Consider the following 72,089-nt stretch of genomic DNA (forward strand, 5'->3'; position numbering starts at 1 on the left):
TGCAGTGGTCCTCAAACTTTTTTAATTTCAAGGGTCCCCCTAACTGAGAGACCCCTTACGGGACCATTTGTTTCCATTCGTACACTATCAGAGTTATAGACCTGTATGGGACCATTTGGATGGGACCATTTGGAACCCATTCAAAGATACTTCAAGGCCCATGGTGTAGCAGAGTGCATGGTTCCACTGAGCCAACATGCACAATAGTAGCACCCTGACTCTGTCCAGAATGGATCAGAGCCTTCCCAACAAGCCAAAGTTATGATGACGTCCTCCGGTGACGTTCAGGACTAGGCCAGATCACAGCCCATATGGGGATGATCTTTACGTCATTTCCAGGACGTCTTCACCAGTTTAAATAATATAGCTTATTCTGGGCCAGATCTGACTAGTTATGATATGACTTAAGTTGATCTGGCCTCTATCGGACTCTCTCTGATTCATCCAGGGACGTCCGACTCCGTCTTAGTGAGTAAAATTTATGTTGGCTGAAATCAGGTGATATTCTGGGTCAGCTGTGACTAGTCTTGGTTTGTCTTGATCTGGCCCCAATCGAGACGTCACTAATTCGTCCAGGTCCTGACCGTGCTTCCTGGGTTAATTATAGTGTCATTGGTAACACCTGTGAAGGAAGGAGCCCAAGTTCTTTCCAAAATGGCATATATGCATAGAGCCCCTTTCGAGATGGTGGACGGAGCATTACAAACGCTCTCCTTTGTATGACTTTGTATTGTGAAAAAGAAACCTGTTCCGGTGATTTGATACGTGGTTAAGCACACAGCATTTGGCAAATTAACTCCAGACTGTTAATACTTAATTCCTTTATGTCTGTCTTGTGCATGTATTCATTTAGATATCAAGTGCTCTCTGCAGCCCCTCCCTCTAAACTGAAAGTCACTTCTAAGTTTCTCTTTCACACTTTGTATATACACTAACTGAACAATTATTTATCTTAATAGATTTTATATCACACACCATATGCATGTACACACACACACACACACACACACACACACACACACACACACACACACACACACACACACACACACACACACACACACACACACACACACACACACACACACACACACATATATACACAAAGAAAAATCATATAAAATAATCACGGTAATGAGCTCAACCCTGTGATATGCCTCACATACCCGCGGCCATTTCAATCATGTTGTCATGTTGTAGTCCTGGTCCAAGTGGCACCAGCTCCCGTCCGCTTCTCATTGTAAATCAATCACACCCGTGTGAAGTGAGGGGCGCTAATATATTAAAGTCTAACTCATGTTGATTAGGTGATGTAAGGGTGATGTAAAACAAACGGTGCCAACACAAACATTAAACGCCATTAACAATAAAGAGACAATATGATGTACAATATGATGTACTTAAGACACGCATAATACTGCCCATAGGACGGTATTATGCGTGTCTTAAGTACCAGGTCTTATTACTTAACTTAAGACCTGTAGGCGTGGTCAATGCCGTTTGGCCACTCAGAATAGCCAAATGGCATTGATCACGCCTCCAGTTCTTAAGACCTGGTACTTAAAGGATCAGTTCGCCACTATAACATGGCCTTTGTCATGCTTTAGTATGACATTCGTTCATGAACAAAATCTAAATATTTTCATTTGGCGAAACAGCGGCTGAGAACGAGTCATGTAACCAGCCGAGGCACGGTAATATCATTTCCTACAATACCCACAGTGCATTGCGCGACATCCGCTCCCGCGAAGCAAAAAAAGCGCGCCGCCCGAGTCCGCCCTTTGTAGCGTGTAGGAGTTTTGAGAGCAAAGTTGGAAGCCGTAGTTGAAGCAGTAGTTGTGATAGAAATAGTAAGTTATACCTTTAGATTTAGACATTTAGTAGTAGTAGTTGTAGCAGCAGTAGTAGGAGTAGTAGTAGGAGTAATAATAATAATAGTAGTAGTATTAGTAGAGGAGACGGAGGAGTAGTATACGGAGGAGGAGGAGGAGGAGACGACGGAGTAGTAAGTTGTACCTTAGATTTAGACATTTAGTAGTAGTAGTAGTAGTAGTAAGTAGGAGTAGTAGTAGTAGACGGAGTAGTAGAAGTAGACGGAGTAGTAGACGGAGTAGTAGGAGTAGGCAAGTAGGAGTAGGCAAGTAGGTGTAGTAGAAGGAGACGGAGGAGTAGTATACGGAGGAGGAGGAGACGGAGTAGTAGTAGTAAGTTGTACCTTAGATTTAGACATTTAGTAGTAGGAGTAGTAGTAGTAGTAGACGGAGTAGTAGAAGTAGACGGAGTAGTAGAAGGAGTAGGCAAGTAGGAGTAGTAGAAGGAGTAGGTGTAGTAGGAGTAGGCTAGTAGTAGCATAGTAAGGACTCGGTGATCAACAGACAACATGCCTATGTTTTGTGTTGTTCCTGGGTGTGACGACCCCAGAAAGAAGAAGAAGGAAGGAGTACTGTCGTATCACCGTTTCCCTAAGTCGGATCGGCGGGAGCTTTGTAAGCAGTGGCTGAGAGCTATTAAAAACCCCCGGTACGACGAGAACACGGATGAAGGCGTTCTCTTCCCTCTTCGCGTGTGTAGTCAGCATTTCACAGAAGATGACTTCACCCGCAATATGTTGGCAGAGTTGATGGACAAGGGAAAACGTAGGAAAGCAAAGACATTGCTGAAGGACGACGCAGTTCCCTCAGTATTCCCCCACCCCCAGCCTGGGGCATCAGCATCCCTGCCCCTCGTCAAGAGAAGCACAACAGAGGTATGATTGCCATACTAAGATGTGTATTAGTAATGTAAAAGCAAAAGCTAGCCACTTGACTCGTGTAATGTAACACTGGTTGTTCTGTGGTTCTAACACGTGTATGTAAATGTACAAGTACCCTACGTGACAAACACTTGTGAAATAACAGTCAATAATATGTTGTATGAATTGATTCTTATACATTCTCTCTTGGGTTAACTTATAGCTGGTAAAATAATAGTGATTAAACTCTTCTTTATTTTGCTAGGACCTCCAGGGGTCCATGGAGAGACCCTCTGCTGACCTGACCCTGGCCAAAAGAAGTAGGAACGAGGTATTTTTGGAGTTAAAATGCTGTAAGCAGCAACCTATGTGTGTATATTATAATGTGCATATATATATATATATATATATATATATATATATATATATATATATAATGTGTAATATACAAGCAAAGGCTAGCCACTTGACTCGTATAGCACTGATTGTGTTGTCAACCTCTTCTCTGTAGAGTCGCCCACCTACAGAGGCTTCAAATGAAGAGGTCCTCTTTAGAGAGGTAAGAAAGTCACTGTTTAAGTGTTTATTAGTGTCTATTTTGAGACCCACTGCCTAAGGGTGTGTAGAATGAACCAGGTAACAGACACTGGCAAATGGCGATTGCATAACCTATGGGTACATATGGTTATTATTGTGATATCTGTAAATGAATTTGACCTATCGAGAGTCTCTGATGCTGACTGTGAGAATGACATTTGAGAATGCTAATAACTTTTTTATTGTTGTTTAGTTTGTAGCTGGAACACCCTCCTCTTCGACACCAGGCACGCCAATCCCATATGGGCTACATATGCTAGGTCAATCTGTAAGTACCAGTTTACTTGTCTCAGTTTGAACTAATTCACATAGACTCTCTGTGTAAATGGGGAATCATGGATAAGTAGCTACGGTAATTGTTTTTCCATTGTACTTGGGAATTGTTGTTATTTTCTACATCAAGCTGCACTACAAACTGTAACTCTTAAAACCGGGAAAGCATCTGTGTAATTTTATGTATTTGCATTGGCTATTAAAATGGCAGATATATGTTATGTATATGTTCAAAAATAGCAGATGTATTTCTGAACCCCTGATTTAGAAGCCATTTGTAGAATCTGCCTCAGATGCGGTTAGAGTGAGACATTATCAACGGCCATTGTTAGTGTGGTCAGTGTGTTAGCTTATTATTTTTTTTGCTCTACACTTTCTTTGTAAATTAGGCTCTTATGGACACCAGTAGCAGCAGTGTTGACCCCAACGATCCACCATATGTCACTGAAGATGACTCAAGCACCACTGCCACCCCAGTTTCATCTCAGGAGGTGAAGGTGGAGGTGAATGGTTGGCAGGAGCCGAAGGTGATCATATACGAGTCCAGGCTCAAAGAGCTTTTTAGGATGTGTCAGGAGTGTGGGAAGCCCATCAACGACACACACGTGACCTATGTCGGGGCACAAATGAAGGTTCGATGGGACTGCCTTGGAGGACACTCTGGTGTCTGGACTTCATCTCCTGAAATCAGAGGCATGCCTGAGGTGAACTTGCTCAGTGCTGCCTCTGTGCTGTTCACAGGGAGCACCATCACAGAATTGGTGGATTGGGCCGCACTAATGAAGCTACATATGATCCAACCCACCACCTTCTATGACGTGCAGAAGTCATACCTCGGTCCTGCCATAGAGGCACAATATACAGCACAGAGGGACGAGATTCTGGCCAGACTCTGTGTTGAAGAGGAGGAGAGGAAAGATGGAACCGGACCATCCATACCAGTCCACCTGTCCGGAGATGGAAGGTGTGTACGAAGAATATAAAGGAAACATCAGAAATAGTAGTACTTGTGTGTAAAATTAGTTTTAGATTCATTGCATTGATTGAACAACATTTTGATTGTTTTGTTTTTTTACTTCATCACCTCAGATGTGACTCACCAGGGTTTTCGGCCAAGTACTGCCATTACACCATGATGCTGGATGGCACACAAGAAATTTTGCAGACTGACCTAGTGCAGGTAATTTAGGTCGTTATTGCATAACGTAATCGACTGTTACTATATATATTTTCCCCGCCCTTCAGCCCTCTAACTTCTTGTGCTTCTTGCAGGTTACAGAAGCCTCCAGTTCAGTGGCCATGGAAGCACTTGGCTTCGAACGGGCACTCAACACGCTCCTAGATGTGGGACTGCAGGTGGAGGTGGTCGCAACTGACCGGTCACCATCGGTGAGGAAGATGATGAGGGAGCAATATCCCGACATCGATCACCAGTTTGATCTCTGGCACACTGTCAAAGGCAAGTGCAAGATAATGTGTAAATGGATTGTGATTCATAATCTCTGATTTGATATTTTCTATGTTGTATTCTATGTTTTGTATTTTTTTGAGGTGATGATTCAGAAAATAAACCCAACATTGTTTTCATATTTAAATTACTATTTCAGGTTTCAATAAGAAGCTGATGGCCAAATCCAGGAAGAAGGGTCGGGGAGAACTGGCTGACTGGTCAAGGTAAGGACAGATGTTCATAAGACACCCATAGCTACACAAACACTCACGTTGAGTAGAGGCAGACATCTGTAGCATGTAGTGTACAGCGGCAAAGTGTTGTCTGAACTTCCAAAAATAGTCAAATTTGCAGATCTACAAGCTCACAGTGCGTCTGTCTTTTTTCCTCTGTAGTATAATAATATGAAAATAATTTATAGTTGCACCGCTTGTGTGTGTGTGTGTGGGGGGGGGGGGGTGTCATAGGGCATTATATCTACGTTTTCAAGCGATCAAATGTACTAAGGTATATTGCCTAAGGGCCGATTCATACTCTTATTTTACCGCTGTTTCGGCGCTGTAGTGCCGAAATGATTTCGGCTCGTCAGAAGTTTTCAGTAGCACCGAAGAGCCGAATTTAGGACGGTCCCCGCCCCCCCCGAACCTCAAATGACGTCACATTGTAGGCTCTACAGGGCCGAACCGACTTTTATTCGGCTCTAAAATAGGAGTATGAATCGGCCCTAACGCTCATGTGTCGCACACTGCAAAGGAGTGTAACTTGTGTATTGTTTCACCAATTAGGTCTCTGAACAACCACATGTGGTTCTGCTCTGCTTCATGCAGTGGCAACACACAGGTATGTGATCATCATATCGTTGCTGTTGGGAGGAAACGACCCTTTACGTCTGTGTTGAAAATATTGAACCAATAGAAAGTAGTACATTCTTTGGATAATTATTTTATAATATTTTTCATTTCCTGTAAAATTAACATATTGGTCACAGAGGTCCATAATTGCATAATGTTTTTGATGCAGGAGCTAAAACGTCGATGGCTGTCCATACTGCACCACGTCCAAGATGTGCACAGCTGGACTGAGGGAGAACAGAGCTACAAGTGCCTCCATCGCCCTCTGATTCCAGAGATGCGGAAGAAAAAAAAATGGCTTTCAATGGACTCCCCGGTATATTATTTAGATACAATTTACTTTTTGTATGTTACTGTGTTAGGGCTATAAAGAAAACTACACACAGTCTGCATTCATAGTTACATCAATGTGATCTCATTTTAAAATATTAGTACTACTCTCTGCAATTATAATGTTGCAACAGAGACATGCGATGACACAAGTAAAAAAAATAAAAAATAAAATAAACGTCTGAATTGTAATTGCAGGTATACCAGGATCTGGAGAAACTTGTCTGTGACAAGCGCCTCCTGAAAGACCTTGATCAGTTGGGCTTATTCAAACATACAGGTAAAATAAAAGCTTCATGACATCGTCATACTGGTGAAAAGTAAATGTAGTGAGTAATGTGAACAACAATATTATATTGTATCCATGCTTACATTATGTGTACATTTTATTATTTTCTTACAGGTGCCTTGGAGGTCTTCCACAGTGCACTATTAAAGTACATGCCCAAGAGACTCCACTTCTCCTACACTGGGATGACAGAACGAGGCATGCTGGCAGTCCTCGAACACAACGAGAACATTGTCAAGAGAAGACAAGCCACCCTTGCCACAGGTTATTGTAATACATTTTCCGGAATGTTGTATGGGACATTTCATACATTTGACTGACTTCTACTCGAGCGAGTTTGTTATAATCTTTCCACCCTTGTTTAGTCAAAATAATACCATCTGTGTGATACTGGAAAGCTACATTTACACAATTGGTATCGCTGCATTCAGTAGAACCACACCTTCTTACATGTGTTATATTGATTTTTCTTTTTAAAGCACTTTGTCTATTTGCACAGCACATGTGCCTTCTTTTCTGTCCATATCATTGTCAGTAGTGTGAAGCTACCGTCCTTCTGTAAAGATCCATGTCTACCTGTCCTATTTATTTTATTTCTAAATGTGACTTAGCTAGGACTTTACAAATAATCTATGTCTTGCTCAATTTCAGGTGGACCCCGCACCAAACAGGCGTTCTGCAAGAGAACAAAGGGGTGGGTTGTGAAGACGGTCTACGAGCCTCACACACACACCTTCCGTCAGAGTCTGGTCAATCATGCCATTTCCCTGAGGCATGATCCAAAGGTGAATTACCAGGTGCTGACGTCATCGATGGAGCGGAAGGCTGTAGCACCAAACATTGCTGCAACACCAAAGCCCCCGAAGGAGCAGGCAATTCTTGCCCACAAGTCGAGATTTGACCCGAGAACCTGAGTCATCCGATGCAGTGCTGCTATTTATACCCCAGTGTCCCATCTAGTGAGTGTGTGTCCCATCTAGTGAGTGTGCATTTCTAGCATTGTAGCAGCAGGCAGGCCCTTTGGTGCTTTACTGCTCAGGGTCATTCTGCTGCCTGCTAGTACCCAAGGGGCCAGTGAGGCGCTCCAACGTTGAAGCACTGGGCCCTAGTGGTAAGAGGAAGGACTGCAGGCGGACTCGTGCTTTAACACGTAGGACCATCACTCCCTACGTCACCCGGACCTCAAATTTGAGGTCCGGAGGAGGTACTTCCGGCAGTCTTCCGGGTGCTTCAAAACGCCACTGAGCAACTTCATCGAAATGAATAGCTTGGGGGTGGGGCTAGTGCTCCAGTTCGATCTCTATCCTTTATATACTCTATGGCTAGTACTCGCTCTCTACTGTAAATGTAACAGAAGCACAAGCAGGTGCTTCACACACACACACACACACACGCACACGTGAACACACAGCTTGATGTCGAGCTGTGAGTCACGCAAAGCTGGCTGTGTTGGGTGTTTTGTGTGAGGTCATTGTGTTCAGAGTGAGACAGGGTGGTTGTGCTCTTGTGCAGTGGTCAACAACAGCAGGCTGTTTACCTCTATGCTTTAATTGTACTGTTCCGCATGTTTCTAATCTACATCATACTGTCCATGCCCAACAGAAACAAACTTTTCAGTATCACCCGTATTGCTTCCAAGATAATCAGACTTCCTACACCCACACTTTCTTATATGAACAATAAGGCCATCACACGGTTAACACTTTCAATATAAAATGACACTTATCATCCCCTGTATCGCTTTTTTAACCACAAAGATACAGAACCTTGCCATGGAAATAGGTCGGATTTATGTTTTAGTAGGAGTTTTGTCCCCTCAGCCATCGCGGCATTAAACAAACTCTGATCGGATGGTTCTGTATACAGTGGGGACCTCATGTATTTGTATTGTCTGTTTTGTGCTCTGTTGTTTTGATGTGGGTGTTTGAACAGATCTGTGAAGACGAATATCCTTCGGGACAATAATGATTATTATTAGCGCTAGCAGCAGGTGGAGCTACAAGAGGCTGCTCATTTAAGATACAAATTGATTTGTTTTATTATTTTTTCCAGAGTAGTCTTATGACAAATATCGATGTCATGTGAGTGACAGCAGCCCTGGTGATCACATGACATTTGTGGAAATGTACATGTTCAAATATTTCACATTGAAAGCTTCCAACTTTTGATCAGATCGCAGCTTTTAACTAAAAATGTAATGTTCCCCAGTATTGTAAATATAAATTGTTTATTTAAACATTTATTTGATTGACTTTCCTGTAATTAATCTCAATGGCTTCTCAAGTCACTTTTCGATGCATACGTACACCATGTATTCTTCTTCCATATAGTCTTCTAAATCTTGACAGTTTTCTGAAAAACCTCATTTGGTTCTCAAACATTTTCATGTTTCATGTTTTTTCATGCAAAAACTTTGTATCACTCGATAATATGTACCAGTACATCTTTATCGCATTTTTAATATCCTGACAGAGGAGAATAAGTTGTAGATAAAACCATTTTAGACTCACCTGTCTGAGCAGGTTTGGGAGTCAACAAGCTAGCTCTCTCTTTTTCTGTGGCTCTCTAAGTTAGTATTCAGCACTTTGTCACTACAACCTTTGGTTTTGAATCGCTCACAGTAATTCACTGTAAAGTAGACTCTTCTTTAATCCCGAAGGATGATAACTTGAAAAATGTAAGTCATTGTTTCTGTCAGTTTGTTTTCTGTAAACACAAGTAGTTAGGTTCTCTCCCTCTTTGTATTAACACATCCAAAAATGACAGACTCTACTGTACTCCAAAGTAAAGGCTATTGAAGCCATTCTAGTATTGACATTTGACAGTTTTTGAACTCCCAACTGCTCTGCTGTACCAGAAAAAATAAAAAAGTCAATGAACCTAAACCAACATTTTAACCAAGGGTTAAAGGGGTTGTTGTAAATTAAATCTGTCTCAAATGTCCCCATAAATAAATTCACATAGTTAGGGGAGCAGGGACTCCCCATACTCACACCTTGACATTGTAAATAATACGATTTTTCACATTTGAAGTAGTTCTTATTCAACACAAGTTGTCATGTCAACGAGAAAAGCAGGGGGGGTCTGAACCTCACTGATTCAGAAAATAAGTCAGGGCCTCAAGGCCCTCTTTATGAGGCATGTTGGTATATAAACTAGTGACATCCATAGTAGACAGTAAATCAGAGTTAGTCGTATTCTGTACCAAATCTAGTCCATTTAAAAAGTCTGTCTTTAATGAAAGACGGGAGGTTGGATACCAATTGTTTGATTTGTAGATCAATATATTTAGACAGCGGCTAAGTCAACGACTGAGTCCCTGCAACTATAGGATGCCCAGGAATGGGCTCCACCAACGTTTTATGTATTTTTGGGAGTGTATAGAAAATCGGCCGAACAGGATGTGTTTGAACCATAAAGTCATGTTCATTTTTCGTAATCAATTGATTGTCCAACGCACCCTTGAGAAACACTTGAATCTCCTGTGCACTTGAATCTGAGTGTACAATAAAACACAAACCTTGAAATCAAATGTATTTTAATTGTAAAAAGTGTGTTCATTGTTAGTGCATAGCAGGCAGGTGGTCTTGCAGGCCACGGAGCTGGAACAGGAGTCATGCTGTGGCAAAGAAGAGGTGGTGAAGGTCAATTCACTGTCTTTGTTCAAGTGTGAAACAGTATAATCTTAAATCTTCTCATGTCCCTTGATGTATATGACTATTTACAGCACAGTTAACTACAGATTTGATCTGACTGTAGAGCACTTTGGTTGACCACTGGTCTTTGTAAAGAGTTTGAGTTGATTTACTCACCATCACAGTCCATGAAAGAGGTCCTCAGCGTCAACGAATCCTCTGTATGTACCATCTGGGCTCGGGTATTTCTGTCTCACCTGGTGAATGGACACGGGAAGAATGGGGTACCTTGATGTTAAATTGGCATGTTTTCCGAAATGTAAAAGGAAAAAATATATAACAATAGTGTGAAGTAATGTAATACATCATACCTGGTTAATTACACACGCTGGCAGAGGAATGCGGTTATGTCTGCCGAGCCGTACCCCTTGTTGTACCCATTCCAGCGTGATTCTATACCCAGCCAAACGATACTGCCTACAGTGAGAAGAGACGAAAAGTTGGAAAGCTGAATGTGTACACTCACACTAACAGTCAGTATGCTACCTGTCAGAGTGTGTGTGTGTGTGTGTGTGTGTGTGCGTGTGTGAGTGTGTGAGTGAGTGAGTGAGTGAGTGAGTGAGAGAGAGAGAGAGAGTAGGTCTACACATGTTATGCCCAACACACACACACACACTTGTCAAAATTCTATTTTTGCAATGGACATATGCTACATTACAATATTACGAGAAACAGATGTAGCCCTAAATACATACTAATAGTGCTGTGGTCCTCAAAGTGTGTTGAGGGACCTTTTTTGTTCCTGGAAGGTGGTCCAAAATGGTCTGTAACTGACTACAACTGGAACCAAATGGACCCGTAGACATAGGGGGTCCTTGTAAATAAAATGAGAACCACTGTAGGCCTACTGGTAGACTCCTAATGTGCCATAGTGTGTGGTAGTAAATCAGTGTCATACAGAAATAAGTTATGATTCCAGTAACGCCAAACTGGGAACACTTTTGCACTGGGTGACACACACACACACACACACACCACTTACTTTTCAGTCAGTGTCCCTCCTGGTCCAGCAGGCTTCGGCTGTCTCTTCCAGTTGATTTTTGGGATCCTAAAGTATGTCCCGAGTACACCGCGATCTAGGTGGGCATGAAAGCTGGTGTGTGTAGTCATACAGACACCAGAGCTTCCCTCTTCTGTGTCAGCATCCAACTCCGCAAAAATAAATTGGGCGCGGGTCCACTCTCTGCAGCACAGCGACTCCGGTTCTGTTGGCATCGCGGGGCAACGTCCACACAGACAGTGAGCATTACTGTTAGCCCTCCTGGGTCTGTCCTCAGCGGCAGCAGTCGCTGCAGCGGTGGCCGCCTCAGCTTCCCTCTGTTCTATGTCCCGCTGCTCCATTTCCTCCTCTGTGTATTCTGGCTCGTACAAATAAGGCTCTACAGTGGATTCTGCCAACATGTTGAAAAACTCCTCGTCGTCCATATAGTCCTCTGCAGCAGCCATAGCCAACAACAACAACAACAACAACAACAACAACGTGTTCCAATACTACTACTACTACTACTACTAAAATAATATAAATACAAGCTACTGATGCTTTGTTTGTTCAAACTGTGCTTCCAACCAAGCTATGCTTCCAACACAAACAATGCTACAGGTGCAACAATGCAACAGCGACGACGAGTCCCGTTCGCTTTTTTTCTGCTAGTACGGGGAGTCTACCTGTCCATAGTACCTGTAGTTCCTGACAGCCTACCGGGTGTCCACCACCTACGTCATTTTTGGACAAATACGTACATGGTGGACAGCTTTGGAAGTGCACCCACGGAGCTACAGAACACCAATCATAATAAACGGGCGCATTTTAGCATATATGCTAATGATTAAAAACACACAGACTAGGTTGAATAGTGGCGAAGTGGTCCTTTAAGACACGCATAATACTGCCCATCGAGTTATCCCTCATCCTGATCGTATACAATTTGTGTCCGACCTTAAAATGAATTGTCTGTTTACTAGGGGGCCGGAGCTGAGACCTTTAACTCAAGGTGCTGTACGTGGCGTTGGAGTTGATAATCTATTCAGCCGATTCGACCGTTATCTCTGCATTGGAACGGCGAAATCATCCGTTATCAGCACGTTTGAAAGGTGCCAAAATGTTGATACTGGCATCCTCACCACATAGCCTGGTCAAGGTTTCCCGCTGGTGGACGTGTCATTTTGGTGCATGGAACTAGGAGCTACTAATATATACTATTCTCTGCCTATCAGGACGTAACTCGGACGCAACGCTCGGCACGGCGACTCGCTCGGCTAGCGCCTCGCTCGGCGGTGCCTCACGTAGCTCATGGCCACCAGACACGGTGCGCCTCCGCCAGGACATCAGTGATAATGACAATGCTACAATCGCAGATAATGACATACTGAAAAGTGAGGATGCCAGTATCAACATTTTGGCACCATTCAAACGTGCTGATAACGGATGATTTTGCCGATTATATACATGATACCAGTCGAATGGGGTGATCTATTCTACATCTTGCCCTTGCTGACAAATTTAGGCTCTCTTCCATTCTGGTCAGAGTCAAGGTGCTGCCTGCTATTGTGCGTGTTGTCTCACTGGAAACACTCTGCTACACCAGTGGGCCTCAAAGTGTCCTTGAGTGGGTTCCAAATGGCCCGTACCGTTCCATTTGTACACTCTCAGTGTTATGGGGGCCCTTGAAATTAAAACAAGTTTGAGAACTACTGTACACTAAATGGAACAGAGCCTTAATTACTAGTGTTACTGGTAACACCTGTGTAGGAAGTCAGAAGAGGCTTTGGAATGTACAGCCATCTCCAGTTATAAAAATGTAATGGTCGGCCTAAATGGTGCATTTTAATATTTTAAATGCTTTACAATGTGCGTTTCATATACCCATTCACACACCCATGGCGGGGGAAACCATGCAAGGTTGACCAACCAGGTCATCGGGAGCAGTTATGGGTTAAATGTTGTTTTGCTCAAGGAAGGATACTTCCATCACTAACCTGTAACCTGTAATCTGATTCCCAAGTGGCCAAAGACAGTTCCCAGACAAACTAGACAAACTGCAGTGTTTGAATTCTCACCTGTGAAAACGTTTTATTTACAGTAAATCTGAATCTGATATTGGTACATTATACAAATGTTGCAATGATCCAGTATAAAGAAGCCTTGCATCATACAATCTTTTGACAGATCAACAAACAAACACGACTGCATTGAGAGACAAACATCTACCGTGGCACCAAAATAATCGAGGGAGTCGTTTTTTTAAATGATACCCCCAGGAGATGGGCGTGGCCTGAATGAGCCCCCAGGAGATGGGCATGGCCTGAATGAGCCCCCAGGAGATGGCTGTGGGCCAGTTCTAGGACAGTTGGGATGCACGACTTGCACCACCAAGCATTCCTGCCTTTCCCTCCGTGTTTTCACGTGGTACAACGTACAGGCCCCTTCGGACATTGAAATAGGCAGTCTGTAGTCCCTGTTGTGCCCTTATATGGAGATCTCTGTATCTGAAAAGTGCAGACTGTGAAACGTGGACTGGTTAAGTAATCAAATGGCAGGTGTGGGGTTGCCATGGCAATCAATTGACTACTGAAATAGGTCCATGAACCTATTCTGGCGGCTCATGGACAACGGTATATACCAACGACTCGAGGCCGGGCACTGCACTCCCTGTGGTAGTGTGGAATGCGTGTGTCAAATTTGAAGTCGGTGCTGCAGGGCAAACGGTTCACACACGTACAGTACGAGACGTGGTGCATTTAAAGTAGTGATGTATCTTTTCTTCAGGGTTCTGTGGAGATTTTACCTAAGTTGCTGTTGAAATGAATATGGAGATCCAAGCAGGCACATATCCTTCTTTCCATTTATTGGTCAGTTTTACAGACAGGTTACAGATATCATCGTTCCATCGTTACAGCATATTGAGGCCTTCGTCCCAGGCAGCGTGCCTAGGTTCCCCCCTTGTCTCTCTCTCTCTGCTGTATCTCACTCACTCTCCTACACTTACTGATTCCCTGCATGTCTTATACATTTCTAACATGTGGGTGTCACCTTGTTCCTGTGTGTGTGTGTGTGTGTGTGTGTGTGTGTGTGTGTGTGTGTGTGTGTGTGTGTGTGTGTGTGTGTGTGTGTGTGTGTGTGTGTGTGTGTGTGTGTGTGTGTGTGTGTGTGTGTGTTGACCCTTAAGGCTCAGTCAACAAGTTACCACAGGGTCAGCAATCAGTCACCACAGCAGGGGTCCTTTTGTAAAAGGATTCCTGAGTGATAAAAGTCACTGTCCGTACTATATGACAGGATGTGCTCACAGCTGTTGCTTATTTAGTGACTTGCTATACTGGATGAACTTTCCACTCAGGCCTGAGACCTGCACCCTGCAAGTGTTATGTGTACAATTATGACATATGTTGAGATGCATAAGCTATCAAAATATACATCAGTAGGATTCTAGAATTATTACTAATACGTCTGTAAGTAATAAGGCTGTAACTCTCGGGTTTCCCAAAGAGAACACGCACAGCGAGTGGGCGTGTGGTTCTTAGGGGCGGTCTGCCACAACATTCACCCTTTCACCAAGAGCATAGATATATCATACATAGAAGTTCCACGCAACTTTCCTTATAAGGGCTTGCACATGAAGGGCTCCATTTTTGTCACCGCTAAAGCCCTTATCCCTAAACTTCTTTGCCTTTTTTTACTATTTTGAAAAACATTTTTGAATAGTTCAACTAGCCAATCTACATGGACACGTTGTGAGCTTGTAGACTGGCCATTTTAACTATTCAATAATGTTTTGCACAATAATAAAAAAGGGAAAGAAGTTTAGGGATAAGGGGTTTAGCGGTGACGAAAATGGAGCCCGAAGTGTGCTCCGCTGTGTAGGCCGCCAGGGCGGCCTGACCTGTCAATAAAATAATGCGGACAATTAACTAGCTTTAAGCCTATTGGCAACTGACTGCACATGTATATACCCTTGCTTTACCCCCTTTTTTCATGATCTAGCTATATTATTATTATTACTCACAGGGATTCAGGGATTATAGCAGAGCTCCAGACATCTTGTTGAAATATCTTGACTGTTCTTTTTTGATAGTGGCGTGTGCTGTGCAAACACCGCTCTCTCTCTGTCTCTCTCTCTCCGTTTCAAAATGTGAGAGAGCAGAGATGCGCCGATTATAAACCTCTTTAATAGCACAACACTGTGGGGAGTTGGGACTTTCATCTTAAGTTTAAATATAAAATCTTCCAAATTAAACAAACATGTTTATTTCACCATCATCTATCAAACTTTAGCTATACTTGGCATATTTGAAATATGTTTTAAGATGATTGTTGATCATCTGTGACATTACGTTATGTACATGGCGGCTTTTCCCCATGTGTAGCTTGTCATGGCAGCTTCCAACGCATAATTATATTAGCCGGATTTTCCTAAACGGGCTGAAGTCGTCTAGATTATGCTGAGATAAAAAATATTATTTTAATTACGACGTTTTTATATAAGAAAGTCACCACCACACACATCACACATATCTCAGCGAATGGTGTTACTACTGCCACAGGTCGACAAGTGTGTGTAGGTTAACCCATTTTGGGCGGGAACCCCTTTTGGTGTTTTAAACATTATGTTATAATTTAGCTATTGAAAAATAGCAGATCTAAAAGCTCTACGAGCTTGTAGGTCTGCTATTTTTTTTTAAATCATAAAAATGTGGCGCAAATCTTTGAATATATATTCTTTCAGAGCGAATGTTTTTTATGTGTGCAATGAGGACACGTACAGCTGTGCTCTAGTCTAGGGAATCTATGTTGTCACGTTTCCCAATCACGTTTCCCAATCAGGCCGCACACAGGCTTCCGTGTGCGGCCTAGAGGGCATGTGCGCATGCGCTGCATACCTGTGCAACATACGTGCGACCCAAAATCTCTTTGGGAAACCCATAGAGTATAAAGAAAGATAGAGACTGATCTGGCACGAAGCTCCGCCCCCTCCGCTATTCATGTCAGTGGAAGTTGCTCAGTGGCGTTTTGAAGCACCCGGAAGGACCGTCTCAGAACGTCTACTTCCACATTTGCCAACCAAATTTTGGTTGGCAAATGTGGAAGTGCAACCTCGTCATGAATCCACGGGTCCGCCTGCAGTCCTTCCTCTTACCACTAGGGCCTAGTGCTTCAACGTTGGAGCGCCTCACTGGCCCCTTGGGGAAACCCGGCCAATGGCTCTGGACGTATCAATGGCGTACACCTCCAAATGTGGGTGGGGTTTCATCTCGGTCCAATCCCTGTTGACTCACTGTGCACAAGATCTCTGCCGATTGGTCCATGATTGTGATGGTCATGGCTGCCAGTTCCCACCTGATGTCATGTGGGAGTTCAGACCGCTCCAGACCGCACTGAATGACTGCAAATATCCTGTTCCACTCCAGGTAGAATGACACGTCCCATCCCGTTGTTTTTTTCTTTTTGGTTTTGTTTGGGGTTATTTTAGGGGTGCTATCCCCTCCTATGTTCAGCTATAGTGTAGATTTTCGTCTTACACAAACATTACATTCACATTGACAATGAATGGAGAATTTACGTCATGTAGACGAGCAAATCGGCTAATTTTGTCCTACACAAATATTAAATTCCCTTTGACAATGAATGGATGATGTACGATGATAAGAGCGCCCCTCACCTTCACACAGGTGTGATTTTTGAGGGGCGCTAGCCTCTCCAGCTTTAATGTTTGTCTTTCAACGATGCCTGTTTAACCCATTTACGTCGAAATTTTAAAAAAAATCTTCTAAATCATGACAATTTTCTGAAAGATTTGAAGCACATTTTAACGATTTTTCAAAAATAGCAGACCTACAGGTTCATATGAGCTTGTAGATCTGCTATTTTTCAATAGCTAAATTATAACATAATGTATGTAACACCAAAAAGGGTTCCCGCTCAAAATGGGTTAAGAAAACGCCATAGACAATAAAGAGAAATGTAATTGTAGTTTTGAGGACTAAAACAAACATTAGCACCCGTTGCTTAGGCAAACATTATGTTGTAATTGATGTTGTAAGATGATAAGAGCGCCCCTCACTTCACACGGGTGTGACTTATTTTATGTATATTAACCCATTTAGGCCTGACCTCAAAATTAAAAAAAAATATTCTAAATCATCCAGTTTTCTGAAATAAATATTTTCACGATTTTTCAAAAATAGCAGACCTACAAGCGCTATGAGCTTGTAGATCCGCTATTTTTCAATAGCTAAATTATAATGTTTAAAACACCAAAAGGCGTTCCCGCCCAAAATGGGTTAATAAATTCATCTTAGGCTCAGGATTTTGTCTTTAGATGACTGTGTTTCATGCAGCTTTAATTCAAAAGATATGGTACCAGGAACACTGGAACAGTTAATATGTGGTAATATATATGAGGATAATTGATCCTATACTCCTGCCCACTCCCATTTACTTTTCATTTTAAATAAATGTATACTCCCATCCCGCAGGAATCTCCCATGAGGACCCGCGGGAATCCCGTAAAAAATGTCATCCTCCACAAGTGTCCATTTTTCACATCAGGAATGCTGGACTGGAGCTCAGAAAGTCATGTGAACAAAAGGTGACAGGAGTTCCTGCATGGCGAGTAGCTTGGAGGTGAAGAGGACCAACTGTGCTATCCATGAGAGAGAGAGAGAGAGAGAGAGAGAGAGAGAGAGAGAGAGAGAGAGAGAGAGAGAGAGAGAGAGAGAGAGAGAGAGAGAGAGAGAGAGAGAGAGAGAGAGAGAGATTGATCTTCAGTGCTGGAAACGACATTTTTGTACTTTTTCTGTTTTGTATGTGTCTATGGAGTTAACATTACTATAATAGACCCCCAGGTGTGGTTATAATACTGTATTAAAATATATCTTCCCTGAAAGCCTTTGAGTCAAAAGGCCCATTCAAAATCCACCTGCACTCTAGTGACATCATAACCCTAAAGATTATTATTCACATTTGTAAACTGAGAAATGGGACATTCTGCCTCATGTGTACTTTTACTTTTGGTACTTTAAGGACATTTTGATAACAATACTTTTACTCAAGTACATTTTGAATTCTGGACTTTTACTTGTAGAGTATTTTGTTGCAGTATTGATACTTTTACTTACAATTTCTTATGATATTGTGTATTGATATGTATTCAAGAATGTACATATGTAACCACTCAATCACCCAATAAAAAAATTATTATTAAAAAAAAGATACTTTTACATAAGTAAAAAAAAATATGAGTACTTTTTTTCCACCACTGGAGATCTTCTATAAACTATAACATCACGTCCGTCACCAAACCACAAGCCAGGAGAAGAGCAGCCAGTCCATAGTTGTATGGTGTTCTTGTTCCTGTAAACAGAAGGCACAGAGCAGTGTTAACTTCCCATTCAGGACGGGAACCCCGATTCTCTTTTAAATCCTGACAGTTTTCTGAAAAAGCTATGTTTCTATGTCAGTCGTTCGATTTTTCAAAAATAGCAGACCTACAAGCTCGTAGCGCGCCACTCGGTGGCGCGCTATGAGCTTGTAGATCTGCTATTTTTCAATAGCTAAAGCATATGGGTTAAGCATTATGTTATACTTTAGCTGTTGAACTCCACTGTCCACTATACCATGATTTAAGAAACTCTTTATTTAAAAAAAAAAAATCAGGATAAGAACCCAGATTTGTTTTGGGTGTCTGAATGTTGTATGTTAAATTGGTTGTTCAGCAATGTAAGTTTTTGTTTTAGGAAAATTCATAGAGAAGGCATGGCAGTTACGTTGGAGAACGATGTATCCATAAGTAACTGCTTGTGTATTTTGTTCATGGTGTATCACTCTGTATGTCAATTTTGTGAGTGTCTTGTAAACCCATGCAGGCTGGGCATCTTTAGCCTGGCGCGGCCAGACTCATAGCGAGGGTTCACTGATGTTTCCTCCATGCATATGTAAAACCAGGCCGTAAACCAGCGTATCTCTTATTCAGCTGTGTGTGTGTGTGTGTGTGTGTGTGTGTGTGTGTGTGTGTGTGTGTGTGTGTGTGTGTGTGTGTGTGTGTGTGTGTGTGTGTGTGTGTGTGTGTGTGTGTGCGTGCGTGCGTGCGTGCGTGCGTGCGTGCGTGCGTGCGTGCGTGCGTGCGTGCGTGCGTGCGTGCGTGCGTGCGTGCGTGCGTGCGTGCGTGCGTGCCCACCCACACCACCCACACACCCTCTCATGTGGCAGGAGCATCTCTTTAGGCTATACAGTGCAGAAGTTTGCGGTTACAATCGTGCAGAAAAGATAAAATATCTGCACTCGCCCAGGTTTAATTTCAGGCAAGCCTGTTATGCTCATTGTTGTTCGTCAGCCTCAAACTCTGTGCTTTCTTTGTGGGCAAAGAAACTGCGTCGACCGTCAGACTCTTTGCTCTCTGGCGGTAATGGCTGAGGGCAGCCGCCGTGGAGGCATTTATCAGTGCCAAGACAGGCCACGCAAAACGCAAAACGCTGTGTGACACAGTCGTCAGCATAATTGGGCTTCCTCCTCGTAATCTCTACTCGGCAGCCCTGGGGGATTATCCAACTTTTTTTTTTTTATACCTCTATTCAGCAGCAAGTACGGTAATATCTCGCTTTCTGAATGGCTGGAAAATGGAAATTTAGAGTTTACATAGGCATAAACTTTCCTTAATGATTATATCTGGTTTCAGTATTTATTTATGATGTATTTTCTCTATTATTAAGGTTATTGTAGCGGTCAATTTGTATTGGGGGGAGGGGAGGTGGGTGGGGAGAGGCATGGCCAAAGCATTTCTGGGGGTCCCCAGCCCAAAACGTTGAGAACCCCTGCTCTAGGGAAATGATTGGCAGGGTGTGCACGGGTGGAAGAGCTGCCAACGCGATATGAACTATAATCAATGGTGCTTTCATTGCTTGTGGTTAACAATTGTGATGACCATCCCATGGGGGTGTGTGTGGGGTTGGTTTGGTTGGATACTAATTGTTGTTCTCTGTCCCTGTGTAGGAGGAGAGTGCCAGCCTGCTGAGGTGTGTCTTGGGGATTGACACACCTGGTCCCAATTATCCCCTTGGGTATAAAAGCAGGCTGGCTGAGGCCATTCTCTCTCTCCCCTGCACAGGTCACACTGCTTGTTTGGTTATGTTTGTTTGAAGTAGTTTCAGTTCAGTTGCTTTCTGCACTCGCACATACAGTCCATGTTCACACAGCCATACACACTTTACACTACTGATGTCACTGACCTCATACATTTTGCACCGTTCACGCCTTATTTAGTTATAAATAAAATAATGTTAAATTTAATCCTGTGTGTCGTCTCCCTTTTTGTCATGATGTGAGCCAATTCATGACACAATCAACTTGAAAAGTAATTATGATTACCACGACAGAAAAAAAGAAGATATGCAGAAAAGTTGTATATTTTCTGAATGATTTGCCAGCTTTGCATTATCTATTGATGCAGTATGCGTATAAGGACGTCTAATCGCTCGCACAGTGCAGTGTATCCATCCTGGTTCAAAGCAATGGATTGAAGTCGTCCATCCCTTGCATATAGGACCCATGCTGTGTTCAGTATAAAGGCAGGCAACAGATTTTTGTTTTCAGTACGGCTGCTAATCTCATTTTGCTGACATGAAAACACTTTGTTCTATTCATGTTGTGTCTCTATTTCAAGGTATATTCAGTGATTTCACTTCATTCAAATATCACTTATTTCTTTTTGATAATCCTCCCTACTATAGAGTGTCGCAGTCGCGCCTCCTACCCTGGACCAGGAAATGAAACCCAATGCATTATTCTCATAGACATTTCTTAAAGTATTTATTTAAAGACGGTTACACCGCGGACAAAGCCAACTCGAGTCGTGACAACTCATGACAACACAAACAATATTTTGGACCAAACAAATAATTAGAAAGAAGAAAAAAACGGCAGGTTACAACACTTTTTTTGTTGTTTTTCTTCTTTGTAATTATTTGTTTGGTCCAAAATATTGTTTGTGTTGTCATGAGTTGTCACGACTCGAGTTGGCTTTGTCCGCGGCGTAACCGTCTTTAAATAAATACTTTAAGAAATGTCTATGAGAATAATGCATTGGGTTTCATTTCCTGGTCCAGGGTAGGAGGCGGGACTGCGACGCTCTATAGCGTGTGCTGACCATATAAGGAGTTCCTCCCTGTCCCCAGTGAGCCCCTGGGGTCAAAAAACCCTAGTTTCAGTTTTGATGGCGGGTGGCAAAGCCTTCATCCAATCAGGATGAGAGGGGCCTTCCTCCAATCATGATCGAGTTGGTGCACATGCTGTTGGCCTGTTGCACTTCCCCCCACTGTAGAGCGTGTGCATGTGCACATTTTGTTACCGGGGCGGACTGGGTGGTTTTCCAAAGCAGGGGTTCTCAACGTTTTTGGCCGGGGACCCCCGAAAATGCTTTGGCAACGTCTCGGGACCCCCGCCCCGCCCCCTCCCGACCCCCAATATAAATTGACTGCTACAATAACCTTAAACCATTTTGGGCGGGAACCCCTTTTGGTGTTTTAAGCATTGTTATAATTTAGCTATTTAAAAATAGCAGATCTACAAGCTCATAGCGCGCCACCGAGTGGCGCGCTACGAGCTTGTAGGTCTGCTATTTTTGAAAAATAGTGAAAAAAAATCATTAAATTGTTTTTTTTATTATTTTTTTTAATAATTTTGGGACCCCCTAAAATAATTTGGCGACCCCCCGAGGGGTCGCGACCCACGGGTTGAGAACCCCTGTTCCAAAGCACCCAAATCACTGAATGCTCCTTTCAGCGTGTGAAGTGAGTGACCATGCATGTAGGTGAGTGTACTTCCACGTTCCACCACATACTGCATGTGGTGCTGGACGGCAGATTTCTGTACATTGTGTACAGTACATACAGCAGGGCTATTCAACTGGCGGCCCGCGGGCCAAATGCGGCCTGCGGAGCGCCCCCTAGTGGCCCTTGGAATACTTTTCAAAAAAATAAAAATAAAGAAGAGAGAAAGTTACAGGTATGATGTGTGTGATATATAAAGTGCTAGATTATCATAATGACAGTACTCTTGGAGAGAAATTAGACAGACTCCTGCAGTCTGTGTGTTTGTATTTTCAGCTAGTGCTCGTTGACGCTCGTTCTGTCAAATAGGTCTATTCTAAGGTATAGCATATAGTTGTATAGACATATATCAACCTGTGCTCATACTGTGAACAAATGTATTAGCCTACATCTTTGTGTTTGAACACAAAATGCATTTGTAGAATCCAAAAGAATGCGCTTCGCACGCACGCTGTGAGGCCCTCCACACACAATCATTCTACGTTTGTGGCCCCCGACCTAATCTAGTTGAATACCCCTGACATACAGTATGCATGATTGTTGTTGCTGCTGCTCGGTTCGGAACCAGCTCAGACAAACAGCCATTGTTTTTTTTTCCAGTTATGAGACCCAACCCAGCAGGATCTTACCTGAGCTGGGGTTGTGCTGAGCCGTCTTGGAGGACGTCGTGTGGGAGGTGGAGGTGGCTTCCTCCACCCTCTGGTCGGGGGAACTCCCGCTAGGCTTCCTGGGCTTCTTGTCCGTCAGGTGGAGAGGGGAGGAGCTCTTGTTGGCAGACGGTGGCGGTGGTGGCCGGCGAGGCCGGGCCGTGGCGTTGACCTTCAGCCAGGCCTGGGCCTTGTATTCGGCGATCTCTCCGTAGTCGGCACGAGTCACCCGACACTCGTACAGACCCTCGTCGCTCTCACCGATCCCAGACAGCTGCAGCTTGTGGGAAATGTTGTTGCCTTGCACCCTTACGGTCTGACGGGGCATTGTAGAGGGGTGGAAACAGAGGACAGTATTACATGTTGGTGCCTTGCACCCTTACGGTCTGACGGGGCATTGTAGAGGGGTGGAAACAGAGGACAGTATTACATGTTGTTGCCTTGCACCCTTACGGTCTGACGGGGCATTGCAGAGGGGCGGAAACAGAGGACAGTATTATGTTGTTGCCTTGCACCCTTACAGTCTGACGGGGTATTGTAGAGGGGTGGAAACAGAGGACAGTATTACATGTTGTTGCCTTGCACCCTTACGGTCTGACGGGGCATTGTAGAGGGGTGGAAACAGAGGACAGTATTATGTTGTTGCCTTGCACCCTTACAGTCTGACGGGGTATTGTAGAGGGGTGGAAACAGAGGACAGTATTACATGTTGTTGCCTTGCACCCTTACGGTCTGACGGGGTATTGTAGAGGGGCGGAAACAGAGGACAGTATTACATGTTGTTGCCTCGCACCCTTACAGTCTGACGGGGTATTGTAGAGGGGCGGAAACAGAGGACAGTATTACATGTTGTTGCCTCGCACCCTTACGGTCTGACGGGGCATTGTAGAGGGGCGGAAACAGAGGACAGTATTACATGTTGTTGCCTTGCACCCTTACGACCTGACGAGGCATTGTAGAGGGGTGGAAACAGAGGACAGTATTACATGTTGTTGCCTTGCACCCTTACGGTCTGACGGGGTATTGTAGAGGGGTGGAAACAGAGGACAGTATTACATGTTGTTGCCTTGCACCCTTACGACCTGACGGGGCATTGTAGAGGGGCGGAAACAGAGGACAGTATTAAATGTTTTTGCTTTGCACCCTTACAGTCTGACGGGGCATTTTAGAGGGGCGGAAACAGGACAGTATTGAATGTTGTTGCCTTGCACCCTTACGGTCTGACGGGGCATTGTAGAGGGGCGGAAACAGAGGACAGTATTAAAGCTGCTATAAGCAATAATATGTCAACATTTTAATGACCTTTTTATTTTTTTGGTATTCAGACAGCCAGCAATGGGTAGAACGCTCCCAAAAAAATGTAGTCTCTGTGACAATGACAAGCTTCTAGGAACATCTTTGAATGCAGATTGTGGCCCCTAGATGTGTCACAGAGACTAAATTATTTTTGGGAGCGTTCTACCCATTGCTGGCTGTCTGAATACCAAAAAAATAAATAATACAAAGGTCATTCAAATGTGGACATATTATTGCTTATAGCAGCTTTAAATGTTGTTGCCTTGGACCCTTACGGTCTGACGGGAAAGTTGAAAGAAATAAGGGGTGATATTCTGGCGCTTCAGCCACACAGCGAAATACTGTTAATTAACACTATAGGATTTTGCTGTTAGTTTGCATGTTTAGTTTAGTTTTGTTTAGTTTCTTAGCACATTGCAATATAAAAAATAAACAATACACATATAAAAAGAAAACACGTTATTGTGCAAGAAAAGGAAGAAGCCAGCAGGCTTTTCTGGGTTTTTAAACAGCTGGTGGATAGAAATGATCACAACTTGTAACACTAGCGTTTGTTTTTAGAAGACTCACACGTCAATTTTCCCTCCACTTTTAGCCTATACGTGTTTTGTTTGTTTTCTTCATTTTGTGAACCTTAACAAATATAAGCACTAAAAATATAAAATAAACCCATTAAATACTATTTGGGAATAAATGCAATGCACTTGAGATTAGCTTTAAGATTATAACATGCTTGCGTCTGGGATCTACTTACACTTATTTTTGTTCCCTCGTCATCAGGGTCTGGCTGTACCATTTCCATCTGTAAATATGCACAGAGAGAGAGAGAGAGAGAGAGAGAGAGAGAGAAAGAGAAAGAGAGAGAGAGAGAGAGAGAGAGAGAGAGAGAGAGAGAGAGAGAGAGAGAGAGAGAGAGAGAGAGAGAGAGAGAGAGAGAATACATAGTTTGGAATAGCTTTCAAGACAGCAGACATTTTCAAGAACCAGAAGTACCTTGCACTCACTGGAACAATCATGACAATAATTGACCCCTCTGTCACCCGGAACTATTTAGTTCCATGTTGACAGAGGGACTCAGACAATCAATTCATACCTTTGCAACCACTATATTACATGACAAGTATATTTCCTACACAGCTTTAAGTCCAAACGTCATTCTGAACAAACCCTTTAAAGCAATCCTTCTCACTCGTCTCCTGCTTTCCCATATCTAGATTACTTTAATATGTTTTTATAGCACTCTATCCCAATTGGTTCTGTGAGCTTCACAGTGCACTCTTAAAACCCTAAAAAGAGAGATGGTGTCTGAGATGGTGTTTTATTAACGTGAGGCCATGAGTCATCATATACTGCACTGTACAAATCCAATTAAGGTAATTGTGAGATAATGAATTTCCAGTATCAATTCACCATCCTGGGCATTTATCATGGAATATTAGACTTCATAAGCTAATTGAGGTTTGCTGCAGTGCATCTGACACCATGTTGTTTGACATTAGTATAGTTCTGTCAGGAATGAGTTACGGAATAGGACCCAAAAGCAGGCAACCAGATGCAGACTAGAGCAGATTATCTTCAAGGTGTTTATTTAACCAAGGTTTTTCCAACAAGGCAAAACACAGGCAAGACGTTACAGATACAAACTCACTCGACATAGGTCTACGGACCAACAAAGGCACACTGCAAACAAAGGGCTTAACAGGACACAGGTGAACTCAAAATACAATCAAACACAGGATAGGATAACAGGCAAACAAAACACAGGTGACTAGGATACAATAATCAGGTAGCTGAGGTAGGTAAGACAGAACAGGAAACGCCAACAAGAGAAGGCAGGAGGGCACAATTAACAAAACTACAAAATAAGACAACCCAAAGCAACAACAGAGTAAACAGTAAACCAAAACCAAACACCACAAGGCAAAATACAGAACATAGTTAAAACACAGAATAAGTCCAAAACCTGCAACATAAGTGTTCAAAGGCAACACTAATAACAAGTGCTTCCTTTCTTAACATTCAAGGCATTACAGAACATGAACTAAACACAAAATGGTCATGTCATAAAAAGAGTTCAGGGTTTGGAGCCATAGTCACGGCTTTTTCTTTTCTTCGTTCATTTTTAATAATTCTTCTGGAAGAGCTCCTTCACAGGAGACAAAAAAAAAAAAGAATTATTAAAAAGAAATGAACACGGCCCCTCACGTATTAGGAGGGCAGTCGATGAATCTATCATGAATCTATCATCGATGAATCTATCATGATTAAAATAGAGTTTTTAAAGTTTTTAAAATAGAGTGGTACAAATAGAGTGGAGGGTGAAAACCCTGTTTCCACCACTGCATACAGCCAGCCATACAATGTTCTCTCGCATAAAAGTTTGGACTTTCTGACAGCACGTCAAACGTTTCTGTCGACGGTCGGAAACAAGCTCCCCATTATTTCCTCCCATTTTCCTTTAAATTAATGCATGTAGCGCATGAGTGCCTTCTGAGCTGAGAGGAACAGAGTGCTTGGGACTATCTCATGAGTGCCTTCTGAGCTGAGAGGAACAGAGTGCTTGGGACTATCTCAATTCCAATCTCTTGTCTCTGTTTATTGCAAAGCCCTGGCGCCCTGACACGCTGCCATACTTGCATGCAATCCTCAAATGGAGTTCTTGTCAAATGTTTCCCCGCAATTATTGACCATATAATTCAAGTGGGGATCTCAAGGGCCCCCTGTCACTATACTATATGAATGTTACATAATGGGTAGAAATATTAAAACTGTTCTTCTGTTCTGCTTTGGTCTAAAAAGTAAAATAATTCAGGAAAGAGCGCATCAGCACTTCCACAACATTATAACAAACGCAGTATCATGAGGAAAACACAATAAAGCACGCCCTATAAGGTTCATTTCCATTGTGGTCCTCTGTGTGCGTGTGTGTATGTGTGTACGTGTGTGTGCGCGCGTGAGTGCATGTGTGTGCGTGTGTATGTGTGTGTGTGTGCATGTGCGTGCATGCGTGTGCACACCCAGCAGTAAGTAAGTGTGTGTGTGTGTGTGTGTGTGTGTGCGTGCGTGCATGCGTGCGTGCGTGCGTGCGTGCGTGCGTGCGTGCGTGCGTGCGTGCGTGCGTGCGTGCGTGCGTGCGTGCGTGTGTGTGTGTGTGCGTGCACACCCATAACCCACCTGGAATCCTTCTGGAATACAAACCATCACTTGCACTTGCACTTTAATTACAGGCCCCACATCCAAACCTCTTGGCGCTCATCGCCTTCAAGAATGGTGTGCTAAATAATGTAATAATGTGAATCCAACTGTTTATACAGTACCCCCCCCCCCCCCCACACACACACACACACACGCACACACACACACACACACACACACACACACACACACACACACACACACACATACACACACACACACACACACAGCAGCAGCAGCAGCGATGTGTCATTCAAATGGGTGAGGGAACTGCAGGGTGCAGGTTCATGAGACTCGAGGCGACAGACAACAAATTGCCCTGATATGTAACATCATGGTGGGAGAGTACCGATGAGAGGGGGGAATGAGATCAACTCCTATGCATGTCTGAATAATAATTGCCGTGTCTCTGTATCTGACTCGTTTCAGCTACGTATACAGCTCCATTTGTTGGAGCCGTGTTGTGAAATAAATATAACTTCAGATGAAACCATTTTAACCCATTTTGGGCGGGAACCCCTTTTGGTGTTTTAACTAAGCATTATGTTATACTTTAGCTATTGAAAAATAGCAGACCTACAAGCTCATAGCGCGCCACCGAGTGGCGCGCTACGAGCTTGTAGGTCTGCTATTTTTGAAAAATCGTGAACGTCAGGCCTAAAAGTGTTATGCGAACTGAATACTGACAAACAATGTTCTTATAGTCATTAAATGTAGTGCTGGTGGCATTCTCTCTAGTCAGTCTCCCACTGTGCCATGATGTCCAGCTGTGCTGCCTGAAAACCCTGTATTTCAACTCTGTTCTATTTCAGTAAAGCCTGGGTATCGAGGCTACAGTTTCCCTATCCCTGCCTGCCAAGCTTCACAGAAATAGACATGAAGCTACCAACTCTTCACATAAGTGGAAATGTCCGCAGGCGGGAAAGGTTGGGGTAAAAAAAAAGCATTTTGTGGTCAAGCATTTTGTGCACATTAATGAGCAGGATAATATGGGAAGAGTCCCGAGTCTCTTAATTGGCCCGAGACCGAGTCAAGTCCAAGTCAAATTAAGGGCGAGACCGAGGCGAGACCGAGTCAAGGACTCGAGTACTATACAACACTAGTGACATATGAGGCTGTGTTGCTTTGTAGCTTTGTATATTTTGTAGCCATAGGTGGACCATGAGATAACGAGACCCTGGGCACGGACACGCAAAAGACACAAAAGAACACACACCGTGTGAGGGTTGGAAATAAGCTGAATAACTCAGTTTAACGCTTTAACACCAGTTGACCCAATCGCTAGTAGCCATTATGAAATTAGAATGTTCAGTCATCCATGCCTCACCGATCTTTGAAGGCTGGTCTCTGCATGATTGTATTCCTATATGACTATTAAAAATCACACCCGTGTGAAGTGAGTGGCGCAACTCCATGTGGGGGTTCCCGGGGGGGGGGTGGGGGGTTCCAGACCCACAGGAACGCACCTGCCGGCACGGTTCCGGCGAGCCGCCCCGCGTCCAAAACGGTAGAGAAATGACAGAGTTACCATGTGGGGGTCCCCGGGGGTGGGGGAGTTCCAGACCCCCAGGAATGCGCCCAGGGTGCCGGGCTGGTTCCGGCGTGCCGCCCCGTTTCCGAAACGGTTGAGAAATGACAGAGTTACTGTGTGCCGGTCCCTCTACTGTACCCTCTACTGTACTGTACTGTACTGTACTGTACTGTCACTGTACTGTACTGGCACACCCGAAATCATCATAATACAGTTAATATGTGCGTGTTAGGTTGCACACAGGTGGTGAAAAACAACCATGCTGTTTTCATGCTCAGACATACCCAGCCAGCCAGCCAGGCAGGCACACACACACATAAGTCCGTAAGGGAGTGGTTGCACCACTCAAACATTAGAGGACAGTAGGACAGTGAGGTGTCCGGTGGAGGAGCGCGATAGCCACGAGAGATAGATGCTCTTTTAGTTGCGTGACGTAAAAGGTTGAAAGTGCTCAGCATAACAGCTTTGTCCTCAAGACACAAAGAAAACTATCTCAATGGGAAACCATTGAGTCCAAGAAAATACGAAATCATCCCGTTATCTCCGTGAACAAAATCAAAGCAGGAAGTGGAGCAGAGATGTGGATGACTTACGACTCTAACAATGGCTGCAGCATCCACCGATCTATAAAAAGATTATCTGCGCGAGCAGCACATGAGTGCATATCAGTGTGATCAGTGTCATAACTGTTGTGGTGCGACCATACATTGTGACTAATGTCCCTCAGACTACAGCCCTGCTAGTGGACCCCCTGAAGCAATTAACCCATTTTGACCTGAGATCAGATTCTAAAAATGTCTTCTACATCCTGACAGTTTTCTGAAAAAGCTATGTTTCTATGTCAGTCGTTCTTCGATTTTTCAAAAATAGCAGACCTACAAGCTCGTAGCGCGCCACTCGGTGGCGCGCTATGAGCTTGTAGATCTGCTATTTTTCAATAGCTAAAGCATAACATAATGCTAACACCAAAAGGGGTTCCCGCCCAAAATGGATTAAAGTCACAATCAATGTCCTGAATCAAAACACAGCGACAGCTCTATTATCCCTGGATATATTGAGAGGCTGAAATGAGTTCCGCTTCCCAGCTTCTCCCGTCCTTCCTCTGGTTCACACGCACGCACGCACGCACGCACGCACGCACGCACGCACGCACGCACGCACGCACGCACGCACGCGGATCAAGCATATCAAGCATGCGCGCACACACCATACATGTCTCATCTTTAGCTGTCACACATATAATACACCCTATATTTTATGTCTTTCTTCCTTGTTCCTAAGATAACCCTCTGTATGTATTATTTTGTACATCGGTATCGCTAATGGCACACAGACACTGTGGACACAGTCACAGCCATCAGTGTTGCCGACTGCACTTAACCCATTCTGGACGGGATCCCCTTTTGGTGTTTTAACTAAGCGTTATGTTATACTTTAGCTATTGAAAAATAGCAGATCTACAAGCTCTTAGCGCGCCACCGAGTGGCGCGCTACGAGCTTGTAGGTCTGCTATTTTTGAAAAATCGTAAAAATGCGGCACAAATCTTTGAATATATATTCTTTCAGAGCGAACGTTTTTCTTATTTCGACGTCAGGCCTAAATGGGTTAAATCAAAGCTGACTTTCATCCTTCTGGCCCTGTATCTAAATGCACCACCACACGCAGTACAGAAGGCCCACCGGAATGAATAATACCACCCCGTACCGATACGTTACAAAGCATACCGGCATTTTTTCACAATGATAACGCAACTTTGAAAGCAAAACATTACTTTCACTGACCCAGTTCTCTGCTCCTCCTATTTATGCCACTGCCTTACTTATACACCTTATCCCTATAGCCTTGGAACCCTGCAGGCTTTTATGGGGAAACCCATTGGAAAATCTGGTATACTGTAGGAAGCCCACTGCCTTGTATTTCGCTATCCTAATAATAATGTAGCGATCGCTGTCTGTCGGTGTGTCTGTCCGCTTCCGGGTCACCAGTGAAATGCATGTTGGGACGGCTTCCGGGTCACCAGTGAAATGCATGTTGGGACGGACACTGATTAATACTGGGACACACTTTTCCGCGTAACAGACCCACACGGGGAAATTCCGCGTAACAGACCATCACGGGGAAAACAACTCGGACGGTGCATGTTAACGTGAACACACGCGCTGTTTCGACACCACACTGAACATCATTTGCTGTTCATATATTCAGAACGGGTGAGGACTAGTACCAATAACATGGAAGTCAAATGGTTTGACACAAAATTTGTGTTGTATGAGGGGGTGGGGGGCAGTCGAAACACAGCCGAAAGCCGTACAACACAAATGTTGTGTCAAACCATATGACTTCCATTGGAAATGCATTGGGGCAAGATGTAAACAAAACCTTTGTTTACATCTAGCATGCATCAATGTTGTATGCTAGATCGAAAGGTGTGAGTCAGGCCTTAGAGTTTTGAGTGGTGCAACCATGGGGTGCAGCACTCCAATGCCCACAATGTGTGTCTCTGCCTGGCTGTGTCTGAGCACGGAAATAGCATATTGTCACCACTATGTGTCACTGTTGCACAGCCTAACACACAGACACACATACACAGAGGCCAGGGAGGAGAGCTTGTACAGTACAGCACAGCACAGCACAGCACAGCACAGCACAGCACAGCACAGCACAGTACAGTACAGTAGCTTGTACACAGCGACACCCTGCGTCTCCCACTTCATGTAAACTAGCAGTGATTTACTTGTTAGTTGCAAGTCTCTTTATACGAAACAGTCTTGCACTAATATTATACACCAGGCAACATCTCTGCTTTACTACTGTACTTATTAATGTATCCTCCTTACTGACATGTTTGCACTATTGGTGAGATGCGGAAATACTTTTCGCTGTACTGTACTATACTTGTACTGTACATTGACAATACATTTAATATCATCTCAAGGCATTGAGAGGGGCCAGACTTAATCTGCCTGGGGCAATATGCATTGCAAAGGCAGATGATGGCTATAGGCTACGTGAGGCTATAGGGAGGGAAGGGTGGGTGCTCAGATCGTTGACCCAAAAGGATCCATCGTCTGTTTTTGACCGACATCCGCCCCTCTAGACCAGAAATCATACAGGCTGGGACTGGGCCTATACTATATTTAAAAAATCACACCTGTGTGAACTGAGTGGTGTACGGTCTTATATAGCCTGATCAGCTGTGGTCTGACGTAATGTCTGACGTAATGAAATCACACCCGGGTGAACTGGGTGACCGTAGCAACCATGCTCATTTTTTGATACGAACAGACAGACAGACAAACTAACAAAGCCAGTCGTAGGAGTGGTTTACACCACTCAAAAAATACATATGCTCGTGCATGTGTGTTGTGTGGATGCAGCCATGGAAGTGCATACTTCATATGTGAATGAATGAATGAATGAATGAATGAATGAATGAATGAATGAATGAATGAATTGAATCCGTTCATTTAAGCTGACGTCTCAATTCATGCACAAATCCCACTCAACATGAAATACACAGTTTGTTTGGATATTGGCCCAAAGGACACCTCTTACACCACGGTGTAAGAAGTGGTGTTGCACATGCTCAGTTGTTCCTCTAGGCCGCACACAGAAGCCTGTGAACATAGACAGGCCTGAGGCCTGGTATGGTAGGCCTCAGGTCTACCATTCTGACATTTAATTTAATAATATTTGGACTGCTGGACAGCTGACAGTAAGCTCTCTTTACTCTTAAAAAAAAGAAAACAAAATATATACTGTACATACATACATACATACATACATACATACATACATACATACATACATACATACATACATACTTAGGTATGCGGTCTAGTCTAACTGGGACTCAGGGGGGTGGACGCCTCTGCCTTGCATAGTCCCCAGTGAATAGGCAGGTTGCCCTTCACTGGTAACCTTACTTTGGATTTTTAAAAATATATTAAGGTATTGTAGGCTGGGATTTTACAAAAAAGCCCCCCTTTTAAATACATACAGACATACAGACAGACATACATACATACTTATAAGGTATGCCATCTGGTGGCTAATGAACCAAACACACATTCTCAGAAGTTGAAGCAGTTTTAGAGGACCCACTTTTAGGCCAGTGCAACAGAGCATGCTTTTGCCTTTTTTAAAACCTTACCCATTTTAACCAAATACATACATACACACACATATATATATATATATATATATATATATATATTTTTTTTTTTTTTTTGAGTGGTGTAAACCACTCCTACGACTGGCTTTGTTAGTTTACGTGTCTGTCTGTCTGTCTGTCTGTCTGTCTGTCTGTGCTCAAAAAATGAGCATGGTTGCTACGGTCACCCAGTTCACCCGGGTGTGATTTCATTACGTCAGACCACAGCTGATCAGGCTATATAAGACCTTACACCACTCAGTTCACACGGGTGTGATTTTTTAAGAGTAAAGAGAGCCTACTGGCCTGAGGCCTACCATTGCGTGGCACATCTATGCACGGAATGTATATGTTCACAGGCTTCTGTGTGCGGCCTAGAGGAGCAACTGAGCATGTGCAACACCACTTCTTACATCATGGTGTAAGAGGTGTCCTTTGGGAAACCGGGCCATTGCCTTTGAAGATGGATGACAGCCGAGCAAGACAAAACAAAGACCCAACAAAGTACCTCTTCTGGCTCCACCTCCTCCTCATCCTCACTGTCAGTGGGTTCCTCCGGTGCTCTGATGAACCACCACTGCATCTCCAAGTACACGGACGGCGCTCCGCTTTGGAAGGCACACGCCATTTCAATGTTCTGGCCCTCTTGGGCTGTTTGATTGACAGGGAGATCAGTGAATGTTCCTGCAAAGATATATGAGAGAGAGAGAGAGAGAGAGAGAGAGAGAGAGAGAGAGAGAGAGAGAGAGAGAGAGAGAGAGAGAGAGAGAGAGAGAGAGAGAGAGAGAGAGAGAGAGATGGTTTGTAGTCTATACTCAAAATACAATTATAGGACTAACTGACTGACTGACTGACTGACTGACTGACTGACTCACAAGCGTGAGACACACGCACGCACACACACACAGGCGCGCGCGCGCACGCACAGACACACACGCGGACGGACAGACAGAGTATAGTTAAGGGAGCCGCTGTCCATGGTGCTGAAATTGCGATGCGCTCATTCCCTCGCGCTGGGTGAACAACGAGTCACCTACAAGCTACAATCAGCCAAACGAGCTCTGCAACAAGTCAGCCTTCATGTATAGCCTATTTAAATATAGCTGTTGATGCTTTCCCTATATAGTTGCGCTGAGAGAAAGCTCTAATGTACAACTGGTTGAACTGGCATGCACCGTTTGACAGCAGCCTGCGTCAAACAGTGTCCAATGACAACTGAATTACACACGGCAACATTAATCAATTCAATGTCAATTTGCCATTCATTCTCCCGTCTCCAATAGCTATATGTAAATCTGAGCGACGTAGGCTATATAAACTAATAAGAACCGTGTTGGATTTACACATAATATACGCACTTTTAACACTTTGTTTGACCATCTCTGGACGCCACAGTTTCCCCGAGAGGGTTTTCACTCAGTCCTATAATTACCTTCAAATGAGATTGCAAATCGGACACAAAACCCGACAAAGAAAACAAATCCAACAGTAGGCCTATCGTGAGAAGTCCACATCATTCCAAATGGAGATCGAGGGAGAGGAGATAATCACGTTATAGCCGAACGAAAATAATAAACCGATTATTTCCACACCAGAACATACGCCAACAAAGTCAAAACAGTTGCGGCATGGATGCGTTTGAACGCAGAATGCCAAATCGTCAACATGCTGCAGCTAAGTCACTAAGTTGTAGTATAGCCCTCTTCAAGTTGTATTTTTTGCTCCAAAATTCTTCTCTTGGCTCTGCGGGAGTGCAGTTAGTCTAGGCTAGTGGCTCTGCACCGCTCAGACGAGATGCTGTGTAAAGGAGAAATACGGTTCTCCGCTCCCCCTGTGCGTCGCTGCCGAGAGGAGACGGCAGTGTGCTGGTTCCCCTTCGTATAGGACGCGGAGATCAGTCCGTTGCATCCAGCAGTATCACTTAACTCCCTGCACGATTGGAGAGCCAAACCACGACTTTACGAGGGTATATATATATAGCGATGCTGCCAGCTGAGCTGCCCGCTGCATTGCTGCTGTGTACAGGAGTGCTGAAGCCACACCGAGTATATCTATCTGAACCCACCTGCATGGGGCTCCCGCTGGGATAGCATCTGCTTCTCATGCAACAACAAAATATAGCAGGCTATAATATTAGTTGTGTATAGGAGCTGAATTCCAGTTTATTTTATTTGAAAATATATATTGATGGATAATTAATTTAGCAATTTGAATTAAGCATGCAGTAGGCCTACTATACTTTGAAAAAATAAATAAATACAATTGGAATACATTTTGGCTGTTTTTTTTTCATAATGTAAAACACTATAGCCTATCATAAATGGTAAATGGTGCATTTATATAGCGCCTTTATCCAAGGCGCTTTACAGAGATTGTGCATTACATTCACCCATTCACACACACACACATACACCGATGGCAGCGGAAACCATGCAAGGCACCAACTAGCACATCGGGAGCAATTAGGGGTTCAGTGTCTTGCTCAAGGACACTTCGACAGTAACTCTGGGGGAGCCCGGGTGATAGGATATAGTGTTTTACATTATGCTCTAACAGCCCCTGGCCCAGGGGCCCTTGGCTCTCAGGGGGCCCTTTGGGGAAATTGGAACGCTCTGTACTGGGTTTGAGGCCCTGAAAATAGCTCCAAGGGACCTTCATTGGCCATTGATTTTGTTAAATTTAGGTCAAACAATTTGATAAAATTTTATATAATATCCACGCAGTGATATTAGAAAATTACGCACGCACGAGCGCTATGGAGGCCCCAAAACATTTACCGGCCCGGGGGCCCTTGTGGAGCTTAATCCGTCCCTGAGCCTATATCCTATAGAAAATGTTACATTTTATCTCTGCTACCTTAGCAACCATGTTGTCATTACAATACTCCAATCAGCAGTGGTGACACACCAATATGGAAATGTTTCTGGATATAGGCTTAATGAATGTGTCAGCCCTGCACAGAGCCATTAGAAGTGTCACGGGAGTTTAAGCACTTGAGCTTAATTGCAATGTCGTTGAAAATGAAGGAGTTCAGTGCTGGCGTCACGGCAGTGGCCGCAGCAACACTTATGGTCGTCGGGTACTCCTACTTGAGGAACAGAGAGAACAGACGAGAGGACAGCGTCCTGAAGGCCGTGGAGGAGATCCAACAGACCTTCATCAAGGAGAAGAAGAAAATCGAGGAGACCAAGGACAGAGTGTACGAGAGGCTCCTCTGGCAAGAAGAGAAGATCAAAGACATGGAGGAGGAGAGGAAGACCACGGAGCTCAAGGTCCTGAAGATGGAGAAGAGCCTGCAGGAAGCGGAGTCGGAGGAGAGAAGGAGCGTGGAGGTGGTCGAGGCCCTCAAGGAAGAGCGGAGGGAGCAGAGGAACCGATGGGGCGAGGATGCACTCCGACCGGTCGGAGAAAAGGACGGTCCGTCACGAAGCTCTCCCTCTGCCGAGCGGAAGAATCAAGACAAAGTCCCGAACGTGGAAGAGAAGAATGAAGATGGCCAACTGGAGAATTCGTGGACAAGTCAGTTCCCCTCGTCGGACTTGTGCGAACTCTCACTGGACCCGAATACGGCGCAGAGAAACCTCTCGCTGTCTGACGAGAACAGAACGGCGACGCACGCGAGGGAGAGCCAGTCGTATCCTTGTGACCCGGACAGATTCGACATATGGCCACAGGTTCTGTGTAGACAGGGTCTGACCGGACGCTGCTACTGGGAGGTGGAGTGGAGTGGATCGGTGTCCATAGCGGTGGCGTACATCGGAATCAAACGGAGAGAGCACAGCGACGATGCCCTGTTCGGCCACAATCGCGCGTCCTGGAGTCTGGTGTGCTACAGTCACGGCGACAGGTACACTGTCCGTCACGGCAGGAAGAAGAGCGTCCTACCGGTCGGCGCCTCCGACTCGAACAGAGTGGGAGTGTATCTGGACTGGCCTGGTGGAACGCTCTCCTTCTACAGTGTCTCCGCCGGCACACGGACACACCTGTACACCTTCAAGAACAGATTCACTGAACCCCTCTACCCCGGGTTCTGGATAGGTTACGACTGCTCGGCGTCGCTGTGTAAGATAGAGGAGGAGCACTACTGAAATGATATTTGATGGAACTGATGCTCAATGAAAGGAGACTCAATGAAAGGAGAGTTCAATGAGCCTTAACCCATTTTGGGCGGGAACCCCTTTTGGTGTTAGCATTATGTTATGCTTTAGCTATAAAAAAATAGCAGATCTACAAGCTCATAGCGCGCCACCGAGTGGCGCGCTACGAGCTTGTAGGTCTGCTATTTTTGAAAGATCGAAGAACCACTGACATAGAAACATAGCTTTTTCAGAAAACTGTCAGGATGTAGAAGACATTTTTAGAATCTGATCTCAGGTCTGTCATGAACTCGCAATAAACAGTGAATGAAATACAATACATAATGGAATACCATGAATAAATGGATACTTATTTTGGGGGCGGATGAAACGTTGTTCTTCACCGGTTCATGTCAAAAGAAAGTTAGACCAACATGCGTCTTTATTTACTTTGCTTCTGGATCACGCAACGTGGCTTTATGCTTTACTGCATGCTTTTGCGTCTGTAATGGACAGCTGCTGTATTTGAATGTTTTTGTTGGTGGCACTTGTTTGTGTTTTGGTACTTATTTGGTGCTGGATCACACATAACCTGGCATTCTTCTCTATACTGCACGGCATGCCATTATCTTATGTGTCTCTGCAATGGCCAGCCAGTAGCCCATACTGTATCCTATACTGTATATAGAAGCAGTAGCATAACTCTATAGACCAGGTAGCCATGGGTACACATGGCACAGAAGTTAAAGAGCAATGGCCATGATTATTATTTTTTATTATATGCTTTCTTTTTTTTTAAATAATCACAGAATTTTTCCTTTGTTACCCTTTTTTCTTTCTTTCATGAATATAGCACTTTTATTGGTTATTATTAAAACCTTTAGTTCAGTTAAGAACACTAACCGCATATTTTTTGTCACACCATCACTAAACACAGGTATATTTTACCCAATGTAACCCACCCGTGTGAAGTGAGGGGCGTTCTAATCATCGTACATCACCAATCAAGAATGGTGGTCCCTTATCGGCCAAGGGTTCCCTTCCCACCGACATGCATGTCGATTTGCTCAGACACATATGACATAAATTATCCATCCATTGTCAATGGCATTTCATGTTTGTGTTCAGACAGAATCCACACTAAGCTGTTTATAGGAAATCACACCCGTGTGAAGTGAGGGGCGCTCTTATACATCATACATCATCTCAGATGCCTTAGATATAGACAGAGTTACGCAAACTGCGCTCACTTCATGGGGCTTCAGTCCAATGGCGGCTCTCCTACATAGACTTCTATTGAGCGTGGGGACAACCAACTGGGACAAGTCCTGGACCGGAAGTAGGCAGAAATGCATTGGACTCAGGCAACAGCCCAGCTTTAATGATCTTAAATCCCTTTATTTTAGATTGTTTTGTAGTAATAGTACAACATAAACATTAAAGATACTTTAGTTGTTACTGTACAATACTTTAAAACAGTTGTCATGCACACAAGATAGCTCTTATTTGCACCGCCTCCGTTGAAAACAATGTATTTCCAACTCCAGCTTGTCTCAGTTCAGGCTGCATGAACATCGCTCGGTTTCTGCCCCACTCAATAGCGTAACTATTCTATTAGATGGCTCTGGGAAAAAATCACACCCGTGTGAAGTGAGGGGGCGAACTTTATACATCATCATAAATCACATTCCATGCTCAGCCAATCAAATCATCACAAATGTCATTCTGGTCAATCACTTTTGGCGTCTTCACTTTTATCTTCAATAGTGCGCAGAAGTCCTGACGTCACTCGCTCATCCCCTCGATTCCCCTGGTTCTGCCTGGTTCACAGAAGTAATTTCTCTATGGAGAATAACATGGGGTCATCTTAATATCGTCTACTATAAGCGTTGTGGTCCAAAAATAAACAAGTTGTCTCGGCGTTATTGTCAGGGAGGTGTCTCTGTATCGCTTGCGACAGTTTCTAGCAACTGTTTGTAGCGGAAATGTTACTAATTCAGCAGCAGTAACATTAGCGTTTTCTCTCAGTCAGTTGATTCTTCATATCCATATGAGTGAAGCGGCCTGGATGATTTGTTTATTTTTCAAACACAGTTCTTATATAAGGCGATCTAAAATCCCCCTATGGGGATTACAATGCATTATAATGTCAGACTTCGGTGCTCTACAGTATACAGTACTGTATGTACTCTTCTCAGCCAATCAAATCATCGCTATGGGGTGATCAGCCAATCAGTCACAACTTCACAAGCCAATGTTTGTGTTCACACAGGTCTACCCGGAAAGCTGGCAGCGCTAACCTGACTCCGCCAGATGGGGCAGTAGAGAGTACACAGGTTTGTGCCCCTCAAAGAAATATTTCTCATCAATATATATTGAAGTAGGCCTATAGCAATACATGGAAACTTGAGGTACTCCTCTTTAATATTTCATCATGACTTTTCACAAAAACAAACGAAGAATAGATATCAATGGGGGGCCCTATCATATTATTTAAAAAATAATCCTAAAAAAGAAAAACTTCTCCTTTGCTCCACCCATTCCTGGGCCAGTGAGGAAAAGGAAAAAAAATCACCCAAACAATAAAACAGGGATGTAGGCGGGGAAACAAACCTATACCTTCTATGATGTCACTGAGCATCATGAAGGTACTGAAAGACCACATCAGCAACATTATATGAAAATTACAAAAATATAATTGTCCGGGTGAAAATCACCCATGTTTAGTGTTCTAGGGTTAAGTAATGCAGATGTTTAACAATAATTTAACTCTCAAGAGTTACAGATCTAATAGGGGTCAATGTGGTTAAAGGTATATTCAGTGATTTTGCTTCATTCAAATATCACTTTTTTTTTTTTTTTTTTTTTGGATAATCCTCCCTACTATAGAGTGTGCTGACCATATAAGGAGTTCCTCCCTGTCCCCAGTGAGCCCCTGGGGTAAAAAAAACCCTAGTTTCAGTTTTGGTGGCGGGTGGCAAAGCCTTCATCCAATCAGGATGAGAGGGACCTTCCTCCAATCATGTGTGGGGGCGGGCCTTGGTGCACATGTTGTTGCACTTCCCCCCACTGTAGAGCGTGTGCACATTTCTTTACCGGGGCGGACTGGGTGGTTTTCCAAATCACCCAAATCACTGAATGCTCCTTTAAGTCTCCATCATTTAGTTGGGGACCACATGGAATCCCATCAAGGACCATTGGTGTAGGATACAACGCAGCAGGTCCATGCCTATAGTAAGACATAATGCTTGTATGCAGGGGAGAATGTCAATGTCATGGGGTCAGGGCAGGCCAGTTGGCGGATGAATAATTTATGAATACGCGCTGCTGAGCCACTCACTCCTTCACTACAAGCCGCGGTGCAACAAGGCATTTTCAAATTATATGGTAGGCTTAATAGCCATGCAGAGTCGTCTCAACATCTTCTTGGCACGGCAATTAAGCACAAGACTGTCTGTCCACTCCTCCACAAATCAATGCAGTGATCATCAAGGCACATGTGTAGCCCTGGGCAGCAGCAGCAACAACAACAACACAAATTGTCCATTGAATTACAATTACAATTTAGGCCTTTGCAAGACGCTCTTATCCAGAGAAACTCAAGGTAAATTATACATACGGTACATACATTACATACATTACATACATTACATGCACGCACGCACGCACGCACGCACGCACGCACGCACGCACGCACGCACGCACGCACGCACACACGCACACACACACACACACACACACACACACACACACACACACACAAAAACAAATTGTGCTTTTGATCGACGTTAGCATTGGGTTGCTATAGGTGATGATGTCAACAACACTGGAGCACGCCATCTTGATCGCAGCACGTATGCACCCGCACTCATTCTATCTGTTTCTTTCAATCGCATTTATGTCCAATTCCTTGTCCCAGGTGGCATTTCTGGTCAAAACTAGGTTTATTCCACGGCCCATAATCAATCAATCAATCAATCAATCAATCTTTATTTATATAGCACATTTCATACAACGGGTGCAGTTCAAAGTGCTTTACAGTGCTTTACAGAGCAAAAATAAAACAAGAAAAGGCAAAACACAAGAGAGCATCAAGTACATAGTAATAACAAAAACAAAAATGAGCGACTAAAACGGGGAAAGGGACATGCAATGATCTAGTTAAAAGCAATGATAAAAAGGTGTGTTTTAAGATTTCGTTTAAAAATGTCCACAGATTCAGAGAACCGTAGATCCCTTGGCAGGCTGTTCCACAGCACAGGGGCATAGTAGCTAAAGGCGGCTTCTCCATATTTTTTTGTGTTTGGGGTCTCTGGGATCTCTAGGAGACCAGCACCAGAGGATCTAAGGGGTCTGCCGGGCACATATTTAGGTAGCATTTCAGAAAAATAGACCGGTGCATTTCCATTCAATGTTTTAAAAACAAGTAAAAGAATTTTAAAATCTATTCTAAAATGTATAGGCAACCAGTGCAGGGACTTTAAAATCGGTGTAATGTGTGCTCTACGTTTGGTCTTTGTTAGGACGCGGGCAGCTGCGTTTTGGACCAGTTGTAACCGACCAATGGTTTTTTTAGGTAAGCCAGACAGGAGAGCATTACAGTAGTCAAGCCTGCTGGTAATAAAACAGTGAATTAGTTTCTCTGTATCGTGTTGGGACAGAAATGGACGGACTTTTGAAATGTTTCTCAGATGGTAGAATGATATTTTTGTGGTGTTTCTTATATGTGCCTCCATGTTCAGGTCACTGTCAAATATAACACCAAGGTTTTTTACTTGGTCCTTGGTGTGAAGTGCTTTTGATGCAAGGTATGTGGATAGTTTTTCCCTCTCGGCCTTTGCCCCGACAAGGAGGATTTCAGTTTTACCCTCATTTAGTTGAAGGAAATTTTCGGACATCCATATTTTGATATCAGTAATACACTTTATGAGGGTGTCAATTTGGGTAAGGTCATCTGGGGATATGGAGATATATAATTGGGTGTCATCGGCATAGCTGTGAAAGTGTATATTATGTTTTCTGATAACTGAGCCAAGTGGTAGCATGTATAGATTGAAAAGAATGGGGCCTAAAATTGAGCCCTGGGGGACACCGCACGTCAGCTCAACGCTATCGGAGGAGTATTCACCAAGTGTTACTCGGAAATCACGAGCAGTCAGGTAGGACCTGAACCACTCGAGAGCTGTTCCTGAGAGGCCAACACAGTTTTCAAGTCTGTCCAGAAGGATGTCGTAATCCACTGTATCAAATGCTGCACTTAAGTCCAGAAGAACAAGAACAGAGAGGTTTTTCGCATCCGTATTTTTTCTGAGGTCATTTAGTACTTTGACTAGTGCTGTCTCTGTACTATGGTTTGCTCTGAAACCAGATTGGAAAATCTCTAACATTTCGTTGTTGTTTAAAAATGAGATTAACTGATTAAAAACTAGTTTTTCTAGGATCTTACTTAAAAACGGGAGGTTGGATATGGGCCGATAGTTGCTGGGAACCAGATAGTCCAGTGTATTATTTTTAAGGATGGGTTTAACTAAGGCACTTTTGAGTGACCCAGGAAAAATACCGGTAAGCAGGGATTTATTAATTAATTCTAATAACTCACTAGATAGGCAGTTAAAAACTGTTTTAAAAAAGCTAGTGGGGATAGGGTCAAGGGAACAAGTAGAGGACTTAAGAGCCCTTACCACTTTGCTAACAATTTCGGTGTCTACTGGAGTGAACTGGGATAAAGTGCTTTTGAAGAGTGCAGGGGACCTTTTGGCAGTGTTTGCTGTCCTTGTTTTGGCAATATCCATGCGTATGGAAGTGACCTTTTCCCTGAAATAGGCTGAGAACTCGTTAGATTTTTCCTGTGTTGCAAGGTCGTTTGTAGTTTGTGGAGGGGGGTTTATTAGGCCATCAATAGTGGAGAAAAGTGTCTTTGGGTTGTGCAGATTTTTTTGGATGAGGTCAGAGAAATAAGATCCCCTGGCTTTTCTAATGGTCTTGTTATATGAGATCTGTTGTTCTCGTAAAATTTCAAAATGAACCTGTAGTTTCGTCTTTCTCCATCTACGTTCCGCTTTTCGGCAGTTTTGTTTGTGTTCAATTACACTTTCATTTTTCCTCCATGGTGATTTTTCTTTGGGGAGGGCCTTCTTAAGTCTGACAGGCGCAATAAAATCAAGGGTAGACCTTAGCTTGTTGTTAAAAACAGAAACCAGTTCATCTACTGATGAGGGACGTGTATAAGGGGATTGTATAACCGACACTGTGATCCTCACGATCATGGTTATGGTTATATGCCGATATATGTAGTCCTACTTTTAGTCATCATAGCTTAGTTTTTATTTATTTTCACCCTCCACTCTATTTGTACCACTCTATGTATTTTAATATATTAAAAGTATACTTTTAGTACATGTATTATACTGAAGGTATACTTTTGTACTAAAAGTATGTTGGTACTTTTGTCAAAGCATGCTAACAGTACATTTTTTTACAAATATAATCATTCAATATATATTTCTAGAAAGTACATTTAATGTCAACATAATTTTAATTAAATTAAAATGTACTTTTCAAAAGTGTATTCTGATATAATGTGAAGTTTTGTTGAACTTAAGTACATTTCATTTTAAATATATTTTAAACTATTGTATTTTAAGTGCTTTTACAGTAAACTCATAGGAAAGTATCCTCAATATGCACTTAAATTAAGATATACTATAATATGCTTATCAAAAATATACTTTTCACAAATGCAATCACAATATGTTCAAGTATACATTTTTGTAAGTATGTTAATGCCCAATGTATTGAAGTTTAATTTAATTATACTTCATAAAAGTAAATTTTTCATCAGTGCATTTATAGTATAACGCTGACAAAGTATACAGAAAAAGCATTATACTTAAAGTTTACTTTAGTCTACTTTTTTAAAGTATACTATTCATGAATGTTCTTGGATGCTCTTAGTAATATATTTCTTAACATTATACTTGTAATGTATTGTTATTAAGGGAATTCAAAATATATTTCTAGAAAGTACATTGAATGTCAACATAAACAAAGTTGCCATGTAGCACACTTGTTAAAGTGTATTAAACAAACACAATATTTTTAATTCAATTAAAATGTACTTTTCAAAAGTGTATTCTGATATAATGTGAAGTTTTGTTGAACTTAAGTACATTTCATTTTAAATATATTTTAAACTATTGTATTTTAAGTGCTTTTACAGTAAACTCATAGGAAAGTATCCTCAATATGCACTTAAATTAAGATATACTATAATATGCTTATCAAAAATATACTTTTCACAAATGCAATCACAATATGTTCAAGTATACATTTTTGTAAGTATGTTAATGCCCAATGTATTGAAGTTTAATTTAATTATACTTCATAAAAGTACATTTTTCATCAGTGCATTTATAGTATAACGCTGACAAAGTATACAGAAAAAGCATTATACTTAAAGTTTACTTTAGTCTACTTTTTTAAAGTATACTATTCATGAATGTTCTTGGATGCTCTTAGTAATATATTTCTTAACATTATACTTGTAATGTATTGTTATTAAGGGAATTCAAAATATATTTCTAGAAAGTACATTGAATGTCAACATAAACAAAGTTGCCATGTAGCACACTTGTTAAAGTGTATTAAACAAACACAATATTTTTAATTCAATTAAAATGTACTTTTCAAAAGTGTATTCTGATAATGTGAAGTTTTGTTGAACTTAAGTACATTTCATTTTAAATATATTTTAAACTATTGTATTTTAAGTGCTTTTACAGTAAACTCATAGGAAAGTATCCTCAATATGCACTTAAATTAAGATATACTATAATATGCTTATCAAAAGTATACTTTTCACAAATGCAATCACAATATGTTCAAGTATACATTTTTGTAAGTATGTTAATGCCCAATGTATTGAAGTTTAATTTAATTATACTTCATAAAAGTACATTTTTCATCAGTGCATTTATAGTATAACGCTGACAAAGTATACAGAAAAAGCATTATACTTAAAGTTTACTTTAGTCTACTTTTTTAAAGTATACTATTCATGAATGTTCTTGGATGCTCTTAGTAATATATTTCTTAACATTGTACTTGTAATGTATTGTTATTAAGTGAATTCAAAATATATTTATATAAAGCACATTAAATGTCAACATAAAATAAGATGTCATGTAGCACATTTGTTAAAGTGTACTAAACAAAAAAGATAATTTGAATTCAATTAAAATGTACTTTTCAAATGTGTATTCTGATAATGTTTATATTTAATTATGTTTTTTGAAAGTGAACTTTTTTAAAAGTACATTTCAAATAAACCTTTTCAAAAAGTACTATACATTTCAATAACATTTTATTTTGATTTTAGTATATTACATTATAGTGCACTTATTTTCAATTCAATTCAAATACATTTCCCCTATATTTTATTAAAGTGTATTTCAAATACACCATGTTAGAAATGTATTCAAATATATTAGAAATTAGTGTATTTAAATGTAAATATATTATTAATATTCTAAAAGCGTACTTTAATAAAGTAAATTAAATTAGAACGAATTATTAGTAACATATAAGTGTACTTATGTACAGTAGTTACATCTTAGCTCTGGTCCATAGATCTAAGGCCGTATTATTTAGAGCTATGTTACAATTGACTTCCGGGGCTCGCATAAATGCAGACCAGCCTCTCGTCTAGCGTAAATCTAAAGAACGTTTGCACCTTTTGGCCAGAAAGGGATTTATTTTCCACCGAAAAATATTACTAAAATATTTGTAGTTACTCCACTGTGCCCTCTACCTATATTGCCAAGAGAAAACCCTCATAGAGAAGATTATTCTTAATAAATAATAAATAAATAAATACAAATAAATTGCTGGCCAAAAAGTGCATTTATGTGGTGGGGGTCTCAGAGTGCGTCCACTAAGGAAAGTAGGCTTTACGCTACAGGCTGGACTGCATTTATGCGAGCCCCGGAAGTCAACGGTAATAAATGCAACGGCATTAGAGCTATGGGCCTTACATCTTATATAAAATGTTATGGTTTTAGTTTAAAAAAAAGAAAAGAATAATTAATATCAATAATAAATCTCCACCCCAAGTATAGTCAGTAACTGCAATCATTTATTAATGCACAACAACTGGCTATCACATTACAGGTCATACAGTGTAATACAGTAATTTGTGAAATGTACAGATATTTACAACACTTTTTACCACCGCTATTGACTACCAACTCTAATACATTCGAATAACTCCGAGACATACACTGTGTTTGTATTCAGGGACAAATCCTTGGATCATTTTAAATTTGTCCAATTTCATCAATTCACTTGGGCCTTTCACTCCCATGACTGGCTGCCGAGGTGTTGCACTCATGGCATTCTCAAAATGCTCAGCTTCTGTCCGCAGACAGGGCTCAGGACTAACATAAGGATAAGGACCTCTTTGATAGCAAAAGTCACAACCATAAATTCCATTAAACTGTTTTGTATTTCGTAGAAGTGGCCTAGCAATTGAATCCGAACTGCATATAAGGGCATGCACTTTGGTCTTGCAACCATTGCCCCAGGTGATGCCGTTGGTTTGAAGGTCCTCAAGTTCCTTTACAAATGGATTGAGGAGAGCCTGGATGTTGGGCTTGCTCTCTCCAAACCATAGGCAAGGAACACAGATGTTTTTTTCCCGTTCTGCAGGCTGTAACTCAATTATCTGGCACTGAATAGGCCATATTTGGTAATTGGAGCTGTTAAATACGGGAATTCCATCGCAATTCCAGAGAAGACTGATGTCATCATCTCCAATTTCTCCAGTCTTTTTGCCTTCTGTACTCTCCTCCACATTGGATGTCACATATGAAACCTGGAGTTGATGTTTGTTTACTCATTTTGAGAGTTTCCAGAATAGCTTTAAGTTGTGATGATATACTCACCACCAAAAAATATGAACCCATTTTTAGGGAACTGTCCACATCAAATGCTGATTGACACAGAGGACACTGTGTCAATCCACATTTCTTACTTCCAATGTAGTTTGAACAAAATGGCAGTAAAATGTGGCTCATACTCTCCATATTCGCCATATGATTTATGGAAGAGATATGACGTGGCTGGCATCAATCTGGGGAAATGTTCATTGAAAATCTGAAGCAGATGATCCAGAGCTATCCCGGTCAGGTTATGCCTCAGGACATAAGCCATCAGAAGGAGCAGACTTTGACCTTTGGTGATTGGTGCTCCAGGGTACAAAAGGTCATCTCCATAATTGTCATCCTAAAGAGAATGGGTGATCTAGATTAATAATCATACAGTATCTTTGGCAAAATGTTATCGCATATTCAAGTTAATATCTTATTTTTTTTGTCAGCATTCTATGTCTTAATACATCCAGTATTGAATAACGTATAGTAAAGTATAGTTCATCTCACCTGGGACGGATTTGGTCTTTCTGCCCCCTGTCCCTCAGTCTCTTGTCCTTCTACTATAGCATCATCTCCATCGCCTGGCCCAGTCTGATGTTTGTATAAAATGTTTGTCAAGTTAGTCGCTTAATGTAAATCATATATATATATATATATATATATATATTATATATATATATATATATATATATATATATATATATATATCACACACAGACAAATTATACTTAGTACCAGAAGTAGAAAGTACTCACAAATCTATACAAACATAACTGTCTCTCACATGAGCCTTAAAGAACTCTGAAAACCCTGTAATACCAGACATCTCTGTGGCTTGCACTGTTAAGCATTAGACTCTCAATGCCACCACCATGGGTTCAAATCCCACTGCAAGTGGGGCATAAGTGCTAAAATGTAGAAAAAAATATTCTTGTTTGTTTCATATAAACATAATCTACTTACCGGTACTTTAGCTGCAGGAATGCAGTGATTTCCTTCTAAATGAAGCTTGTACTGCTTTGGTCGCTGATGATGATTAAAAAGACAAAATAGCCAATTCAGTGGGTTAATGAGTTAATTAAACTAAATGACGGACGTTACAGTCTATATTCCTATAGTGACAGGTAATACACATACTCACTGTTTTTCCTGAAGGTGTTGATGATTGTGTAGAATCATCAAGAAATGTCTTGTACTTTCTTTTTAAAGACATGTCTGTTGCCTACAATAGAATGTGCTTCGCAGCCTGTGACGCCGCATTTTTACTTCCTTATATGGGCTCAAGTCAGATTCAGGAATGGGGTTGCCAGATCTGATTGCAGCTTGCTGATTGTACTTGTTTTTGTCATGTGACCTTACATTAGGTAGCCAGATTCAAGCATCACAGATTCTAATAGCCAAGTGCTGTGTGTTGTAGCTGGGCTTCTGGGAGTAGTTATAACGTTCATAATGCCAATATTCAGGTATGCCATTTATTATTTTGAATCCAAGTCAGTTGATGTGGATACCACTGACATGATAAGACCTTCTTACAAAAAGGCAGCTGTAACGCAGATCACCTGCATGGCAGACCTTGACAGTGACCGTGGATGGATTGAACTCCAATACCCAAATAGAAGAGGGCCACCGACCAAAGTGGCTGCAAAAATTCTTCTTTTGGGAAGTAAGTTGGTTAATAAATAAAATGTCACTTTTACTGTGTAACATATATTGCTTCTCAAAACCAAATTCTAAACTGTTGTTAATGTATGTTAATGGCTTGGTATGACCCTGCCTGAGGTTTGAACACAAGCCTCTCAGTCTCAAGGCAGACACTCTAACCACAAGGCCACTGAACTAGTGACTAGTGACTTGTCTGTGACGACAAGTGAGACCCAGTGCCTCCCTGCTTTGCACTCAGCAAATCAAGCTCCTCCATCATCAATCATGGCTTGGGTGGGCATGTTTTTAGCTACCTGCTCAATGGCTTTGTGGGTTGAGTGCTTGCCCTAAGATTGAGAAGTCGGGGTTCAATCCTTGGCTGGGTCATACCAATGACTCTGACAAATGTTATAGAAAGGCTTCCCTGTTGGCCTCATGTCTCAGCAATGCTTACTTATTGTTAGCCACCTGACTAGCTATAAAAGCTCATATTTTTGAGTGGTGCAACCACTCCAAGGAACAGCAATGTCTGTGTTAAACTGTTAACCTATGTGTGTGTTAACTGTTAACCTATGTGTGTGACTATGAGTAGCAGTAGGGGCAAAAGTGGCGCTGTTGTGAGAGAGAGAGAGAGAGAGAGAGAGAGAGAGAGATAGTGCTGCACTGTTGCCTGCTAGAGAGAGAGAGAGAGAGAGAGAGGGGGGGGGGGGGGGGTGGGGGAGAGGGGAGTTGCACCACTCAGTTCACACAGGTGTGATTTTTCATTTGCACTGGAGTATAATTGCATGTAGTTGAAGGTGGAATGCCTGTTTCATGCAATAAGTGGTTTGTATTAATATAAGTGTGTGTTTTGTTCTTCCAGATAATTTCAAAGAGTTGGTAGACCGAAAAAAGCTATTCGAAAAGAATATTAATATATGGGATGATATTAAAAGATCAGACATGATGAAAATACAGAAGGAGGCTTCCTCATCTCAAGAAATCGGAGAGGTTTGTAGCTGCATATGAAATACTTGTGTAGCCCCCAGCCAAGACCCAGCCCGCAACAGCCCTGCCAATCGGGCTCAGCCCTATTGGCATGACAGGTTGTGTGTTGGTCTGGCAAGTGGGAGGCCGGGGTTCAATCCCCGCTTTCCACATTGCTACAATCGCAACTGTCAAAGTAATGCAGGTTTCTTATTTCATGTTAAACTGGTTTTGCTCAATTGGTCTTCCTGTGCAACATCTAGCTGGTTGTTACTTCTTGAGTAGCTAGTAGTAAAGTGGAAAATATAGACAACCATGTTAAAATGTGTTTTTGGGACATTTTCCTTCTCTCTTAATTTCCTTTACTAAAAATGTACATGTTCTGTAGTCATCCACATCAGCTTTGAAAGTTGCCGCAAGAGATGCTGCCTTAACCAACCTGAAGAAGGACCTCCGGAATAAACAACAGGGTTTCTCAACAGTGGTTGATGATGACGATACGCAGGTTGATATGTTTCCGGGCTATGTTGGGTTAAATTCCGTCGGCAGTGTTCAATCTGAAGCAGTTGAAACAATCCAGGTGTTTGTACAATTATTGTCCAAATGAACTATAACCCCTATATTGTTCTAATTTGTTCAGGTAAAGGTGTAGGAATGCCTATCACCAAATGTACTGTATGTATAGCAGAGTGGCTCACAACCTAGCCTGATGGCCTAAAAGTCTAATCTCCCCTAAAGCTACAAGGAATTCCCTTTAACTTTCCACTCAGGAGACCTGCAGGTTTGAATTATCCCAGTGCTGCATGGCTGCACATGATACTGACTATATGTATCACCTGGGAATTGAACCTGGGTCTCCCACATAGAAGGCCAACATCTTAACCACTAATCCAAAGAACATCCCTAAGATTCAGGGGAGATATCGGGAGTCAAACCCACGGCACACTGCCAGACTTGGACTGCCGGCCAAGGTGCCTGGACCACTGAGCCACGGCCCAGGCCAGATATCAGACTTTTTAGGCCATCAGGCTGAGTTTGTAAGCCACTGCTACATACAGTTAATGGGTTGCCATATTAGTTAAATTTAGCAAATTTCTCATAACCCCCAACCAACTCACTGACTTTACCATCAGTATACTGTGAATTACAGTCATCTAGTTCTGTGGTTCTCAAACATTTTCATGTCAATGGTCCCCATGGAACCTCATTTGAAAAGATTAAGCTGTTAACTGTGCTTCTGCAGCTCTGTATACAGCCTAATGCACAGGTATGGTGTAACCATTTTTTATTTGATATGTCCTCAGGTCAGCGTTGAACAGGGTCCAGAACATGGTGATGAAATTGATGTCGATGATGAAGACAGTGACACTGACCACACATGCTTGACGGTATGTGGCATGGGTCCTAGATTATTGTTATTATTTCAAAAACACACATTTGGATCCAACATCCCGTTTCCTGGGGACCTGTGTTAAAACATGACATTTCTCCTTTCTTCCTTTCACTTATTTTCATACTGTGTGCTTGCAAATGAAAGCTAAAATGGCCATATTTCCTTTTAGGGCTGCAATGCAGTAAAGCACACCCAAGATGAGGACATACAGAACCTCCCCACACCCAAGAGGGTATGTATTATATGCATGCATAAAAGTAGTTATAATTGTGACTGTGGGTGTCCATACATTTACATATGTACTTGTTTTAAGACCCATTAAGCATGTCTAAAGCACCAAGCAATACTTTCTAATACTACCTAGGCCTACTTGTTCAAATTGAGGGGAAAGATTGTCATTTTCCCTTCTAGTCACGGCTTGCATCATGGGAAGATTCAGAACCAAACAACCCAGCAGAGAGTCGATGTACTTACAGCTCTTAAAGGTAATTGTCATTTTTTTTCTCAAAACAACAATTTAACAATTATTATAATAATATAATATAGTAAACCTTGTCAATACGCAAGCTCTGCTGGGCCCATAGGGGCAGGAGCCAATCTCCTGTTTCCTTAGCATGAGGCATCTTGATAGTGTACAGTACCCCCTGGACATGACGCAGGGACTTACCACCAATCTAATTTGATGCTGAGAAGCATCGAAACAGTCCCATTTTTGGTATGAGTCTTTGGTACAATAATGCTATCTACATGCAGATTATGATATAATCCATTCGAAGCACATCCCACCTGTTAGTTTACAAATGATTTGATTGTTTATATTTTCTTTCCGTTTTCAGAACTTCCTGGTTTGGTCAAGGAGCTAAAGGCTGTTAAGGAAGATTTTGTACAGGCCTTAGCAGCCCTTAAAAGCCAGCATTGCAAATGTGCAATGGTGGCTGCAGAGGAGGGCACAGATGATGTTTGTGTACCTTCAGCAGAAATGGTATAGTTCAGTTCCTTTAATGAAAACATCTGTATGATTCCTGGACAAATTAAAATGATCTCAATATTGTTGTATAATGAAATCTGTGTAACTATTTTGTCTGCAGATGTATCTCCCACATTCGAACATCAAGGTGTCAAAGATTAAGTTTGAACGGCTGAACAAGGGAAAAGTAATGGTTTACACGCAAGAACTCTGCCACCTGTTGTTTGGGAGGGAGGTTCTTAGAACCTCAAATTTGACAGGCAGAAGCCCTGAGGGCAAACCATCCAAAGCCCAACTGGACCCAAAATTAGTTGAGGCTGTAATAGGTAAGTGTACAGAATCAAATCAGTATAAGTGAATTATACTGAATGCACAAGGCCGATTCTATATTCGACAACACATCATGGTCAACCACAAGAGACATAATATGTCTCTTGTGGTTGACCATGATGTGTTGTCGAATATAGAATGTTGTATATATTGTGTGTACCATATTGTGTGTACCATATTATGGTACACACAATATAAAACATCAGATACATAGATACATTCAGATATAAATAATTTCATATATTAACCACTTCAACGTTATACATTTTGGCAATTGGAAAATAGCCGATCTACAAGCTCACAATGCGTCGCAACGCGACGCATTGTGAGCTGTAGATCGGCTATTTTCAATAGATTTTGCACACATTTTGAACTTGTGAAATGGGACATTCTGCAATATGAGTACTTTTACATTTAGTACTATAAGTTCATTTTGATGCTGATGCATTTGTACTTTTACTCAAGTACATTTTCAATTCCGTACTTGTCTTTTACTTGTGACAAAGTACTTCTAAATTGCAGTATTGGGGTACTTTTACTTAAGTAAAACAGAGTACTTTTTCCACCACTTTCGGTCAAATCAATCACTGACCTGGTCGCTGCATATATATGCATGGCCGATGGAAGAGTTATGTCTTCAGCTCCCCAGTCAGACAGGCAGTTAACGGACCTATAACGAAAGGCCATGTGTGGGGCATCGAGGGGAATCAAAGGCGCGGCGTGTAAGTTAAAATGGATGGTGTGACATTGGCAAATGATTGAAATGAAAGGCCACGGCAACATTGCACCGGTTTTCCCTCATTAGATGATACGCGACCGCGGATGGCAATTTTAGCCTGATCTCGGACCCGCCTGTCTTTCCAATGTTAAATGATGGATTTCATTAGATTAACAACTACATCAATCTGCAACAGTCTCGTGTCGTGTTCTGAAGCCATAAGCCCTGTTCTGCTCAAATTAGCCGTTACATTGTCCCTGTTGCTGGTGCACCGGGGGGACTGCCCATAAGTCCGACTTCCCGTTAGTCCGACCTACGTGGTCGGTTAAGACTGAGGATAGGGTTAGCAACCTATGTGGCTGGTTTAGACTGGCCGGTTAAGACTGAGGTGTGGCCGGTTAAGACTGATGTTAGGGTTAGCGACCTACATGGCCGGTTAAGACTGAGGTTAGGGTTAGTGACCTACGTGGTCGGTTAAGACTGAGGTTAGGGTTAGTGACCTACGTGGCCGGTTAAGACTGAGGTTAGGGTTAGTGACCTATGTGGCCGGTTAAGACTGAGGTTAGGGTTAGTGACCTATGTGGCCGGTTAAGACTGTGGTTAGGGTTAGTGACCTACGTGGTCAGTTAAAACTGAGGTTAGGGTTAGTGACCTACGTGGCCGGTTAAGACTGAGGTTAGGGTTAGTGACCTACGTGGTCAGTTAAGACTGAGGTTAGGGTTAGTGACCTACGTGGCCGGTTAAGACTGAGGTTAGGGTTAGTGATCTACGTGGTCAGTTAAGACTGAGGTTTGGGTTAGTGACCTACGTGGCCGGTTAAGACTGAGGTTAGGGTTAGTGACCTACGTGGTCAGTTAAAACTGAGGTTAGGGTTAGTGACCTACGTGGCCGGTTAAGACTGAGGTTAGGGTTAGTGACCTACGTGGTCGGTTAAGACTGAGGTTAGGGTTAGTGACCTACGTGACCGGTTAAGACTGTGGTTAGGGTTAGTGACCTACGTGGTCGGTTAAGACTGAGGTTAGGGTTAGTGACCTACGTGGCCGGTTAAGACTGAGGTTAGGGTTAGTGACCTACGTGGTCAGTTAAGACTGAGGTTAGGGTTAGTGACCTACGTGGCCGGTTAAGACTGAGGTTAGGGTTAGTGACCTACGTGGTCGGTTAAGACTGAGGTTAGGGTTAGTGACCTACGTGGTCGGTTAAGACTGAGGTTAGGGTTATGGTATCAATCTCCTATAGGTTAGGTTTTGGGATAGTGTTAGTAATTGGTCGTACTAACGGGAATGACATGTTACTGCTGCACCAACTAGAGGGTCATTCAGGTCTATTGTCAGTACATGGATTTAATCCACAACAAATCTTTGAATATTTGTCTATATTGATTGCATTGAATGTATTTAATTATGTACTTTATTTTGTATACATTTTGTATAGATTTCGCTGTTGTATGGTTCTATATTTCACAATTGTATATCTGTTGTATTTCTCAAGATACATTTTAGTGTCTCTATGACAAGGAATGTATATTCCAGAGCCTCTCATGAGGCCTTATAGTCATCTTTGAGATAAACTCCTCTTGTATGTGAACTTGAGACACCACATGACCTTGATCCCTACCTCTCATATCACAGGGACAGGTCTTACTTAACCCGTGTTCCCCTACCCCCTTCTGATTGGTTGCATGACTCTCTGGCACCATACTTAAGTGTGAACCATTATGTGCTCTGTATTCCCTGATGAAGGCTTAACCGCCGAAACGTTGGATTCATTTTTGTCTTACCTGCTGTCCTAATAAAATATTGGCACTCTGGCTATTGGCGTGTGCGGCCACCTTCTTGTTTTTTCCAGATTTCCTCTACAGTTTTCTCCTGTGTGCCGGCAGTGGGCACCGCTACAAGGACTTTGGTGTGCGTATAGCTTCTTTGTACACTGCTGCACCATCTGCACCAAAATCCCTCCCTACCAGCACATTTGATATATATGCTCTCAAAAGAGCTTTTAGAGCATACAGTATCTGGAGTTATTGTCATAGACATGACAATGAACCGTGGAGAACGGCCAAATCCCAGAGTGGGTAATTAATTTTGAAGAACTCCAGAGGTTAATATCAAGCCATGGGATTAGTCATGCGACTACAACATCGATACATGTAAATCAAAAGTAGATGAGCTTTTTCTTTTGTTCTCCATTAACGATGACCTTGAATTAATTGCGGGGCGCAAACTCCGTACTCTTAAGTAATGGTCGGGCTCACATCCAGCAGAGCTGCTTTATAGACAGTATTACATAAAGGCACACAGGCTGGATTTAAAATAATTTGCTATACTAATGCCATATTAATTATCTGCACTGAAAAAGCTATACACAAACCAAATGAGCTTCCCATTGTCTAAAGCAGTGGTGTAAAGTAACATGTTTCAGCAGACAAGTTTTCACTCAGTCAGCAATAACATAAGTTAGAGTTAGTGAGCCTCTGCTAATGTGCTGTAGGCTACGGTACAATTTTAGCTCAGAACAAACTAGACTTTCCTTATCAGCTCATATAATTATAAAAGACCTCAAGGACTTTGCAATTAGCCATCTTTGCAAATGACAACGTTGGTTGTTGGGCTGATCAGATTTAGAAAAATGCATTTATCTCTTGACTATTTTCCCATGATTGCGTTTTTGGTCAAAACAACATTATTCAGTGGCCCATAACTAAAGAAGCGAATATTATCGCAAAATTGCCACAAAATTGTGTGCATCCGGGTCTCGTCTCGGGTTCCGGTGGGCCTTCAAAAATAAGGGTTTAACTGAAAAACACTGGTAGTTTTGGAATAATAAATTACTTAATACATGGCGGCAGTGAATGTGTTACGGGACCACTTCACCACTTTTCAACATCTCTTCATATAATTGGTCCTCACTAATGTTCATGATAAAACCCCACCATTTTTTTCCTACTCAGTCTGTGTAGGGTTAACCCGTCCACCAGTGACATTATCATTAGGCAGATTTTCTTTAACCAAGATTTGTTTTAAAATATATTTAGATTTTTATTATCGTGAGAACGATGGCTTCAACTTTTGCATTGCAACTTTTCAGGAAAAGAAAGCCTGCCGTTTCTATTAGCTTGGATTCACCATCGATGATGTCACTGGTGGACGGGTTTCTGAACTGCCCACAGCCTTCCTATGAGACACTGACTGAAAAAATGGTGGTATTTTATCATGAACATTAGTTAGGACCAATTATAGGAAGAGAAGTTGAAAAGTGGTGAAGTGGTCCTTTAAGGGGCATGAGACGCTGCAAGGCTTGTGCGAGTTCAGCCCCCTGATGGCTCTTTTCTCTGTTTGGATGTGTTGTTTTCCCTCTGTTCGGTTCATCCATATCTAAAAAGGACACACAGAATGCATTATGCATGAAGATCCCATTGGTGCGTGAGATCCTTGTGTTTACAAGCAGCGTGACACAAATGCCATTAAAACAGAATGCCGCTGTGGATCCAGTGGTGGAAATTTAAGTAACTAAGTACATTTACTCAAGTACTGTACTGAACAGTACCATTTTGAGGTATGTGTTACTTTACTTCAATACTTTTACTTCTAACTCCACTATATCTCAGAGGCAAGGATGCGATGATGCGATGCGTCGCGCTTCCTTGTACCAAACGCGCCTTTGAACTGTACCCAAGCGATCTGATAAAATATAAATGGTAAAATATTCATTCAATCTGTATGTATGTTTACATCAATTTGCATGTTTCACTTTCAATCAATCTGTATCTGTGTGTACTGTAGGACTATCAGAAATGACTTTGGCCAGATGGAAAAAACTTTAGTTAAACTTGCAGAGTGACTGATTACTTTACCTGGGTTACATCTTCTGATAGTGCTGACATGACATAATAATCCCATCTAGTATTTCATTAGCGCGACGGAACGTGACCAAAATAGTCTACACAGCTGAGCTTGTTGTGCTGATGACAGGCAGCGCAGCACGCCATGAACACAGTAACCCACGCGTTGAAACAAGGTGGTAAAGATAACAAGGAGTGGAGAGTGATGTCACTGTTATGCAACACGGAAGTAGTATGGACTGTTTGTTTATATAAACCAGTCACTCAGTGACATCACTGACGAATCCTTGGTGTTACTCTTCCTGCGACCGATAGCCCCTGAAACCAAGGACTGTCTAAAGAGGACGAGACGCGAAGACCGTATGGGCGACGCCATGTTGCTCCATGTTTGTCCAAATTTGTGCATGTACAACTTCCTGGTCTCAACTGCGCATGTTTATTTCCGTCCATGGAGCACCATGGAGCAACATGGCGTCGCCCATACGGTCTTCGCGTCTCGTCCTCTTTAGACAGTCCTTGCCTGAAACCAGGCTTCGTCCTGACTCTTTTTTCTCTCTTCTTCCCCCTTCATGGGCCCCTTGGGGGCCGCTGGGCCTCGGTGCATCGCACCGGTTGCACCGTCGATATTCACGCCACTGCTCAGGAGGACACTGCCGGTGTCAGATAATAGGGACTTTAAGCAACGACTGTTTTCAGGACGGCTCCGCTAGGCAGAAGTACGGCTGCTATGACGCAATCGCCGTAGCAGTCAAAATCGTTAAGCAAACAGCCGTCGGCGACAGGTTCCCACCCTTTTTTGGTTCCCATGGTGACGCGTCTATGCAGCACGTGTCAAACATAAACACAGACATAAACAAAGAGAACACCCCGTCGCGCGTCAGCTAACTTGCCGATAACTTGCTTCTAACATGCGCTTGACATGGTCAGCAGTGGAAAGAAGAAGGTGCTGGAGCAATTTATGATATTCTAAAACAGTATTAATAAACATGGCACCTGGGTTCGGGATCCTCCTCGGGTTCAGCTGGGTCTGCTAAGTCCGCATTGGAAGGTTCTCAGGTAAAGGTGTGCATAGCGCGCATGAAAAAGAAAGAGCGAGAACGAGAGAGGGAACATGACAGAGAGTTCCAATTGCAGATCACAAAAATGAATGTGGATAAGGAAATCCGCATACGGCAGATGGAGTTGGAATGGGAGAGGGAAAAAGGCAAGGTTTGTCTTTGCCGACGCTGCACTATACTATAAGCTGCACTGGAAAAGTGAATAAAACCCCCAAAAAGGGCATTCTTGGAGTCTGGAGTCTTTTTGGAGCCTTGGCCGGTCGGCCAACTTCACAACCATACTTTGCTAATGTCTTTGCCATTCCTTTGCATCTTTTCAGAGGGAAAAGAACATGCCAGGATGAACTGGCAGAATCTGGCTGGATACCTGTCCTGGAGCAGTATGCAGTCTCCCCAGTAAGAAACAAACAAAAGCCTACTACAATAATGCATTACATCTCATAGACTCGTACACAGTAACATACCTGCATTCACAACCTTTATATGTAACATAGGCACTGAATAGGTCACTATAAGGATGTGCTATATGCTTTTTTTTAATAAAAAAGTATAGCTAACTGTAACCTTTCTTTTCTATTCAGCAGGTCAGAGGATGTGCATCTACGGGGACCCGGCCTACCCTCTGCGCACCAATCTCCAGGCCCCTTTCCGCAATGCACAGCTAACTCCTGAGATGATGCTCTTCAACATGAGTGAAGTCAGGGTGTCTGTGGAGTGGATCTTCGGGGACATCGCAAACTATTTTAAGTTTATAGATTTAAAAAAGAACCTGAACCTTAACCCAGCATTGCAATAATACAACATATTTTAATTAATTTATTATTATTATTATTTTTCTGTTCTTTTTTCACCTAAATGTCGTCATTGATGTTCATTGCAATGCCATTGGTCATGATATGTGCATATAAATACCCCCCACAGAGGCTGAAATTCACACAAATTTAAAATCTCTGGCAATTTTGATTTTTTTTTTAAACCTATGACCTTTGACCTTTAACCCTGATAAAAGTAAGTAAAATAACTTTTTTTCTAGAACATGTTTTATTTATTATTGTGAAAGATATCCCCCAAATGTAAATTATTTATTTATTATTATAATTTTAATAATTATTCAAAATATGCATACAATTTGCAAAAAACGTTGCCGTATTAAGGTTGAAATCTCTAGTAGAAATTAATCCGGGTGTTACAGGGTTAAAATTGGCCTCAGTAGTGCAGTACATTGTGTCTGCTCTACTACGAAATGGCCTTACCTGTCTGTATGGCAATCAGACCTCTCAGTTTTTCAGCCTAGAACCACCAAATGTTAGGGATTATTTTGTATAGGCTAGCCTGTTTTTCTTTTTTACCCTGCCTTCTTTGTTTAATGTTGTCTCATTTAACAAATGCCACAATAAAGTATATTGAATGTGAGCATCAACCTGAACCTGTAGCCTCGCGTGGGTTGACTGGAATGACTCAACAGGTTATATTGCACTGTTTATTGGACACCCACATGCCTACAGAATAAAGAAAACGTTTAACAAAAAAATGGGAATTATGGGATAATAAAAATAAATATTCAAAAAGCATTCTGCAGTAATAGTACAAAAATAAATTTACATTATTGGTCTAAGAAATAATATTTCACAGTCATGAAAAAAGAAAGGCCTACAACGGGAGCTATTTTGTAATAACGTGGCCCATAAGGTTGAGCATGGCCTGCCCTGTTGTTGTTGCAGCAACATCCCCATCATCTGCTGTTGGTGTTGCTGCTGCATATTCTTCAAAACATCACTTAGCTGACCTTGCTCTGCCCTCCTGAGATCAACCTCTGCCCTCCTTGTCTCCATCTCCTCCCTCTTCAACTCCAATTCCCTTTCTTGCATTTCCCTCTCACTTTTCTCTCTTAAACGATCCATCCTTTCACTTCCATTTCGTCTTCTTCTCTTCCCCTCACTGCGTGCGTGCGTGCGTGCGTGTCTCAGTATGCCATGTTCACATTCTGGAGTACAATTTGTAAATCAGTCTACTAGCAGTGATGCAGCATCTGGGGGAGATCTAGGTGGAGACTTTTCTATATGAGGGTTCTCTCTTGGCAATATCGGTAGAGGGCGCAGTGGAGTAACTAAAAGTACATTTTGTTCCGGTGGAAAACAAATCCCTTTGTGTGTGTGTGTGTGTGTGTGTGTGTGTGTGTGTGTGTGTGTGTGTGTGTGTGTGTGTGTGTGTGTGTGCGTGTGTGCGTGTGTGCGTGCGTGTGCGTGTGTGACCAGCCTTTTAAATGGGTGCAGATGATATGCAATTCAAATACGAAAGCAAATATGGCACTAAATTATTCAAAAGGGAAACTCTCAGAAGACACCCGATTTGAATTTACATTCTCGATCCTCTCGACACTTGCGTTTAAAGGAGCGTGTTTCACTTGGAAACTGACTCGAATCCACCACTTTAGAGGGGGGGAGGGGAGTGACTTGTGATTGGGGTAGAGACATATAGGGCTCTACTTTCGTCCATGCTAAACCCCTTATCCCTAAACTACTTTGCCTTTTTTACTATTTTGAAAAACATTTTTGAATACCGCCTGAGGAAGGTCCCTAGTGACCGAAACGTTGCTTCATTAAATAAGACAATACTCTTGTGCCGAGCAGATACACAGTGTGCGGGTGTACCTTATTGCTTTCATTGAATACTGTAGTTAAAATAGCCAATCTACAAGCTCAAACTATTCAAAAATGTATTTAAAAATAGTACAAAAAAAGTAGTTATAAAGGGACATGGACAAAACTAGAGCCATTCATCTAGTTTCAAATCAAAAGTTTGCGAGCCCTCATGTGAAAGGTTAATTATGTTGTTTCATATCCGTCGCGTGCAAGTGATTACCCCAGTCCAGGAAGACATTCTGTTGGATTAGGCTTTCAACTCCCTGGCCATTTATTTTATTCATCCCTCGGTAAACACTGTGGTCCTCATTCACAAAGGAGAAATACGCCATAGTGTAACGGAAGCGTAAAGGTCATGCGTATAGATAGCGGAAAATCCGTCCGATCACGCTACGGTTAAGTCCAGTGTTATTCAGGGAACCAGGTGTAATCACTTCATTTGTGCGTATCGCCGAGTGTATCCTTTCCGCAATTTTTCCAAGCGATTCGCCTGGTGTCGCCTGGTTTGATGGAACATCCACGACCATATAAGGCAACAGGAAATATCGAAATACGTCATCATAGACTGCACAGAGGATTCCCAAGTTTTAAATTATATATAACAGCCGCGATGAGCTTGTAGAGCAGTTAATTTTGACAGGCGGGTCTCTGCACGGACTGACGGGACAGATCTTCAAGCAAACAGTGCGAGTTATATGTATATAATTATAAACGAAACTTGCCAACTTGGCACGCATTGCTTCACTCCTTGTTAAATGTCAGAACGTTAATAAGTTAACTGATGTTACAGTTACTTTCACATAATGAGAAAGAAGTTAATTTGTACTGTTCACCACACGACCAAATGCTATATTAAAACTCGGCAATGATAAAAGGCCCTATTGATTAGTCTACTGCGGTGATTGATTCCTTGCCCTGCACTGTCGGATTTGGAAAGCAAATATATGGACATGCATGGACACAGGACATATTTTCTTTCTTTTTTGATTTGGACTAAAGGCTATATTTCATCCGATCCAACTACGTTGTATGTTTCCTCAGCTGCAGGTAAGAGTTGGCTATTCTGTGTGGCGTCCGCATGTGATCAATATACATTATTATAAATTAATACCACGACGCAAATGGAGGCAGATAGGTGCTTGCAGCAAAGGCATTTAGGCCTACGTGAAACTTTAATTGGCTGAGTCTCTGTCAACATGCTGATCAGCGAATTACAGTGGTAATAATAATCATCATCAACAGCCTTTCTTGTCTGTCTGTCCGTCATGTTTGTGAACAAGCGCGAGTGGAGGTGAGCTGGCTTAAAACTATGATATGACTGGCCGACTTTCAAACACGCTGATGCCATTCATTCAAATAGGCTAATGTGGTCTTCTATTTTTTATATAGGGCTAATTCTCGACCCCCCCCCCCAACACACACACACCGACAGTCAGACTGACTCAAAGGAGCTCCGTAACAAAACAATTTCAATGGGCCTAAACTTCAGACATTACTACACTAAACAACGTTGGATTCGTACAGTGCAGAATGCAGATAAGTGTATGTTCTTATTATAATTGTGAGTTTGTTTTTTAACATGCAGCGCGAGTCCGCGAGAGCCGATCTACAAGCTCACAACGCGTTGCACTGCGAGTAGAAAGCTGTCAAGTGAGCAGCGCAATCGCGCATTCTAGAAATATCCTAATAAATAAATAAAAACGTGTCGGGCTTGCAGGGGCAGTTTCTGTATGGGACTCTAGGCTAACTTGCCTCTAGAATGAATGCATTTAGGCATACAAGTGATACTTGGCTTTTATATAAGCTATAATTTTTGTATGTGCTGACCAATGTTTTGGACATGCACATGCCTACATATTTTATGGTTAAGGTTTGGGGACTTTTAATTGATTCAGCATGAAGACTAAAGCCTTCTTAATAAATCTACGCAAGCCGTACACGACCATGAGAGGTGGCGCAGCTTTCAGCGGAATTTCCGACCAACCCACGTCACCGTCAAGTTCACGTTCAAGTTCATGAATTCCCATGTAATGTGGGAATCCACGTAAATGCCTGTCCACTCACGCTCCGCTCACGTAACGTCACTTTATGAGCGTAAACGCCGTTGTGAATGAGGACCCGTATCTCCATGGTGTTGTGTTGAAAACTCTCTCTTGACGTGCGACCTCACAGTATCCAAACCTATAGCTTCTCTACTTCAAATAAAGCTGACATTAATTTTGAAACTAAACTTGCTAGTTGAGTGTATTGCATATTGAAACAAGTCTCAGTAGGGGGGCATTAAAAACTAGGACACAATCTTCCCCAGCATGGAAGTGTTGCTCCTTGTATTGCTTATTATAATACATCCATCTCAAGAGTCTCAATAATTTAAGCACCATATGTTGTCCTACAAAATATATACAGTATAAACACATTTTAGTTTTTGTACTGCATGTTTCCACCAAACTTTTTAACCAATACCAAATTACTGTCAAGAACATTAACACTACCTGCTTTTATTGGAAAACAAACTCAAACAAATGTGATTTCCTTAGTTTCCTAAATGGTCTACTCCATCATGCAGGGGCGTCGTTTGACAAAAACAACATAAAGTTGTCAGGACTTACGAGAGATATATATCGACAAGATCTATGAGCTAAGTGTGATGTAGCCTTGTTGTGATCTTTTTGGTATATTCCATAATACGTCATTTATAATGCACTTTTTTGTTTGCGTTTATAGTTTCATGATGCCAAGGATGTCACTTGACTGCAATTTGTCATGAAATGGTACCGTCATTTCGCTCCAGCTCTCTCCATGTCATTGACAGAGTCACTGTGCTTGTAGCCCTATTATATCCCCATCAGTTCCAAAAAGAGGGTTTTTATAGATTCTCGCAGCTCGCTCATTGCAACAAATTGATGAATGATGTAATTTTGTGACATGTCGTACAACTTTGAGCTGCTTTGTGCATGAGTATATCTGAAGATGCCCGCGGATGGCTTTATCATTCCTTCTGTGATGGGATCAATGCGTTGACTGATCTGTTAACGCTCCCTGAGTCCCTGTTTCATGTTAGGACTCTTTGTATAATCATTTGTTTCGCGAAAATCGGTTTCTCCGCCAAGGCCACTGCACAACTCAGGTGTGTGCGTGTGTGTGTGTGTGTGTGCATGCGTGCGTGCGTGTCATCATCGGGTCTGTTGCTCGGCGACAGGGGCGTCGCCACGCGTAGAGCCAATCAACTGCACCGATCTTCTCCACTTGGGTCAGGCCCATTTGATGTACATAGGTCACCACTGGATGGATATCGTAACTATAAGTGCTCATAGGTAGCCTAACTAAAGTCTGAGAGGTCCATTTGGTTGCTTAGTTTGTACTCTGGACACGGACTGTGAAGGTCCTGACGTCAACACCTGACCATATAGCCACGCCCCCAAAAGTGTCCCCCCCACTCTTGTCCACTAGCCGGCGCCCCTGATATAGTTCCATCCAAAGACAGGAAAAGTAGTCTGTAGCATAGTTGTGAGATTAAAGAAAGAGACAGACAGACAGACAGACAGACAGACAGACAGACAGACAGACAGACAGACAGACAGACAGACAGACAGACAGACAGACAGACAGACAGACAGACAGACAGACAGACAGACAGGGTGTATGTACCAGTGTATGTATGTCCCTAACATGCATATTTATTTATTTGGACAGGACAATGCATATTAATGGACGTCACATGGACATAAATACACCGGATATAGCACAGTTGCTAATTTTCATCCGCAGTTCTCACAAGAAACGGAAAACAGACAGGCAAACAGTGGAATACATTTACATAACATTACATAGGGAACACAGCATAAAAAAAGAAATACACCTACAATAATCATGAATGGTTGCAGCTTTGGTTTTCAAGCAACCATTTTTTCAGATTGTATTTAAAAAAGGAAAATGTAGCACATTCCCTTATACGCAGAGGAAGTCCATTCCATTTTACACAACACTGTACTGAGAGGACATTTTGGCCGAATGCTGTTTGCCGGTGCGGCACTTCGCAGTCTCCTCAAGTGGTTGCTCTCTGGTACTGATTCCCCTATCGGGCTTTCGTTTAATGAATTCACTTAGGGGGGGCGGGCACAGACCATGTAGGGTCTTGTATATGACCCCAATCTGTTTTTAATTTTAAGTTATCAAAGCTAAAAAAATTGAGCCTCCGGAGGATGTTACAATGATGATATGAGTGGGGCTTCCTGTCAAACACCTTGAGCGCACTCTTGTAGAGCTGTTCTATGGGTTTGAGAGTAGTCACACCTGTGCAAGACCAGTTTGTGAAACAGTATTCAATGTGTGATAGGATCATACAGTGAAGATACGATCTGGCCGCTCCAACTGTCAGGAAGGGTCTAATTTGTTTGGAGTTTGAATTTAATCGTATTAGTGACTTTCTTCACATGTTTTTTAAAGGTTAGGGTTGAGTCTAAAATGACTCCGACATGAACTCTGTGACAAGGTCAAGTTCCTCTCCACCCAGAAACACATTTGAGGACTCCAACACAACTGGTCTTTTGGAGAAGGCCATGTAGACTGTCTTTTTGGCATTCAAGAGCAGACGTGAATCTATAAGCCAGTCTGGAGAGAAATTAAAATGTGTTAATTTGGACAAGAGGACCCGGTGACAGACGGTGTCGAACGCCTTCTTAAAGTCCAGGAACACCGCCATTGCACAGGGAGCTCTGTTCAAAGCACACTTTAATTTTTCTATGAACAGGGAGTTTGCTGATTCAGTGGAGTGGAAGGCCCGAAACCCAAACTGCATGGGATGCAGTGGGGTGTGGCCTTTGTCTAGGTGTTTGATGATAGACTTGACAATCCACTTTTCAGCCACCTTTGATATAACTGGTAGGATGCTTATAGGTCTATAGTTTGATATGTCAGTTTTGCAACATGCCATTGGGTATAATGGTTTCATGCAATGCAACTACATGCAACTACTACTCGCAACCGGGAGAAAAAAGATCTTTTGTGCATTATGTTTGCAAATAACATTGAGAGTCAATTTGACTTTGCATTTTACAAATCACAAGATACGTTGGATGTGGAATTGTAATAACATACACAAATTCTACAGCCATAGGGAGCACTTAAGATGGAAAACTCTCTCAATCATCCCCTCACACCCACGCCCACCAACCCACCGCTCTGCCTCGTAATTAAAACCCTCCAGCCACAGCTTGGCGTATCATCTGAAGCCCTGCACCTGTACCCCTCACCAGTCACTCTCTCAACACCCCCCATCCCCCCCACCCACCCCCATATGGTGGATTTGACTCTGTTTCAAAGTGAAACACGCACCTTTAAACACGGGGATAATGCAAATTCAATTCTTCTGAGAGTTTTCCTATTGAATAATTTAGTGCCATATTTGCTTTCGTATTTGAATCGCACGTCATCTGCACCCGTTTAAAAAGGCTGGCTACACGTGTAGCACATGCACATGCACGCACGCACACGCACACGCACACGCACACACACACACACACACACACACACACACACACACACACACACACACACACACACACACACACACACACTAACACACACACACACACAGCTGAATAAGAGATAAGCTGGTTTACAGCCTATACATCCATGACTTATTATGCATTTTAGTCACATAGGAGGCATTCCATACATTTAATATGCAGATGAGTTACTGTACGCTTTATGTATCCAACCCTTCCTCTTTTCTTTTATGATCTGACTATCCATCTTTTAGCTGCAGTGACAGGCGTGCACAATTAGGACTTTCACCCACCTTATGCTTACAGAATAGCCTACTGTATGTCGTCACAATACACACTATAGCAGTGGTTCCCAAACTTTTTCCCAAATCAACATTTATTAGGCCACGGACCCCCCATTTGAAAACATATGCCAGTGACTCCGATAAGGGAGGATTCTTACGGCTCTAGCAGTGATTCCGAAACATATTCATTTCATGGACCCCCCCCCCCCCCCCCCCATTTCTATCTCTGGTACCCCAATTTATATTGTAAAACCACTGTTAATTTAACTCTGAGTTACAGACCCATAAGGGTCCATTTGGTTCCTAACTATATCTCTAATTGGGCTAGGTACCCCCTGGAGCTCCCTCAAGTACCCCCAGGGGTCCCCGGACCCCACTTTAGGAACCTATGCACTATAGGCATACAGGGGAGCAAAATAGCATTCTCCGCCTCTCATGGTGCTGTCACATTTAAAAACAATAGACACACACACACACACACACACACACACACACACACACACACACACACACACACACACACACACACACACACACACACACACACACACACACACACACACACACACACACACACACACACAATGCCAGCTGAGCAACGGCTGTCACTCTCAAAGTGATTTAATGAAACTGACGGACGGATGTCACACTGAATCATGAAACGATGAACCGTGACTTGCAAAGCAACCTTGCGGTTGCCTACTGACTGCATCATCCTCAGTGCTTTAACCCATTTTGACCTGAGATCAGATTCTAAAAATGTCTTCTACATCCTGACAGTTTTCTGAAAAAGCTATGTTTCTATGTCAGTGGTTCTTCGATTTTTCAAAAATAGCAGATCTACAAGCTCATAGCGCGCCACTCGGTGGCGCGCTATGAGCTTGTAGATCTGCTATTTTTCAATAGCTAAAGCATAACATAATGCTAACACCAAAAGGGGTTCCCGCCCAAAATTGATTAATATAATAGCTCAGATTTATGCAGTGGTGGAAAAAGCACTTTTTGAGTAGCTGAGGAGGGAGACGGCCCCTCCTCCTACCATGCTGTCCAGCTTTTGGTGTTTGTGTAAACACAACCTTTGTCCTGACACAAACACAAACATATTAGATTATAACCTGGAGCTGGGTAAATGTACTGTATTGTATCCTTTTTCTTCTCTTTATTATTATTATTATTATTATTTTTTCTATAATTTTTATCCCACGATTTTGTAACCCTTTGTGTCAATTATCTAATGTGATCCTGGGCTCTACACACCCTCCGCCAACCTAGTCCCCATATGGGGATAGCAACGGACTTGAACTCATGCTTCCTTCATGCCTGAGGGTCCAAGTTGCTCCTTTACACCTGACAGGGGGGAGTTTCCCTGGTTGGACGTAGCGCGTGGAAGGAACACGTTATTCCAACCAGTTCCTTTCCCCCCCTGGCCAGCGCCCCGGCTGGCCAGGGGGAGGCAGTTTAGAGACCAGGATTACTGCATGTTTTTTTTTTAGGGTACCTACCCTAGGGGACACAGGGAGAACATGCAAACTTCACACAAACTTTATTCTTTTTATATAGTGATGCATTGTTTTTACCCTGTGGGACATGAGCCTGTAATAAAGTTTATGTATATTAAAGGCCATTGACAATGAATGGACAATTTTGAGTGTTTGTGTAAACACAAACATTGAATGCCATTGACAATGAATGGCGGGTGCTACACCAGAATGTTACGTGTAGTGCTCAACATCAGCAAGAGTACACATGTTACCAACGAGAATCTGTATGCCGGAATATTCAGGGTGAGCGACAAAATGCGTAACATAAGTCCCGGAAAAGACGCGCTGTGATTGGCCAGTAGTCACTTGAGTGACAGCGAGAGACATGGAGGAGTCGCATGAGTGACGTCACTTGGGCAGCGACGCAGTCGCCTTCAGCAAATGCCTTCAGCACTTCTAAATAAGAAAGCTGCGGAAAACTGTTGCTTTGTGTTCACTTTTTAATGTTTTCTGTTAGTAATCTAATCCCCCCTGGCTCTGATGTTGTATTAATAACTCTTGTTTTGTATTGTAATGTATTGTCATGACTGTTATAAAGATTTGTTAAATAAAAAGAAAAGCCTTCAGCACTGCACTTCCGCCTTCATTGGGATACACGTCGCTCCAATGAACTGCAACGGCCAGTGAGGCATCTATTTTTTATAATATATATGCCTGCCACAGCCAGTGATGTGCATCTCACTGACTGAGCCAAAAGTGCTGTGCTTTATACTAGGGTGTGGTGATGATTGCTGATTCCACTGAGTGAGTGAGTGAGTGAGTGATCGGTGTGATGAGCTGCGAACTGATGTAGATGGTACCGTGACCATACAAATACAGAGATACAATTATAAACCTTGGTTACAAGTAACATTACTAGTCCTCTTTTACTTTGCCTCATATAATAACTGTGATTGAAAAGTAAACAAATCATCCCGGCCGCTTCACTCATATGAATATGAAGAATCAACTGACTGTGAGAAAACGCTAATGTCACTGCTGCCAAATTAGTTACATTTTCGCTAGAAATCAAATATGAGGGCTTGACTGTCATAAACGATACAGAGACACCTTCCCGACAATATTGCTGGGGCAGTTTGTTTATGTTTGGACCACAATGTTTAGGCGCTGTAGAGCTTATGCTTAGAGCGTCGCAGTCCCGCCACCAGGGCCCAGGAAATTATTCTCCGTTCATTTTCCTCATAGACATTTCAGAAAGTATTTATTTAAAGACCTTTTAAGCGTCGTACGAAGCCAACTCTTGTCGTGACAAATCATGACAACAAACACAATTTTTCAGGGCCAAACAAATAATTATAGAAAAAAGTAGAAAAAAACGGCAGGTTACAACACTTTTTTTGTTGTTTTTCTTCTATGTAATTATTTGTTTGGTCCAAAATATTGTGTGTGTTGTCATGATTTGTCACGACTCGAGTTGGCTTCGTACGACGCTTAAAAGGTCTTTAAATAAATACTTTTTGAAATGTCTATGGGAAAAATGCATTGTGATTCATTTCCTGGACCTGGCGTCGTCATGAAAGGGGGCGGGACTGCGACGCTCTATATGAGACGCTTTTAAGATGATCCCATATTACTCTCCACAGAGAAAAACGTCCATGATCCAGGGGATGAGCGAGGGACGTCGGAATCAGAATCAAGTAGGCCTATAGGGACTAACTGTTTTAGTAGTATATATATATATACCTGTATTGTGCCGAATATAAGACGACTCTGATTATAGGGTTGCAGGCTACTGCCGACCACTGTCCTAAACACAGCTGTTGCATGGCAGTTGCCGCGGCATAGGCCTCACTCAGACCTTTACTGCATTGCTGTATGCTTGTTGGATGAATGTTGTGTAGTGTCATGCATTAGTGTCATGGCCGCCCCAATGCATTTCAAATGGAAGTCACATGGTTTGTAGTCCACATTTTGGACTACAAGCTGTTGTATGGCTTTCGGCTGTGTTTCGACTGCGCCCCTCCCCCTCATACAACACAAATGTTGTGTCAAACCATGTGACTCCCATTGGAAATGCATTGGGGCGGCCATGACACTACACAACATTCATCCAACAAGCATACAGCAATGCAATAAAGGTCTGAGTGAGGCCTTAGGAGAATGCACTTGCAAAAACAGGGCGCTGATTTACATAACGTGTGTCAGTGCTCTCAAACCATTGGTTTCCTTTACAGTTTTCTTTTACCGATGCCGCCAGGTCAGCACATTAGGCACGAATCGATGCGCACGCACGCACGCACGCACGCACGCACGCACGCACGCACGCACACACACACACACTGCTCACCTCTCCTGGAGACAAAGCCATGCTTCACTCACTGTCCCTTTGTATAAGGCCCTGGCTGAGACGTGAGTTAAGAGATTTCACTTTAAATGGCTTCGTATATTATTGATCCGTTGCAATGATGGGGAGTAAAGGTACATACATCCTCTCAAAAGACGCGGCCTCCCGTGGTGGAGCGCATATATCCCTACATGTAAGGCGGCGGTGGCTCAGGGGTAGAGTGTCTGGATGGAAACCGTAAGGTTGCCAGTTCGAACCCGGGCTCCCCCAGAGTTACTGTCAAAGTGTCCTTGAGCAAGACACTGAACCCCTAATTGCTCCCGATGTGCTAGTTGGTGCCTTGCATGGTTTCCGCTGCCATCAGTGTATGAATGGGTGAATGTAATGCACAATCTCTGTAAAGCGCCTTGGATAAAGGCGCTATATAAATGCACCATTTACCATTTACCATTTATGTTTGCCACTGCGGGCTGAAAGAGCACGCACATTGTTCGATTGATGGAATGTATTAACAGATTGGAGAATAAAAGTACATTTCAAGCACAACTCAATACACAACCGTTAACTGTGGACGACACCATAAAGTATTACACTTGTTTACAATAGGGCCCACCATGTTCAATTCATCATAAAGGCTATAGGCCAGGGGTGCCCACACTTTTTTGACTACAGAGCTACTTTCAAAATGACCAGCTCAACAAGATCTACCCACCGAAAGAAATAATTCTGGTGGGATGCTCAAAATAGTTTAAATATGTACCTGAGGGGGCTTTGGAATAGCGGAGCTGGCGTTACATGTATACGACCAATGCACTTGGAATGGGAAATAGAGGGGGAGAGTTTTTTGTATTTGATTTGTAATGCTACAAACGTTTTTGTGCACAGAAACCTATAAACCTCTTGAAAACAAAATATTGCACTGTGGGTTTGAGCTGACAGGCCCTTTTGATGTCAATAAATATTTAAATTAAATATTCTTTAGGGGCATATCATGTGATCTACCTGCACAGCCTTTGTGATCTACTGGTAGATCATGATCTACCTTTTGGGCACCCCTGCTATAGGCTGTCGACCACTAACTAAAGTAATGGGCTGCTGCCTGCAACATGCAGGTTGTCACGGCCTGACATGCATAGGGGGACGGGCAGCATGTTTCATCCACAAAGGCTTCATCCATGTGTTTATTCTGCAGGTCCCCTGCATGCTCAGGTGATCCATGCAAAATCTGATTGATCTGTTCTTCTTCACACATGGGGAAATGCCACGGCGTCCATGCAGGTCAGAGAGGTGAGCTTTCAACAGGGCTTTTCAAAGACGCACATGGTCTTTTCCCAAGTTTCCGCTGAACCGTATCTTCTAGCAAATGTCCGTCCCTCCCTGTGTCCATCCCTATGTCGGTATGTCCCTATGTTTAGGGTACCAACAGGGGGCGCTGTTGCACCACTCACTTCAGACAGGTCTGATTTTTTTCATCAGTGCAGTCGAAAGTGAATCAGTAGATGGTGATTTTAGTTTCCGATCCGATCCCGATACCACAATTTCTGTGTTAACCGATACCGATACCAGTGTTGTGATCTCGTGTTGTGTTTATAGCAGACTCCTCACTCAGATGTGCACTTGCAGTTTGGGCAACTCGAAAGCAAACTCCACATGCCCCAACATTTTATTTACTTGCCATAGTGTCAACCCCTTACCCCTGCGTCCGATATGACCTGATATGACAAATAATGGCCGATATACCGACACTTTCCGATATCGATACAGTATCGGGACATCTCTAGGAATTCATTGTCTCATAATGGTAAGGGAAGCGTGGTTCTAGTCGTCTCATCTGATCAGTTTTATTGAACAGAAGAATCAGTACAAGGCTTTCCACAGGGCAGCCCCGTGGAATACAGGAGTCACATCATGTAGCTAATCAGTGTGAACACCCAAGTTCACAGCATCGCAGTATTTACTAACTTCAAGATCCCGCCTCCCTGGAAACAAACAGGCTACCTCCGCTTTTATGGGAGCCAATCAGAATGTTTCTCTCACAGGATCTTCCAGTGAAGGGAGG

The 72,089-nt window shown here is 42.5% G+C and overlaps 1 protein-coding gene and 1 long non-coding RNA gene across 2 annotated transcripts; both read right to left on the reverse strand.

Annotated features, from left to right (window-relative positions):
• Positions 1–10,360: 10,360 nt before the first annotated feature.
• LOC306912752 lies at positions 10,361–11,557 on the reverse strand. Its single transcript, XR_013788439.1, has 3 exons — positions 11,199–11,557; positions 10,528–10,633; positions 10,361–10,413 (listed from the first exon to the last, which is right to left on the reverse strand). It is a non-coding gene; the product is annotated as an uncharacterized lncRNA (long non-coding RNA).
• A 6,040-nt stretch (positions 11,558–17,597) lies between these two features.
• On the reverse strand, positions 17,598–34,949 carry LOC306913332 (V-set and transmembrane domain-containing protein 2A-like; the record flags this gene model as incomplete). Its single annotated transcript, XM_079489919.1, has 6 exons — positions 17,598–17,848; positions 18,456–18,563; positions 22,663–22,996; positions 24,731–24,760; positions 33,365–33,540; positions 34,922–34,949. 5 exons carry the CDS (start codon positions 34,947–34,949, stop codon positions 18,487–18,489), a joined length of 645 nt encoding a protein of 214 aa, XP_079346045.1. The 3' UTR covers positions 17,598–17,848; positions 18,456–18,486.
• Positions 34,950–72,089: the final 37,140 nt, after the last annotated feature.

Source organism: Electrona antarctica, assembly GCF_951216825.1.
Source record: "Electrona antarctica genome assembly, chromosome: 20".
Classification (NCBI taxonomy): domain Eukaryota; kingdom Metazoa; phylum Chordata; class Actinopteri; order Myctophiformes; family Myctophidae; genus Electrona; species Electrona antarctica.